Source organism: Abramis brama, assembly GCF_963993115.1.
Source record: "Abramis brama genome assembly, chromosome: 4".
NCBI lineage: Eukaryota > Metazoa > Chordata > Actinopteri > Cypriniformes > Leuciscidae > Abramis > Abramis brama.
Window position 1 is genome coordinate 29,599,556 of NC_139966.1, and position 61,863 is coordinate 29,661,418.

General features: G+C 38.5%; 1 protein-coding gene across 3 annotated transcripts; it reads right to left on the minus strand.

Moving 5' to 3' along the window:
• Window positions 1-3,242: 3,242 nt before the first annotated feature.
• On the minus strand, window positions 3,243-40,656 carry LOC311081983 (uncharacterized protein). Of its 3 annotated transcripts, XM_084112737.1 has the most exons (4): window positions 40,603-40,656; window positions 39,937-40,085; window positions 26,529-27,147; window positions 23,433-26,009 (listed from the first exon to the last, which is right to left on the minus strand). In XM_084112737.1, the coding sequence occupies exons 2-4, from the start codon at window positions 40,016-40,018 to the stop codon at window positions 25,802-25,804; spliced, it is 909 nt and encodes a 302-aa protein (XP_083968863.1). In that variant the 5' UTR covers window positions 40,019-40,085; window positions 40,603-40,656; the 3' UTR covers window positions 23,433-25,801. The 3 variants fall into 3 exon arrangements, 2 of the variants coding, with proteins under 2 accessions (XP_083968862.1, XP_083968863.1); XM_084112736.1 differs by lacking the exons at window positions 23,433-26,009; window positions 26,529-27,147 and adding an exon at window positions 3,243-4,959; XR_014606066.1 differs by lacking the exons at window positions 23,433-26,009; window positions 26,529-27,147 and adding an exon at window positions 36,587-36,982.
• Between the last annotated feature and the right edge of the window lie 21,207 nt (window positions 40,657-61,863).

The window sequence follows — 61,863 nt, forward strand, 5'->3', positions numbered from 1 at the left end:
ATAACAAAACGTTCACAAAGAATCATGAATCGAGCATTTTAATCCAAGAAGAGACACGATTGTTTTAAATGATGGGAAGATTTATTTTGGGTTATTCACATATAAACATTGATCAGCGAACAATGTTTGCAGCATTCTAAATTTGGTCTCGGAAGCAATGTTTATATGTAATAAATGAGGTCAACAGCGCTGCTGTAACAGCGGTCAGCTGATTTATTTGCTTGGCCCCTCAAACCTGCGGGGCCCAAAGCAGTTGCGTGGTGGTTAACAACGCTACTGTATACCTGGCATTAAGATGCCTTTTGGTCGATCTGATCATAAGCGGACTGCGCTAAATGGGTGTAAACGGTGTCTAAATAGTTGAGCCTGACCAATTTTTACCAATTCCAGATGTAGTCGAAAACACATTCCACCGGACTGCTTTCGTAGTGTAAACGCTAATGTAGTCAAATGTGTTCAAACAGCCACAAAAGACCACCTACTCTTAGATACTGACCTAATACGTAAACAATATGGGAAAAGCGCTGGCCAGACAGGATTTCAAATTGTTCAGTTTATGACCCAATTTTGGTTTGAAGACGAAAAACATACCAAGCAAACCCATTCATTTACCAGCAGTTCAATTTAAGCGCTGTGTCTGTTCCTCAGTTTTCATCATTTGAGTGCTTGGTTTTGAGTATCTCTGCTCCTACTTCTACAATCATTGCGACAGTCTACAAACCACCTAAGACTAAGCCACAAGCAATCTTTATGTCAGAATTTGCTGATTTTCTGTCAATGCTGTCCCTAAAGTTCCACAAAATTCTTATTGTTGGGGACTTCAACATCCATGTGGATCAAAGTGATTCTACGACGGCTAAGGAATTTTTATCGCTGCTTGACTGCTTCAATCTCTCACAATTGGTAACTGGCCCGACTCACTGTAAAGGCCATACTCTGGATCTTGTGATTACAAATAGCTCATTTGTATCACAGTTAACATCTGTTGACATTGGATTATCTGACCACTCAGCTGTCTTCTTTAATCTGGAATTGCACAATTCTTGTGTGCCTTCCATCCGAACGGTAACATTTCGGAAGTCTATTGATCAGACAGTATTTTCGAATTCTGTTGTTTCCACTTTCAATGATCTGCACTTCACATCTTTGGAGGAGAAAGTCTCTCAGCTGAATAACGTTCTTGCTTTTAATCAGACACCTTTGCTCCCCTGAGGTCCCGCGAGGTTACTTTTGCTCGCACTGCTCCATGGTATAATGATAATCTGCGCACTAAGAAGGCTGCCTGTCAGAAAATGGAGCGAAAATGGCGTCTCACTGGCTTGAATGTTCATTATCCAGCCTGGAAGGACCTTCTAAGTGACTACAGAGCATTAATTGAGATTGAAAGATCTTCGTATTTCTCTCAGACTATTGGAAACAATCAAGAAAACCCAAGACATTTGTTTCAAACTATAAATAGACTGCTTCAAGTTAAAGCTGTTACTGCCATGCCTGTTTCACAGCAGCTGTGTAACTCTTTTCTTCATTTCTTCAATTCAAAAATGTATAACGTTCATAAACAAATTTCTGTCTCATCTGTTTCTACTCTTTCATTCCACTGTCCACCTGGGTTCACTAGTACTTTTCTAACCAACTTTCCTCTTCTTGATACTGAGACTCTTAAAAGGGAGGTATCTATCATGAAATCTTCCACTTGCTTGCTTGATCCTATTCCCACATGCCTATTTAAATCTTGCTTCGATGTCCTGTGCCCGGCTGTTCTCAGTATTATGAACGACTCTTTGCAGACTGGGGATGTTCCAGCAACATTAAAGATTGCTACGGTAACTCCAGTACCAAAAAAAGAGAATGTTGCCATGGATGATTTTAATAATTATCGTTCTATTTCAAACCTTCAGTTTCTGGCAAAAATACTTGAGCGTATTGTTGCCGCTCATTTGTGTAACCATCTCACGATTAATAACCTTTTTGAACCACTTCAGTCAGATTTCCTTAAATTTCACAGTACTGAAACGGATTTGGTTAAAGTCACCAATGATTTGTTGATGGCTTCTGACTCTGGTGCAACATCTATTCTCATTATTCTAGACTTAAGAGCCGCTTTTGACACTGTTGATCACAGTCTATTGCTTACACGCCTTGAGAGAGTGTCTGGTGTGTCGGGGACAGTTTTGAAGTGGTTTAGATCCTATTTTACTGACCGTTCCCAGTTCATCTCAATGGGTGACCATAGGTCTGAGATTAGCTCTGTTCTCACTGGTGTTCCTCAGGGGTCAGTTCTGGGCCCTTTATTTTTTAACATATATCTATCACCACTTGGCTATCTCTTGAGATCGCTTGGCCTCCATTATCATTTGTATGCCGACGATACGCAGATTTATTTACATTCAAAACCAGATGAGCGCCCCGACACTGATTTTCTTTCCGGCTGTATTACTGAAATAAAAACCTGGATGAGTAATAATTGCCTGCGTATGAACAATGATAAAACTGAAGTTATGCTCATTGGTTCCTGTCACCAAACTTCCAAAGCTGGTTCTTCGTCTTTGACTCTTGATGGCTCTGTCTTGGGTATCCAGATTAAATAGAGGAACCTTGGAGTTATTTTTGATGCTAATCTTTCATTTGATTCTTTCATTCATCGCTCTTTCTTCCATCTTAGAAACATCGCTAGATTGCGGCCGATGTTAACTTTTCCTGAAGCTGAAAAGCTGATAAATTCCTTCGTCGTCTCTCGGATAGACTATTGTAACGCCCTTTTAGCCGGAGTTTCTAAATCTACACTACACAAGCTTTAACATGTACAAAATTCTGCCGCCAAGGATCTTAACTGGGTCCAGAATATGTAACCATATCACTCCGGTTTTGGAATCTTTGCATTGGCTCCCAGTCAGGTTCCGAGTCGATTTCAAGATTATGATGCTCACATACAAATCTTTGCACGGCCTGGCTCTAAATTATCTAGCAGAACTGTTGTACCCCTACACTCCAAATTGCAGGTTGCGCTCCTCACAATCGAGCATGCTGGTTGTTCCTAAAACTCGCTTAAAGTCTATGGGTGACAGGGCTGTCTCTTTCTATGCACCTGTCCTTTGGAATTCTCTACCTCTTGAACTTAGGGAAGCTCAGACTTATGCCATTTTTAAAAGTCAACTTAAGACATTTTTTTAAACTTGCATTTTCCTGTTGATGTGTTTCTTGTTGCTTTTAACAATTGTTTATTATGCTAAAAGCTGCTTTTAAAGGCGCTTTATAAAATAAAGGTTATTATTATTATTACCTGCCCATAGACCCTCCCCTCGAAGAAATCGGGACAGAAGTGGTTGAAAGTGGACAAAAGAAATGGATTAAAATACCAGGTATAAATGGGTGTGTGTCTGCTTCGTCTACATGTGAAAATGTATTTCACTACCAGGTGTAAACAGGGCCTACGATTTCCATGTTGATAAAAAAAAGACTTTTCTCTGGTGTGAATTCTCATGTGCCTGTTAAGACTTTATTTTACAGTGAAACTTATTCCCTACTGTTGACAGGTGAAAAGGCTCTATCCCGTGTGAACTCTAATGTGATAATTAAGGTTTCCTTTTCGGTTGAAACTTTTTCCACACTGTTGGCAGGTGAAAGGGCTTTCTCTAGTGTGAATTCTCATGTGGACTTTAAGTTTATTGTCTTGATCAAAACTCTTTCCACACTGAGGACATGTGTAAGGCTTCTCTCCTTTGTGAATTCTCATGTGGATTTTAAGGTTCCCATCTTTATTAAAACTTTTTCCACACTGAGGACATGTGTAAGGCTTCTCTCCAGTGTGAATTCTCATATGGATTTTTAGGCTTCCATGTTGACTGAAACTCTTTCCACACTGAGGGCACGTGTAAGGCTTCTCTCCTTTGTGAATTCTCACGTGCCTGTTAAGGCTTCCTTTTTCAGTGAATCGGTTTCCAAACTGTTTGCATGTGTAAGGCTTCTCTCCAGTGTGAACTCTCATATGATAATTAAAGTTTCCTTTTCGGTTGAAACTTTTTCCACACTGTTGACAGATGAAAGGCTTCTCTCCAGTGTGAATTTTTATGTGCCTGTTAAAGCTTCCTTTTTGAGTGAATCTGTTTCCACACTGTTTGCATGTGAAACGGCTCTCTCCAGTATGAATTCTCATGTGGACTTTAAGGTTGCCCTCTTGATCAAAACTCTTTCCACACTGTTTGCATGTGTAAGGCTTCTCTCCAGTGTGAATTCTGATGTGGATTTCAAGGCTTCCATGTTGACTGAAACTCTTTCCACACTGAGAGCATACGTAAGGCTTCTCTCCTTTGTGAATTCTCATGTGCCTGTTAAGGCTTCCTTTTTCAGTGAATCTGTTTCCACACTGTTGGCATATGAAAGGCTTTTCTCCAGAATGAATTCTGATGTGGACTTTAAGTTTCCTGTCTTGATCAAAACTCTTTCCACACTGTTTGCATGTGTAAGGCTTCTCTCCAATGTGAATTCTCATGTGATAAGGTGTCCTTTTCGGTTGAAACTTTTTCCACACTGTTGGCAGGTGAAAGGTTTCTCTCCAGTGTGAAATCTCATGTGTCTGTTAAAGCTTCCTTTATGAGTGAATCTGTTTCCACATTGTTGGCATTTTAAATGGCACTCTCTAGTATGAATTCTCATGTGGACTTTAAGTTTCATGTCTTGATCAAAATTCTTTCCACACTGAGGGCATGTGTGCTCCCTCTTAGTGCATGTGGGCTCCTCTCCAGTGTGAAGTCTCATGTGGTCTTTAAGGTTAACATGTTGATTGAAACTCTTGTCTCTCTTACTTCCTGTCTTTTGAGTTTTTTCTTGCAAAGAAAGTCTTTTCAGTATGTGAGCAACTAAAAGACTTTTCTCCAGTTATGAAATCACGATGATTCACATATTGATCTTTTTCTTCCTTTACATTCAGTTCATGACTCTCTTCTTTCAGTGCCATCAGGTCTAAGAAAAAATAAATAAAAATATTCCAAGTTTAATGGCACAAAGCAACAGACACAAACTAAAGCATCAATACCAACATACACAAAATCCTATACCCACTAAGCTACTGAAATGGGTGTTACAGATGATACATCTGAGAACCCCTTCTCAATATTAATAACTCTTCACTTTCTTTAAGACATGTCCCAAAAACTTTGACCCAGGAGATTTGTTTACTTATAGACTGGTCTCAATCTCCCATTTTCTACATCTTCTAAGGGGTTAAGGCACAAAAACTTTCAAGGGAATAAGAAAAGAGAACAAACTCCCTGCTCAACCATCAGACCAAAAACTCATCACACAGTAGTTCCATGTAATGATTTATTGAAAGAAAACGGCATTATTACAGCAGATGTTTGTTATAAGTTTGGAATGACCCATCATGATGGTCCAAATGTTGCTGGCAGGTAAAGTTACAATTCCTAACACAACATGTCAAGTCAAGTCACCATTTATATAGCGCTTTTAACAATATGAACTGTTTCAAAGCAGCTTTACCGAAATAATAGGAAATTAAAGTAACAGAGATTGTTTTGGCTTTACAGCAGCTCTAGAATAAAGTTATTGTCCAGCTAAAGTTAGTTCTGATCGATTCACTTCCGTTGCAAAGATCATTAGTTATTAACTTAGGGGCCGCTTACACAACACCGTTTTAACAGAAAACCCTTAACGCACTCCGGCACGCTCATTAGCAGAATTATTTATTGCTTCCGAGTAGCCATGTGAACCGGATCTATTTTGACCACATTTTATCTGTACAGAGGTAAAGGGAAGGAGAAGGGGGCCTTCACAGTGGAGAGACTAGTTGACACTTCAGGACTGCGTTGTCGTCGTGTCCAGGCGCAGGTCCTTCATCAGATCTGGATACGGCCTGGATCCAGCGGACTGTGGTAAACCTCGGAATAAGCAGTGACACTAATATTAGCGTAGACGGCATTCTTCTTATGATGTAACGAGTACATCAGGATTTATGGGGAGTGTTCCCGGTTCCGGCTGCCCTAATCTATGCTGCCTAACATTGAATTATAGAAGTTTATAATATGTTATGTGTATGCTAGGTCAAAGAGATGTGTTTTTAGTCTAGATTTGAACTGACAGAGTGTGTCTGCTTCCCGGACAATGTTAGGAAGACTGTTCCAGAGTTTTGGTGCTAAATAGGAAAAGGATCTACCACCAGCAGTTGATTTTGATATTCTAGGTATTATCAACTGGCCGGACTATAACGCGTTAAGAGCTCACTCAAATACTGGGGAGCTAAACCATTTAGTGCTTTGTAAGTATTCAGCAATATTTTAAAATTGACTTGACATTAAACAACTGTTTATTATTATTATTACATATTGTAATATCTAATATATGGGCAATATCACACAAGCAGGCCAAGTGACGCAGGTAATCACAGCCGTGCTGATATAGAGCCATATCGTATGACTTTAATATGTTGTTGTACTGTATATCGAAATAATCTCACAATGATGCGTTTGGTTGAATTCCAAAGCGCTTCAGTTTATCCGTATTCATTCACTCTTCAGCTTCAGCTCAACCCCCAAGGTTTTTTTTTCATCACTGCAAAAGAGACTCAAAATACTTTGTCGAGACCAAAGTGGAGATGTTTGGCCATAATCTGTCAAAACCCAAACACAGCATATCAACTCATACTTACTGTCAAGCACGGTGGTAAAGGGGTGTCTTGGCCATTTGTCCGACAGTTAAAGCTTGGCTAAAATTAGGTCATGCAACAGGACATTGGCTCTCATTCACTAATAATTGAGAGGATTATTTCGTATTTGTATGCACAGGAGAACTTCTCACGAAAAATCTCTACCTAATTCACAACACATTCGTATGTACATGAATTTGTTCTTAACATCGCTCTGATGTCAGTAAAATTGGAGTATTCTAAATGCGCGCCACGTGCACAAGGTTAGTCATTTGCATAAAACATGCCCAAACCATTTCCATAAGGGCTTTCCATCAGCACACGCTTTCCTTACAGCGCTTCGTCACGCACGTGAAACTTGCAGCTTGTTTGCAGACGCGCTCTCGCCCAATGCTCGAGCAATGCCAAGTGTGCCATTCTCACCAGTTCTCACAATAAACACCTTTTATACAGACACATATTACAGATTACCATTACCTTAGAACACCTCTCAATAGCCAGCTGTACATACGCATGCATCTACAGTATGTCATTCAGAGAACCCTCACAATCTGAAACAATAACACAGCTTTTCTTTGTCTTTAACTGTATATGATGGAATGTATTTAAGATTAAATTAAATTGTATTATTTTAAAATTGTATATATGGATTAATGGATTATATAATACAATCAGAGGTGTGTAGCAAAGTACATTTACTTTTACATTTACGGAAATTTTTTACTTTTAAGAGAAGATTTATATGTTGGTACTTTTACTTTAACTTGAGCACATTTCTAATAAAAAACTGTGCTTTTACTTTGTTACGCTGGGCAATGTTCCTCTCATTAATTTATTTTAATGCAATACATGTTAAGAAACGCGTCGTTTATTTCAAGCAAGTGGTCTCTTTTTTTCTGGGGCATGAGCGATGCCCCATTAACAAATGAATCACTGTTCTGAGTCGATTCTGTTCAAAGAAGTTGGCAAAACTGTCTAAATTGGTTTGCGAATCAGTTTGAATTATTTGTTCAGTTCCCTGCACGCACTGAATCGTCTGAAGCGTAACAGGAAAATTAAGAACATCAAGAGTGTTGGATGAAATGGCCGTGGACCTACAGTCAATTAAAAGCAAATCTGCAAAAGCATCCTATTGTTTTGCAGCAATGAAGATCTTTATTATTTGAACATCTGCATATGCTGTCTGTGAACGGTAGAGCTACACAGGTTGTGCTACATTCGATTTCATTCCATACAGGTAATACATTTTACAACTGTTGGAAACTCAGAATCAACGACCAGGAGACTTGGTTCTTTCTTCAGCAAGGATTCTTTATTGAGAACACGGGCTGTCGGTAGCTATAGTCATCAAGTCTAACTGAGTTCTATACAGTATAGTTTTATACATTTACAAGGAGGAGGGACTTTTGGAGGTGGAGACAAATCAAAACAAAACATAGGGATGAGTTGATTCATTCAAGAGTCAGCATAACACTATCATTCAAATGATCCAATCAGCCTGACAGCATCACCCATACCTTCACATGATCATAGCTTAACCTGACAGCATCACCCATACCTTCACATGATCATAGCTTAACTTGGGACCATGACACTGTTCCGGATACAAAGGTTAATGTCCAACACCTGGGTTGCTTGACTTAATCTTCTTTGAAATATCATCATCTATGCCTCACATGCTAAAATCAGAATTCTTCACCATGATGTTTATGTAAGGAAGCATATCTGAAATAGATTCTTTAAATTTGTTATTCCACACAACCAAACAGATTATTACGCCACAATACCACTACTACAAAGTATGACATTACCAGTTTTTTGGACATATACCTTTATTTATACATTAAATAAGCTACCATTGTTCCCAGAGTATAAAATGAACACCAGCCAACCCATGGTAATTTGTGGGTATTGCGCAGTGGCGGCGACCTGTTCGTCTTGAAAACGAACACCTTTGCTTAGACACAGTTAACCAGTTTACACATGCCTGCAGAAATAAACATTTGATTACATTTTGGAGAACAGAAAGAAGATCCGTCAATGTGCATTTGATCGTTGTTTCTGTTCAGATGTTCAGTAGCGGTCAGGAGCCCGAGCTTCTCCGTGTGGTTCCCTTTACATGCCTTTGAACGCAAAACTCTGGATGTTCACTTTATTTCGACATTGTCTAATAATCCAAATGTAGTTGTATAAGTTATTATTATACAAACCAAAGGACATGCAATGATTTTCGGCCTACAGATGCCAGAAATAATGCTGGTCTCTTCTGTGTTTGTTGGAAAGATAGAAGATCTAATTATGATAATTATCATTTAAACTAAATGCCTAAAAATTGTAATTTCTAAATAATATGTTACTGTAATATATATATATATATATTAGTGCTGTCAAACGATTAAAATATTTAATTGCGATTAATCGCATTGTCATAGTTAAATCGCAATGAAGACGAAGAACCATGTACAGACCCTTTACAAAAAAAATTGATATCATGGAAAAGTTTATTTATTTCCATAATTGCATTCAAAACATTAAACTTCCATAGATTATAGATTCAGGGCCCACAACTTAAACAATTTCAAGTATTTAGTTGTTTATTTGTACATAATTTGGGCTTCCAAATCATAAAATCAAAAAAAAATTTTGAATATTACATGAAATCACACAGTAATTACACAGTGATACCATGATCATTGAACCAGGTTTTGGTTCTTTTGGCAGTGTGGGCAGGTGCAAATCCTGCTGGAAAATGAAGGAAGCATGAAGTGCTCTGAAAATGTCCTGGTAGACGGCTGCGTTGACTCTGGATTTAATAAAGCACAGTGGACCAAAGTCTTCTTTTCTGATGAGAGCAAATTTTGCATCTCATTTGGAAACCAAGGTCCCAGAGTCTACCAACGCAGCCGTCTACCAGGACATTTTCAGAGCACTTCATGCTTCCTTCAGCAGACAAGCTTTATGGAGATGCTGACTTCATTTTCCAGCAGGATTTGCACCTGCCCACACTGCCAAAAGAACCAAAACCTGGTTCAATGACCATGGTATCACGGTGTAATTACTGTGTGATTTCATGTGATATTCTAATTTTTTGAAATCCTGTTTTTGTGGGTTTTATGAGCTGGAAGCCCAAATTATGTACAAATAAATAACTAAATACTTGGAATCGTTTAAGTTGTGGGCCCTGAATCTATAATCTATGGAAGTTTAACGTTTTGAATGGAATTATGGAAATAAATAAACTTTTCCATGATATTCAAATTTTTTGGAAAGGGTCTGTAAGTCCATATTTTCACATTTTGAATAATAATTTTTTTTTAAATTTGGACTGTGAACATTATATTATATATTTTTATTTTACGTGAAGATAGACAACAAAAGCTTCCCAATTCTAATGAGTTAAGATTTTTCAGTGTCAATCTTAAAAATAAAAAGTTAGAGTAATTTACATTTCTGGAATGTGGAATAACAATATAAGTCCAATTCATCATATCACTTTAAACCACTGGAGATTTGATTCCTTTATCTTAGTTTTAATACAGTAACAGAACCTTAAAGAAAATATTAAGCATTTCTTTCTTTCAATTTCTTTTTTTTTTTTTTTAAATCGTAAATCACAGAACAAATACAGACAATACAGTGCGAACAATGAACAATACATAGGCAAACGCAGCTAAAACGTTTCGATTAATTTCTCTGTGGTTATAAGCAAGGCTGCATTAATGCACAGGCTTACCTGGGCTGAAGCCCAGGGACCTCCCAAGTTCAGGTTCATGATGAGCTGAAAAGGTCATATTGTTTTGTAACTTGTCAGGTTTTCTGTCAATCACTCTAATCGCACGTTACATGTCTGCTGATTGAGTGACCCACGTGGCCCCATAAGCCCCGTTCACACAGCCAGCAATTTTGTCGCTGTATGTCGCTAGTCTCTATACTGTGAAGTCGCTTGTGGGCGTTGGTAGTGCTGTCGCTCTAATGTTATTGGTAGACTGCTCGTCTGGCCACATCTATACAAAACACCATCACAAGTGATACAACTATATTATTTTAATTTGACTAGGAATTAGGCTTAAAAGAAACAGTATGCTGTTGGGAGCATACACCATATTTACCAGGGGTATGATTAATTCTGAGCACGACTGCATATATGATCCGGAGTAACTAGTAACTAGCTACTTGAGTAGTTTTTTCATTGGATACCTTTTTACTTTTACTCAAGTAACGATACAATTTTTTATACTCTCCTAAAACAGGTTTACATGCATCAAAGGTAAAAAAAACTGTTTAATTTCCTCATAATATACATTTGCACATCACCACATTTTCAATGATTCTCAAACGACTTGTGAGATGAATCATAATATAACAGCATAATAATGCAAGTAGGCCTAGACACTTTCAAATGACAACAATCATTCTTTAGATCATGGAAATAAAATGTAAAAAAATTGAATATCCTAAATAAAAAAAACTTGAATAAATAGTAAAACATTTTCAAAAAAAAAAAAAAATGCACTTGCAAAAGCACAAAGGGCACTTATTGAAATGTTCCATTTACAGATTTTTCCCTGACTTTCTTTTCTCTGTAAAGTAAAGGTGCTTTAAATTGCTGAAAACACAAACCCTGCTTAGCATTCAGATGTCCGTATGAACAAAGGCACAGATGCCTCAACAGGCCTTATCTGCTGCTAAAACTATTTTTTATTCTTCTTTTTTTTCTAGTTTATATTTGCGCCAGAACAGTGGATTGCAGCTTTGAAATCAAGTGCATTTGAACTTGTTCTTTCAAACTGTCTGTAGTTGTCAGGAGAACACTATAACGGCCCAAATACGCCTTTTTTCACCTGTCGATGACCGCTCTGTGTATAAATAAAACTATCCATCATGAAGGAACTGCCCGAGCCCCGCTTTTGCCTCTGATACGGAGAACAGACAAGATGACAGCACGATAGGCAAAATGTTGGTGACATTCATTATCATGTAAACATAATGGGCGATATATTGCGTCACCAAAAATGATGTACATGTACATGTCATGTACATGTATTGTGCGATAAGTCAATATATTGATTATTGCGACAGGCCCAAGCATTAACAACTGCATGCCCATCAACAAACCAACAAATTATTTTGTACTAATTTATTTACCGAGTATTTTTTTAATATATTGCGGTGAACACGTGGAAACTGTATCAATAACAGTGCATGTATGCAATGTATTCATTAGCCGAGCTCTAGCGTGAATGACTGATGTGAATGACTGATGTAACATAAACGTTGGTAAAACAAATCTTGCTCCATGCTTAATCTTTCCTCAAAGTAGTGAGAATGACAGACAATCTGCATTAATAGACACAGTTATAGGTAATAGTGGCCCACAAACTGATTAGCATAAGTATTTAAGTAAGACAGTAATAACGTGAGTTAGCCAGTTAGCAGGAGACCTACTCAATATAAAACTCAAAACTAAGTATTTTGAACACCATCTTTCAAGAGCAAGCGGTTTGTGAATCCTGCATTGAACTCCGAGATTTGAGAAGCAGTCGTCAGTGAAATAAAGGGAACACAGCAAAAGTTTAGGATTATACTGTTGTGATGTCATGTAAAGATGAATTTTAACCACTGATTCTTCACATGCTCGTCCTTGGGCAGTGGAAAAAACTGGCTTTACCTTCACATTGTAGAGCACAGCGTCTTCTTGACATGATGCTGTCCAGTATCCACAGGAATCAGCTGCAGGTTTGAGGTTCAAGTTTTCCTGGTGTCTGCGCGCACAATAAGTGGGCAATATGCTAATGTTTCGTCTTTACGTCACAACGAAATGGCTTATGACTCGTTTGAAAAACAATTAATTTTATTGACTCAGAGTCGACTCTTACTTTTGAATAGGGTTGGGTACTGAAACCGGGCACCGTTATGGAACCGGTACCTATGTAACCGGACCGAATCAAAACGCAGATTTCGGTGCCACTTAAATGCCTCAGCTCTCTGTTGAAATATTTGCCCTCTGGTTCTCTGAAACGGACGCAAGAAACATCATCACCGCATGTGATCGCTAGTTAACCCTTTGACGCGCATGATCGTTCACACTGGTGTGCTTAATGTTCGGATCGCGTGACGCTCTCAGCACTGTCATATTATATCACAACTATTCAGTGTTTTCAACCACATAAGGTTTATTTGAGGTTTCAGACATTTAAATACACATAAGTACTAGCAAAACAACATTTATTGAACATTAAATTGACTTGATTCTTCTCACACTTCACCTTCAAGTGGATGAACTGACGTGTTGTAGCCTGACAGATACAATTATCTGAACTGCAGTGCGTAATGGCGCCCATTGTGCGTTATAGATCAACTAACATGAATCATGATCATTATAAAGGTTTCTTAAATGACAAAACACATTCACTTGTATGTATTTAAGAATAAAAATATCAGCCCAAGAACTGACTGACATGACGCAACCAATCACAGTTCGTTATTTGTTCTGCGTCATGTTTAGTGTGAAAATGTAAAGTCGATGTCCATGCAATAACAGATCGGCGTACATCTAATAAATTATTGATTCAAGAACATTGTGCAAGTTTACTGCAACAATAGAGCCCGCGAACCTCACATACTTTTGAAAATCCAGCATTCAGTTGATCCTGATGAGCGCTCATTGTCACAGTTGTAAACATGATACCGTTCTTCTTCCACGAGGGGTTTCGCGTCACGGCATTTAAGGTGATGCGTTCTAAAATAACGCTCACCATGTGCAGGACATTCAATAAGTCAGGAGAGGTGTCGTATTTGGCCAGAGAAGGCAAAAAATGTGAAAAGAATTGCTGAAATTTAAAGCTGGTTTGTAGCATACCAAGAATACAGACTACTTTGCTGTTATTAGTACTGTAGTGTTATTTAGTGTTAAATTATTGTATTTGGGTTCGGTGGCTTAGGTTTTATTGTGAATTTGTTATGCAAATTTGTTGTGTTTTGTATTTAGACTACTTATATTTATATATTTACTCTAAAATTGTAATATATTAAATTAAGATTATTTTTTTTCTTTTTAAATAAAAAAACATTATTTAATGTCATTCACCATCGTTTTGAGGCTCTCTTTTTTTCTCTTTTTTTTTTTTAAAGTATCGTTTCAGGCACCGGTACCGTTTTAAAAGTATCATTTTGGTACCGGTGTCAAAAAAAAGAAAAAAAGAAACCCAACCCAATTTGAGCGTACGCATGCTTGGTGAATGAGACCGATTTATCCCAATCACACCAGCAAATCTACGACAGAACAGCTGAAAAAGAAAAGAATAAAGGCCCAGTCAAAGTCCAGGCCTGAATGCAAGCTTTTTAAAGAGACTGAAAAGATGATGCAGTGCCAACTATATTGGATCAGACAGCAATGTCGCAACACACAAGTGTGAGTAACAATGTTTAACCATGTGTCAATTGCTTTGTTACAGATAGTTTATTATACAACCCCAATATCAAAAAAGTTGGGATGTCGGTTGGGAAATTGGATGTTGCGATACACAATGTGGACATCAATAATTTTAGATCATTCCAATTGGATACACAAATAATCAGATTGGAGGCAGAGTGTCTCAGAAGTAAAGATGGACAGAGGTTCAACAATCTGCAAAAAACGGTGTACAATTGTGGAACAATACTGAGTATTTATACATTACAATAGTGCCGCAGTCAAACTGAATAGATGTGATTTGCTGTTCTATCCTTTGCTTCAGCATTTATGAGGTTAATGCAGGGAATTCCTGGATACTGAAGAAAGCAGGTAGTGGACGCTGCTTTAGTTATTGTTTTGATCGAAGCATTTGCTGTAATACTGAATAAAAGCTTCAGTGAGCGACGTTTTGTCATCAGTGAGACATTACATCACGTTTCATTTTATTTAAAACAAGACTAATGACAAATGACAATATATCTGTTTTTCACTTTATCGAAAAGGATCGACGATAGTTTGCAAATAATGGTAAATTCATTCATAATTATATTTACACTAAATTATTTTCCACAACCAAGGCATATAAAGCATATGTTATATGCATAAATGTTTCACAATGGTGGCTAATATTTCCACTATGTAACGAGATATTATTCAACATCGGAACTTTTCAAAGTAATTCCACAGGTGTAGCCTAATGGCGGTCAACGTTAAAAATTATTTTAATATGCAAAACTTTTTCCTGTAAATCCGTTTACTTTTGATAGGCGGCATTCCAAAAGTGTTTGGAAGAGAGGTTCAAAAACAGGATAGAAAATAGCTTATTAATAACATTAATTATTGATAACATTATAAGCAGACCTCAGAAAAGAAGAACCTATCATATTGGAGAAAAATTATGTAATGAATCATGTCACCTTTGCCATGCTCCTATTTTATAAAAACTGTTGTATTCTTGTTGCTGGTGGGATTCTCTCTGAAATTTGTCTGAGGTCCTCCAGCCGTGATTAAAGCATATTCGAAGGCATTGTCTGGAGTCTTTAGTTATTGCTGCGCAGCAGGACAGTGGAACACTAGAGACCTTATTCCCAAACGCTAAGGGGCTTTCACACCGGAGGAACCCTTTCATAGTTCCTAGAACTATTCGCAGAAGTTCGCACCGCAGGAACTAGGAACGATTTTAGTTCTATGAACTCCTGTTGGAGGAACTAATTTAGCTCCTAGTTCAGAGGAAGGGAAGTCGTGTTTATGGCGGCATGTGTGTTCAAGTCACTTTCGTTGGAGTAAGATGCCGGTGTAATTTCTCTTAATTAATCATACAAAAATAGAGCAAGTTTCTTAAACTCTAGTTCTAGAAAATGAAGAACAAAGAAATGTGCATCAGGTGTGCTTTTTTTTAAAAATGTTTTTAATAATTTATGAAGCCACGTGCAAACTTTATCGTTACATATTACATTGTATAATAATACCATCACATTCTGTGCAGGCAATTAGCTTACTTCACTGTAAATAGAAAAGTCTAGCAATATCACTGCTAAAAACCTTTAAGTATTGTGGTATTCCGCCATGTTCCAACTCGCAAAGATCGGGGCTTAAAGAAAATCCAGAGCTTCACACTCGTATTTACGACATTGTGGTGGCATTCATGTGCGCTCAACTTGTAAATACAATCTTAACGAGATGACCTGAACGCACCATAAACCAGCACTATAGGACATATATAGCACTATACTACCAGTGACGTTAGTGTTCGCTGATTGGCTAAACACACACGAAATTTTTTAAAAAAAGGCTGTGTAAACACAGATTATAGCCTATATATTTACTCTAGAAACTAACTCTATGTACATGGAAAACAGTGATAGATGGGCCTATTAACCTTTACGCTGAGGAGAAAATTCAACGCGATTTTGAGGGGACCAAGCGAAACATGATTATGTATTTTTGCTCAGCTAGCAACACTGGACATCTACCACACGGCATACGTTAATAACTTTTCATTACTGTTTACTTTCCATGTATAACATTTCTATCTAATGATGTATTAGACAGGACTGTTAGACAGATCGTACAGTAATGAACACAGAGAATGCGAGCTGAGCAAACTGTTTGTTTGCTCAGGCTCTGGCTGCTGGCGTTCTCAGCGGCGTCAAAATAAAGGTCCGCCACATCGTCAAAATAAAAGTCACAACAATAAGCTCGGCATATGTCACTTCAGAGTTCCTACTGGCGGTGCGAATGCAACCAGGAAAACGTTCCTATGGGAACCATTTGTTCTCGGGGAACCACCCTGGTGGCTAGCTCCTAGGGCTGGGCGATATGGCTAAAAAATCATATCTCTGTATTTTTTGGTTAAATAGCGATATACAATATATATCTCGGTACTTTATATCTTTTTCTATTTGGATAAAGAAAATCTGTATTTATTTAAAATAAAAAAAATTCACATCCTGCCCAATGATATCCTATAAACAATGTTGATATTGAAGGATATGGAAACAAATATAGTGAATGTATAATGTAGGCTACGTAATATATTAATGTCACGGTTCATGAATTCACTGACTCTTTCACGCGCTGTGTTTGTGTTGTGTGTGTGTGTGTGTGTGTGTGGGCGTGGTCGCTGATCAGCTGCTGATTGTCATCAGCGCCAGCTGATTCTGATCAGCGATCTCTATTTAAGCTCATGGTCTTTCGTCTTGTGTTTGTCAGATCGTTGTGGGATTTTTCCCTGTGCTGTTGGTCTTCGTTGGTGTTCCCGGTACCCGTTTGATGTTCACATTGAGTTCGGCCTGCCTGTCCTCGTTCAAGGATCCTGTCTCGTCTCTTCACTTCACGGGTTCGTGTTGTGTTCCTGTCAGCCCACGTCATCTAAGGATTCATCTCTTCTCATCATCTCATCACGGGATTCGGGTTGCCCATCTGCTCCCTGCGCTACCAGGGATATATGGACTGAGCCTTGAGTGTTTGATTACTCTTTCTATGTGTTCATTCAATAAAACTGAGTTCTTGCATCTGCATCTTCTCTCGCCGCGGAGTGTAACTGGAACGAGGAGGCGCAGTGGGATCGGTTCCTGCATGGGCTGGCTGACCGTATCCAACGAGAGATATATGCTTTGGATCTTCCGAAGGATCTTAATGGACTCATCGAGTTGGCCCTGTGGGTGGATGCCCGACTGCAATGGGTGGAACAACACTCCCGCAGGACTCTGGTTCCGGAGACCTTCGCAGTCCCTCGAGCCAGTGGTGGTGATACGGTCAGCCATACCTTCGATCACGAGCCCATGCAGGTGGGTAGAGCTCGGTTCTCCCGGGAGGAGAAAGAACGACGGAGATCCCGGGGCCTGTGCCTGTACTGCGGTGGGGCTGGTCATTTCATCAATACCTGCCCCGTAAAAGATCGAGCTCGACAGTAAGCAGGAGGCTACTGTCGGGCGGGATCTCCACCAACAAGACCTCCTCCACTCTCCTCCCGGTGAGACTGCAATGGGCAACCCGATTTTTCAACTGCCACGCACTCCTGGATTCTGGGGCTGAGGGGAATTTTATGGATTTATCCATGGCACGTAAGCTGCAAATTCCCATCAGACCACTCACCAGCCCGATTTCTGTCAATGCACTTAACGGACAAGAACTACCGGTCATTACACTCACTACTGACAATCTGACACTCATAACCTCAGGCAACCATACAGAAGAACTATCTTTCTTACTCCTGGACTCTCCTCATACTCCGGTGGTCTTCGGTCATCCCTGGCTCACACAGCATAATCCCAGGGTTGACTGGGGCCACAATTCTGTGTCTGCTTGGAGCACTAATTGTTATGCGTCTTGTTTAATGTCTGCCTGTTCTTCGGTGTCCAGTTCTGTCTTGCAGGAGGAGTCGGTGAATTTGTCTAACGTGCCCGCGGAGTACCTCGACCTGAAGGAAGTGTTCAGTAAGTCTCGGGCTGCTTCTCTTCCTCCGCATCGTCCCTATGACTGTGCAATAGATCTTATGCCAGGTACGTCTCCGCCTAAGGGCAAGTTATACTCTCTTTCTGTTCCTGAGAGGGAGGCCATGGAGAAATACATTTCTGATTCTCTAGCTTCCGAATTCATTCGTCCTTCCTCTTCTCCAGCGAGGGCGGGGTTCTTTTTTGTGGGTAAGAAGGATGGATCTCTGCGACCATGTATTGATTACCGAGGGTTGAACAACATCACGGTAAAGAATACTTATCCTTTACCGTTGATGTCTTCAGCCTTCGAGCGGTTGCAGGGAGCCTCCATATTCACAAAATTGGACTTACGCAATGCATATCATTTGGTTCGCATCAGGAAGGGGGATGAATGGAAAACCGCTTTCAATACCCCCAGGGGCCATTTTGAATATTTGGTCATGCCCTTCGGGCTGTCCAACTCCCCAGCGGTTTTCCAGGCACTTGTCAATGACGTGCTGAGAGATATGGTAGACCAGTTCATATATGTTTACCTGGATGATATATTGATTTTTTCGTCTTCTCTCCAGGAACACGTTCAGCACGTCAGACGAGTGCTTCAGAGGTTGCTAGAGAATGGGCTTTTTGTCAAGGCGGAGAAATGCGCTTTTCATGCACAGTCTGTTCCTTTCTTAGGCTACATCATCTCATCTGAGGGAATACGCATGGATCCTGACAAGGTTAAGGCTGTGATGGATTGGCCAAGTCCAGATTCCCGTAAGGCCCTACAGAGGTTTCTGGGGTTTGCCAATTTCTATCGGCGTTTTATTCGCAACTTCAGCCAACTAGCCGCACCTCTGACTGCCTTGACCTCCCCCAGAACGACGTTCAGGTGGTCTGATACAGCCGAGGCTGTATTCGCTAACCTCAAGAGCCACTTCAGTTCAGCTCCCATTCTGATTGCCCCTGATTCCTCCCGTCAGTTCGTGGTGGAGGTCGACGCGTCAGAGGTGGGGGTAGGTGCAGTTCTATCCCAGCGTTCTTCCTCAGATGACAAGATGCACCCTTGCGCGTTTTTGTCCCATCGTTTATCTCCTGCCGAACGTAACTATGACATTGGTAACAGAGAGTTGTTGGCAGTCAAGTTAGCGCTGGAGGAGTGGCGTCATTGGTTAGAGGGGTCGGGGGTACCTTTTATCGTTTGGACCGATCATAAGAACCTGGAATATATTAGATCTGCCAAAAGACTCAACTCCAGGCAGGCTCGATGGGCACTTTTTTTCGGACGTTTTGACTTTGTTCTCTCGTACCGCCCGGGTTCCAAAAACATCAAGCCCGACTCTTTATCTCGTATTTTTTGATCCATCCGAACGCCCGGTTACTCCCGAGTGCATTTTACCTGAGAAAGTAGTTATCTCCACACTCACATGGGAGGTCGAATCGAAGGTCAAGACGGTTGCCCACCGAGTCGTTTGTTTGTGCCAGAGGGGGTTCGGTCCGACGTTATTCGATGGGGTCACTGTTCCAGCGTAGCATGTCATCCAGGTGTAAATCGCACCAGTTTTTTGGTCAAGCAACGATTCTGGTGGCCATTAATGGCTCGCGACATTCGGAGTTTTGTTTTGGCTTGCTCGGTTTGTGCCACTGGTAAGACTTCCAATCGACCCCCAGATGGGTTACTCCAACCGCTGTCTGTCCCTTCGAGACCCTGGTCCCATATAGCGCTAGATTTTATAACCGCCCTCCCACCCTCTCAGGGTAAGACGGTCGTTTTGACCGTAGTGGACCGGTTCTCGAAGGCGGCTCATTTCATTCCCTTGCCCAAATTACCTTCAGCCAAGGAGACAGCGGTGGCTGTCATAGATCACGTCTTTCGGTTACATGGCCTCCCGACTGACGTGGTTTCTGACAGAGGGTCCCAATTTGTGTCCAAATTTTGGCAGGAGTTTTGTAGATTACTGGGCGCGACTGTCATCTTGAGAGAATGTTGCGATGTTTGGTGTCCAAGAATCCTTCCTCCTGGAGTCAGCAACTTTCATTAGTGGAGTACGCCCATAACTCGCTACCAGTGTCATCCACGGGCCTATCTCCGTTTCAGTGCAGCTTAGGGTACCAGCCACCAGTTTTTTCTAGCCTGGAATCCGAAGTCGCGGTCCCCTCCGCTCACGCCTTCGTCCAGAGGTGTTGTCGCACATGGACCAGAGCCCGTGAGACTCTGCTCCAGGTGAGGGCACGCACCAAGGCTAAGGCCGATCGCCACCGGTCAAGGCCTCCCGTATACGTCGTGGGTCAAAAAGTGTGGCTTTCTACTAGAAACATTCCGCTCCGCTCCGTGTCTAACAAACTAGCTCCTAAATTCATTGGCCCGTTCACTGACACCAAGATCATTAGTCCGGTGACAGTCCGCCTCAAACTTCCTCCAGCGTACAAGAGAATTCATCCCGCCTTTCATGTCTCCAAATTAAAGCCCGTGTTTCGTTCTCAGCTTAATCCGCCAGTCCCGGTTCCCCCACCGCCGCGACTCGTAGATGGGGAACCTACGTATTCGGTAAATCGTATTCTGGACTCTAGGCGGAGGGGACGCGGATTTCAGTATCTGGTGGACTGGGAAGGTTATGGTCCGGAGGAGAGAAGTTGGGTTCCTGCTAGAGACATTCTGGATCACTCCCTTATTGATGATTACAATCAACAGGTAGGTCCTCCTGGGAGCGCCAGGAGGCGCTCCTAGGGGGAGGGGTAATGTCACGGTTCATGAATTCACTGACTCTTTCTCGCGCTGTGTTTGTGTTGTGTGTGTGTGTGTGTGGGCGTGGTCGCTGATCAGCTGCTGATTGTCATCAGCGCCAGCTGATTCTGATCAGCGATCTCTATTTAAGCTCATGGTCTTTCGTCTTGTGTTTGTCAGATCGTTGTGGGATTTTTCCCTGTGCTGTTGGTCTTCGTTGGTGTTCCCGGTACCCGTTTGATGTTCACGTTGAGTTCTGCCTGCCTGTCCTCGTTCAAGGATCCTGTCTCGTCTCTTCACTTCACGGGTTCGTGTTGTGTTCCTGTCAGCCCACGTCATCTAAGGATTCATCTCTTCTCATCATCTCATCACGGGATTCGGGTTGCCCATCTGCTCCCTGCGCTACCAGGGATATATGGACTGAGCCTTGAGTGTTTGATTACTCTTTCTACGTGTTCATTCAATAAAACTGAGTTCTTGCATCTGCATCTTCTGTCTTCATTGTAACGTAACAATTATGTGCAAAAAGGTGGTTAAAATCACATTACATTCTAACATTACAATCTAAAAAAAAATAATGCTTTTGTTTTTAAATTGACTAAAGGCTAAACTAAAAATGAAAATAAAAACAAAAGCACAAACTAATTATATTGGCCTGCATTTGATTACCCCATCATATTGGTCACTTTCATAAAAATATACTTGTAGGTTTAAAATTCCACATATGGCACATTTATTGTCTCCAACAACAAATATTTTAGCAATATGTATATTTTAGTCAGAATTATTGCACCACTATTCTATTGTGCTCCGTCTGTTTCACTGAAGCTTCAAGCTTGAATTTTAGCGTAGATTCCCTTGCAAAAGGCTTGTCCTCTCCTGACAGTGAAATGGACATATTTGTTTGACTTTTTAACATTTACAGATGGAGAATATACCTGTGAAATGTAAGTTAAGCACTGAGGAAAGCACCACATCTCAAATGCATTAAACAGCGCAAGTATTTATCTGTTAGTCATCAACAGTATCCGTCAGAGCATCTGACAGGGCAAGCTGCTTTAAACTTGTTAACTTTATCTTACCAGTTAATTTGAAGCCCTTGATATAAGCTTGTGTCATGTTTAGGACAAATTGTACTATGTACTTTCACTGCAGCAGCTCACACTGCGTCCTCCGCTATTTTTCAGATGTGCTCGTATCAAACTACTGTATCGATATGAACGGTATTGCCTTTCATCCATATCGTTCCAAAAAAATATATCGATATATCTTACAAACTCGATATACCGCCCAACCCTACTAGTTCCTAGAACTAAATTCCTGTAGATTATATTTAATTGTTTCGGTGCAAAAGCCCCTCTGGTGTTCGTAGGGGTCAAGACGTTGACCGACTCAGCCAACGTAGATTAGGAGATGCGCTAGAGGATAAAAACTATTGAATGCTGATCATGAGACCTTTAGGGGCGTCGATTAGGATGAACATGAAATCACGCTTAAACCGATTGGCTTATTGCGATTATTTTTTAAGCGCAGCTTGTCATTGATTAGCTCTGTGATTAGTAGTAAATGCTGCTCCATCTGAAAGCACTGTGAGTTCAAGTCGCTTATAACGTGAATTTGAAAAAGCAACACACGCCAAACATCTTTCCAAACTCGATAAGCATTTATGAACCTCGTCCAACAAAAGACAACATTTAACAAATCAAAGCGTTTCAATCTGTTTATTCAACTATAGATAGATGCCCATAGGGATTTCCTGGAATGATGTGCATTATCGTACACCTGCGGCGGGGCATATTTGGCGTGTGTGTGAGAGCGCCCTCTGGCGTTCAGATGGAGCAGCATTTACTACCGATCAGAGCCGTGCTGCACTGAAAAGCTGTGCATAAAATAATCACAGCCTTTGCCAAATCGCGTGCAGTTTCATGTCGATTGATCATGCAGCCCTACTCTCAAACATTACTTATGATCCACTAGAAGTGTGTGGTGGTGTTTGTGTCTACAGAGACATTGCCCTGTGCCTGTAATATCTTGTTTTCCTCGTGACAACAAATAAACAGAAACAGACGTGACTGAATAAGTACGTGTCCTCTTTCTTTTGTGAAATAATGGTAACTACTTAATTTCTGTGCAACTAATGTGCAATCTTGACACAAATAAATGTATTATGGTCAATGTATCACTTATTAGTGTAAAACTATGGTAAAACAACAATGCTTGGGTTTTAAATCTTTATGTAAACAACAAAAATGCCACGCAAACTGTCTTTTTTATCATGTTCGTTTTGCGATCTCGCTAGTTTCCAGTGATTTCTTTTATTAGTTTTCTTATAAAACTTCCATTTGTTGGTGAAATGATGGGTTTGTGTGACATTGTTCCAGAGAGGCGTGTTACAGGCGGGAAATTTCACAGAAATGTAATTTTTGGGTGAACTAACCCTTGAAGTCATCTACAGTGAGGAAAATAAGTATTTGAACACCCTGCTATTTTGCAAGTTCTCCCACTTAGAAATTATGGAGGGGTCTGAAATTGTCATCGTAGGTGCATGTCCACTGTGAGAGACATAATCTAAAAAAAAAATCCAGAAATCACAATGTATGATTTTTTAACTATTTATTTGTATGATACAGCTGCAAATAAGTATTTGTTCACCAGCTCCATCTTCTCAGGTGTGTCGGTCACAATTCTTGTTTTTACTTTCTTTCTCATCATTCTGGGCCTTCTTGCTGTGGCTTTTGGCAAGGGAAGTATGACTTTTGGAGACACATAACTCCCATGGGCACCAGAACCAGTTTCATCACTTGATGAGTGCTCAGGATTTGGTCCCGGAAGAGTGGCAGGTGGCTCCCCTGGGTCTGGACCTGCTTCAAGACCTGTGGTATGGGTTGGCTTCTCATGTGATGGTCCAGGCGGGTCAGCAGCAGCACTGGTGGAGGGCTCTTCTGGGTTTGGCCTGTCTGTTACCATTGATGGGGCATAATCTTCATCTGGGAAGATATCCTTGTTGTATGGGTATATGCCCGTAGCTCTGAAACCTGATGTAATGTTTGTGGGGGTCATTGCAGACATAATGCATTTTGGGGGCCTGAAAACGCAAACTGTTAAAATTCGTTATCGTCTCCATGTAAACAACAAAAACGTGAATTTCTGAAAATGGTGACATTATGCGCAGTCGTATTACGTGTTCAGCCTATAGGGAAATGGTGTTTCTTTACAAACTACTGGCCTGGCATGATAATGCAGCATTTTTTGTCATTTTCATGGATCCTTGTAAAGAATAATTTTGATAATGTTGTCTGTAGGTGAAAAAAAGCAAAGACAAAATGTTTCCATTTTTAGTACATCGTTGTCGTGTAAACACAACCTCACAGTCACCGGAACACCCTCTGCAAGTGACGTCACTTAGTTGCAATCGCCACCTGCATTCTCCGCTGCCTGCGAATCCACCCCACACTGCAGCTTCTGCCCGATTTAAGGCCGGCAGTTTTCGCACGTTAAAAAATAAATACGACCTCACATTATGTCAATCATGCTTACACACTGCCTCCGAAACTTTCGTCCGTCATAAAAAATTTGGATCGGGTTCGATTTTCTGCGTTTTTCACATCCGTAGCAAGCATTATGAATGGTGTTCTGACAGTTCAGAGCAACCGAATCACAAATACGAAGAAGAAAAAACGCATACGAAAATGTCCAGTGGAGTTCAAGAATCAATGCCTACTGTATAATATTTTTTGTCAATATATAATTATATGCTGTTTTTAGGTTTTTAATCGCTGATACACAATAAATAAAAGTTATATTGATTTACAAACTGCTGCTCTTTTTGTTTAGACACTAAGTCATTATGGTTGTGGTATCTAGCCAACTATGATACCACTCAGACAGAATAGTATTTATATTGTATTAGGTTTATTACATCTCTTACATACTGTAACCACTGTAGTAGGACAGTTTATCATCTCTGTTTGCTTCACTTTATCACATTGAAAATGTGGCAGTGGAGGTGATGGTACAAGTACACTTTTTTTATTTATTTATTTTTTCTTTTATTGCAAGTTAACAAAACATAGGTAAAATATCTATGACATATACACATACAGAAGAGAGAAAGACAAACAGAACACAAAAAAACAACAACAAAAAAACAGCTAAATATAAATATAAATATATCGATATAGTGATGCATGCAGGTAAATTGGTAAGTTTAAGCAATGGGGTATTTTATTGGTATAGATAGAGGCAATTTGAGACAATCATAGTAATAGTTGTAGTAGAAGTAGTATTCATACTTATAATAATAACAATAATAATAGTGGTAGTAGTAGTAACAACAATAATATTCATGATAATAATAGTAGGAGTATAGGGCCCTATAATTTCCGCGATCACGGAATCGCGGACGGAATCGCGGAATTGGCAAATTAACGCGGAATCTAGTGTTAACGCGGTATTTCACGGAATTTTACATATTTGGAATAAAATTCTGTTTTTGTGTGGGAGAAAACCGTATGCCTGAGGAAAATGTAGACCGGGGGAAGCAAATCTGGGCGACACAACACGTCCCGTCATTTCAGCTCCCCCTTCAAAACAATGAAAGCATGGCGAAGCCGCTCTCCACGGCTCTGCTTTCGTCGGCGAAAAAGTTAAGAAACTTGACGCTAAGCCCTCAGTGCCGACGTGACTTTTATGTGTCAGGCGAACTCGTTTTGTAAGTTGTCAACATTCCGTTGACTAGAAGCGCAAAAATACATGCACTGACCACCTGTTATCCAAAAGCCATGTGAAGAACAAGAAGTACAATGATAACGCTATTAAGGCCACCACGTCCCTACATACGTGCATTACTGCTGCTGCATTCAACTTGGCAGTTACATGATGACAAAGTCAACTTTAATTTCATAAATCAGGGAGTAGGCCCTGCTGTATTTTGCCTTGTTTTTGATGCACTTTAATGTACTGTATGGAAAAGATGATTCTTATAAGTACTTTATGTATAACTCTGAAGTACATTTAATAACTACACTGAGTAAAATGCCACACACAGATCACTGAAGTTTCTTTCCAGAATGAGTTTGCCAATGACGTTTTAGGTCTCTTTTATATGTGAAACTCTTCTCACACTGTTGACAGGTGAAAGGTTTCTCTCCAGTGTGAATTCTCATGTGCACCTCAAGGTTTGTTTTGTTTGAGCAAGTCTTTCCACAGTGAGGGCACATGAAAGGCTTCTCTCCGATGTGAACTATTACATGACTCTTAAAGGAGAACTTGGTAACTTTTTTAACTTAATAAAACTGTCTAGAAATCATTTGGATGGTTAAACAACCTGTTCTGGTGATATTGGTGACTTTCCCCGCTCCCCCCAGCGTTCCCAGGCGGAAAACCAACCTTGCAACTTGTTCACTACCGTCCCGGCAAGATAGAAATTGGAAGTCTCGTGAGAAGCGAGAACTAGAACGAGAACGAGCGCGAAACACAAATTGCTTTACGGCAATTCGACATAAACACACACGCATGTATGATGTATTACCAGATTACCCACCTCGGTAGACATAGCTCCACGCGATACAGTTGGCTTGCTCCGATCAAAACACACGCACATGAGCAGCGGTAGAGAGGGGGAGGAGGCCGCCGCAAGTGAGTTTTTTACGACTGTGTTGTGAAATATACGCCCCCCCACAGCTGTAGGGGGAGCTCGTGGGGAAAACATGCGACAACAAAAGGGAAAATCAGCAAAGAAGTGACTAGAGTTCGCTAGAGTTACCGAGTTCTCCTTTAAGGTGATTGCTGTCTGTGAAACTCCTTCCACACTGAGGACATATAAAACAGTTATCTCTTGAGTGGATCCTCATGTGGTTTTTCAGGGTTACTTTACATCTCAAACTCTTTCCACACTGATCACATGTGAATGGCTTCTCTACAGTGTGAATCTTCATGTGGGAATTAATGTGTCCTTTATGTGTAAAACTCTTTCCACACTGAAGGCAGGTGTAAGGCTTCTCTCCATTGTGAATCCTCATGTGAGTCTTAAGATTTTCTTTTCTTGAGAAGCTCTTCCCACACAGATTGCAGGCGAAAGAGTTTTCCCCAGAGTGAATTCTCATGTGGACACTTAGGTTTCCTTTTTGAGTGAAGCTCTTTCCACACAGTTTGCAGGTGTAAGGCTTCTCTCCATTGTGAATTCTCATGTGGACTTTAAAGCTTGCTTTTTGAGTGAAACTTTGTCCACACTGTCCACAAATTAAAGAACTTCCAGCTCTTTTTCGTGAAGTCATTTTTGTCTTTGAGCAACTAAAATATTTTCCCCCAGTTATGAAATCCTGATCTTTCTCATTCTGAATTTTCAGTTCAATTTCCTTCAGTTCTTGACTTTCCTCTTTCAGCTGCATCATATCTAAAGCAAAAACAAAACAAAACAAAAATGTTAACCCTAATTTAATGGCACAAAGCAACATACATCAAAAACAACATAAAAATGCATTAAAGCAGTGGTTCTTAACCCTGGTCCTGGCGTCGTGCCTCCAACAGTGGACATTTCGGATGTCATTGCATGATGTGCAGATTAATTAATCAAATTAAATGGCAAATTAATCACACATCAACTTTGATGTTTTTTTTGTTTTTGTTTCTATGAAATTATTCTAGGATAGTTCACATTAAAATGAAAATGTAGTAATTATTTACTCATTTACTCACACAAGGAGAAATATTTAAAAATATATATTTTGCTATATTTCGTCTATATATCGTCTTATATTGCACGTTTTCTAAAGGCACACTATAGTGTTTAGTGGGAAACACATCGAAAATATTATTCAGTGAAAATCTTGACATCATTGCTCTCATACATTCATGCAAGTGCCCACACACTGCACATACACTCACTGACCACTTTCTTAGGTACAGCTTTCTAGTAACGGGTTGAACCCCATTTTACCTTCAAAATTGCCTTTATTCTTTGTGGACTAATTAGCGACAATTTGGGGAGGCAATTGCTTGAATGGTGGGTTTATTATTATTCTTAATAAAAAAACAACAAAACAGTACCAAATATTACCAAATAGGCTCTTTTACATTTCACTTTGAAACCAAATCTTCTGCCATCGTCTTGTCAGTCAGCTCACCTCACTCTTCTTTTCAGACAGCTCCTCACTCTTGTTGCGTGATAAATTAATTCTGACTCCTGCTACTGATCTGTAGGGCTGTAATCAACCAAAGAAAATCTTGGTCGACTGAAGTCCTGAAATTTTCGACTACAAATCGACTAAAAATGATGTTAGGGGAAAAAAAACGTTAAATTAATTAGCTGCGCACTGTGCGCAGTACTTGGTAGCCTTGTTGTCCGCCTAAATGAATTATAAATAAACATAAAAAACTAGTAGGCTATTTGCAGTATATTAAATCGTTTTTGACCTAATTATTTTGCACTGAAATGAGTCTGACACACGAGTCTGTCGGCTCTGCAGCGTTGCATCACGTGCATCTGCGCGCAATATCATAGCCTATGATTTCCGAAAATAGTACTATGTTGTCAACTAGTGATATCATGACAAGAACTTTTGAGGAATATGCAACATAATTTAGACAATTGTTTTTGTCATATGTATTATAATAACTGACAGACACTATAATTTCATTGCAGCTCGCACAGAGCGAGGCTGAACATAGGAGCTCAGCTTCGCGGCTGAGACACGAATAGACTATTAACTTAAAGCTTTTACTCTTAAACACAAAAGGCACGTCCACTATAATAAAAAAAGAATGTTTATTAAACAAACCAGATCAAGTAATAATATTCAGTAAACCTTCTAGTAGCCTACTTTCTTCAATCTGTCTCTTCTCCAGTGGGTTGGGCTAATCCAAAAGAAGTGAAAACAAGGGGGGGTGTTCTGAAGACAGACTGTTACCTGTGAAACAGGGGTGCTCTGAAAACACCCCCATTAGTAATTAGTGCTTTCCACCTGATGAAATGAACGCGGCAAAACCATAGACTGTAAAAAAATAGGTAAAAACTGATGAAATGAACGCGGAAAAACTAATGAAATGAACGCGGCAAAAAATCGACCAATCAGAATTTTGGTCGAGCAAGAACGTATCGACCAAATAATCGACTGGGAGCACCACTGCAAAGCACCACTTAATACTTACTATAAGGTATAAGTATGACACTGTCACACCCATCATACATATTAGGTACACTAATGTTTAATTGTGATCATTAAGTATTGTCATTGTCAATTATGTTTTTTTTTGTAGTGTCGAGTTGAGTTTCAGTTGTCCTTATCTTAACCCTAGCCCTTGAGTTATCCTAACCATAGCCCTTAGCCCTAATAAGGTGAATAATAACCTTGGCACTTTGTCATTGCTATCATCTCCGACTCACTCAGGGCTCGACATTAAGCCTTTTCATGTGCTTGTCCTTTGGACAAGTAAATCTGTCATTCACTTGTCCGAGTAAAAAAGTTGCTTGTCCGGAATTTTTTTGGTGTGTGTGTGCTGTAAATATAATTTATTCTGAAGAAATATCCTCATCTGTGTTCAATCAGCTCTGATATATTTAAATCTGCATATTGTCATATCTGCACCTTCAAAGGGCTTTAAAGGTGCAGATAAGGTGCAGATATGGTGGTGTGCCCCCCCCAAATCTTATTAAATGTATGCTTCATCTTTAGTTTTAAATTTTATCAATAGATTAAATTGGAATAGCCTAATAAGATAATATGTTGTTACCCTAGGTAGGGCTGATCAAATTAAATCATTTACACTGAAAATTTACAACTGCATTATATAATGTTATGAATATGAGATTGTTTTAAATATTTTTGAATATACAAATAAGAAACGTTGGAAAGAATGATACTTTTAAACATTAAAGTTAAAGTAAACCGCCAGTAGGAGGCGGAAGGCGACCGTCTTAATGAGCGAGTCATTGAGTCATTCATTCAAACGATTCGTTCAAACAACTGATTCATTCAAGAATGAGACATGTTTATGAATGGGACATTGAATCTTTGACTCAGCCAATTCGTTCAAAACGCTGAATCATTCAGTAATGACACACGGTTAAGTGTTGCTGTGAGATGCGTTACGGTTCTGCTGTGATCTTTGTTTGGAACTATTTTCGCGGCTGAAACAGAACAAAAACAGTCAATATTGTGTCTAAAATGTAAGTGACTTAATTTGAACTGTTGTATGAAAGCAATGTCACATTTTCAGTCGTGATGGTATTCAGGAAAACGGCACTCGTCGTGTGAGGTTGCTAAACTGTATCATATGTTAAAAATATTAAAACACATTTTGAATTTTGGTACTGGCAGTATGTTGTTAACTGAGTTTAAACTGAGTTTACATTTGTTTGGACTTCTCCTCGAGAGGCTGCGCGAGCCTCAACAGCGCAACCTTGTTACCGTCAGTAATACTTATCCACTATCGATCGCAACTTACAATAAATATAATACAATCAGAATCATTCTCTCATTTTAGTGATTCCCTAGTAAAAAATTTTTTTTTGTTATTGACGTTTAATCAGGCTACTTGTCCGGTGTTGTGCCGAATTTCGATCCCCTGCCAAATTATTACCCCCTTAGTATTGGTAGGTTTAGGATTAGTTGTGGGGGAGGGGTAGGATTAGGGGTGGGGTTAGGATTAGGCAATCAGGTACTGACTTCAACGAGGGGGGTAATAATTTGGCAGGGGGTCGAAATTCGGCACAACACCGGTCGGGCAAGGAAAATTCTCTTTTACTTGTCCATTCAAAAAATCCACTTGTCCCGGACAAGCGGACAAGCGTTAATGTCGAGCCCGTCAGGTCATGTTGTTAGCACCGTATATATTTTTAAATTATGCTAGATGAAGTTAAAATATGGAGACACAAATATTAAGCAAAAAAATGGAAACTCATATATTGAGGTGGTGATGAAAAATTTACTACCAAGTCAAATTGCGTTTGTTACCTTTTACTACCTTTCAAGGGCCTTAATTTTGGTAGTTTCTTTTTACTACCGCGCGGACACCCTGCATTCATTCTGTGGTGGCGGGCCCTCACACCAAAAATCCACGGCTGCAGCTTCTCAGTGAGGTCCGATGTTGTGCATACCATTGTGTTATTGTTAAGCCCCACTAAAGGCATAAAAAACATTGTAAAGCACCATAAAGTTTTCGTGCACTATATTCCAAGACTTATAAAGTCATTCGATAGCATAATGTGAGGTAAAAATGAATATTTAAGTCATTAAGTTAAAGTTAATGGAAACTCATCTCTCCTCAGTCGTTCTCCATTCAGCATTCAAACAGCGCGTCACGTTCGGTTATGACAGTATCACGATGACACTCTCTCCAAGATCAATGTTCCCATTCCCATTATTATACTTTATTTGTAGATAAAGGTCTATGCCGGGGTTTTGGCGGCCGTGAATTCTTGTAGCATAGAATGACTGCTGCGCTTGACAGGGCGCATATAAGAACGAGCAGAGACAGCACTCTCACCGTCTTCAAACTCCACGAGCGCTGTCTTGCTCCCCCTGCCTCGCGCATATTAATCAAAATCAATTGCCACGATAGTAAAAGGTTGGCAGACCTAAGTTTCACGTGATGCATTCAGAGATTTTTTTCTCCTGAATTACCGCGGGGTGTGAATTGTGCTACAAAAAACGTTGCCTTATCTTCTCTGAAAAGTGTTCCACACATTCAGCTGACATAAAAAAAACACTTTCAATAAACAAAAAAAAAATCTATCCAGTGATTTCTGTGTTGACACAAATCTTGTGCGATGTCCTAAACTGCCGAGATAATCACACAATGCGTGCCGTAGGCTACATGCGTCCACTAATGACACGTCTGATTCGCGAACTAATGACTCCTTTGAACCGATTCACTTTAATGAATGGTTAAAACAACTGATCTGTCCAACATTGAACTCACGAGACGTCTGAATCTGTGTATAACTATGGGATTAATATCCTGCCATGATTCAAAAATGAAAATAAAGTTCTGAAAGGTTGAAACTAAGTGTTCGAAAACTCAAAATCTTACAAAAAAAAGTTTTGCAAGATCGAAAAATAAGTTTTGCAAGCTTGCAAAATGTAAAAAAAATAAAAAATATCTCTGCAAACATTATGTTGTTTTTGAGATTTCCTTCTTCAGAACTGCAACATTTTTTTACGATGTTGCGCAAACAATTTTTCAGAGTTTCAAATTTGTCAGTGTTCTCCCACTGTATTAGTTTGTTTTCCAGGTTTGAAACCTTGTAAATGGTGATCTGAAAACTGGTGTGCGAATGTGTGAAAAAAAGTTTTGAAACTCTGAAAACAGAGTTTTGCAGGCTTGCAAAGTGGTAAAAAAATTAAATCTCTGCAAACATAATATTGTGTTTGAGTTTTCCTTCTTCAGAAGTGCAACACTCTTTTTTACGGTGTTGTGCAATCATTTTTTCAGAGTTTCGAATTTGTCACTGTTCTCCCAGTGTATAGTTTGTTTTCCAGATTTGAAACCTTGTAAATGGTGATCTGAAAACTGGTGTGCGAATAGGTGAAAAAAAGTTTTGAAACTCTGAAAACTGAGGTTCGAAAGGGCGCAACTTATTACATTACATTAGCACTCCTATTGCAGACTATTTTTTCAGAGCTGAGTTTACAACACCCACTTTGCGGAGATACGCCCTCACAGTTGCGAGCTTGCGACTCACGTGATTTGTGGCAGCGTTGTCACGCAGCTCTGCTGAAACTCAGACTGAGCGAAAATGAAGCTTCGCAACTTCGCAACTTAAAAAAAGCCTGGAGGGAGGGCCTTCTGCTATTGGCCAATGCTTTGCTGTCTGCTGACGTACAGTCCAATCACAAGTCGTATTTACTGGAAAGGTGGGATTGACCGCCTGCTCCGCCAATGACGAAAGCGCACAGGATACGCTAACAGGATGCACGGCTTTTTAAAAAGTTTATTTTATAAATTATCTTTAAAATAGAATATTCTGAAAAAGTGACGTTTCCATTTTTGCTGATTCACATTGGTATCAAAATAGGTAAAACACATTTCAAAGTTACATACACCATTATGTTTTTGTAAAGATCACATTAGTTAACTGTAGGCCTATAAATTACAATCAGATTATAACAGATTATTATTTGATAACACCATTCAAAAGAATATTCAACATGAATGCCCCATTATGTTTTATGATTATTATTTGTTTTTTAACTACAATTGTATTCATAAGTTTTATTGGCTTTTTTATTGGCCAGCAGCAGTCCTTAAACAAACATAAAATACACATAATATACACTAAATATTTTTATATTTTTGCCCCATGCATTCATGTTGAATATTTGAGTTTTTTTTTTTTTTTTTTTTATGAAGGAAATTGCCTTTATAAATGTTAAAAAAAAAATGCAATGAGAATCAATTTAAGATTATTGGTTCAGAATAAATGACTTTTACAACACAACAATTGAACAGTTTACTGAAGTTAGTTATTGCACCAATACAGTAGCCTACTTGAGATTTTATTATAATATTAGGCCAATGTACATGACTGAGTCGCTCGCTGTGTGAGGAGAGTGATTCGCCAGCTGAGGAAAGTGAGTCGCTCGCTGTGTGAGGAGAGTGAGTCGCCAGCTGAGGAAAGTAAGTCGCTCGCTGTGTGAGGAGAGTGAGTCGCCAGCTGAGGAAAGTGAGTCGCCAGCTGAGGAAAGTGAGTCGCTCGCTGTGTGAGGAGAGTGAGTCGCCAGCAGAGGAAAGTGAGTCGCCAGCTGAGGAAAGTAAGTCGCTCGCTGTGTGAGCATAGACTGTGTGTGAGGCGAGTGAGCATGAGAATTTCGAGAGTGAGAATTTCGTCATTGGCGGAGCAGTCGGTCAATCCCACCTTTCCAGTAAATACGACTTGTGATTGGACTGTACGTCAGCAGACAGCAAAGCATTGGCCAATAGCAGAAGGCCCTCCCTCCAGGCTTTTTTTTAAGTTGCGAAGTTGCGAAGCTTCATTTTCGCTCAGTCTGAGTTTCAGAGTTTCAGAGCAGAGCTGCGTGACAACGCTGCCACAAATCACGTGAGTCGCAAGCTCTCAACTGTGTGGGCGTATCTCCGCAAAGTGGGTGTTGTAAACTCAGCTCTGAAAAAATAGTCTGCAATAGGAGTGCAAATGTAATGTAATAAGTTGCGCCCTTTCGAACCTCAGTTTTCAGAGTTTCAAAACTATTTTTCACCTATTCGCACACCAGTTTTCAGATCACCATTTACAAGGTTTCAAATCTGGAAAACAAACTATACACTGGGAGAACAGTGACAAATTCGAAACTCTGAAAAAATGATTGCACAACACCGTAAAAAAGAGTGTTGCACTTCTGAAGAAGGAAAACTCAAACACAATATTATGTTTGCAGAGATTATTTTTTTTTTTTACCACTTTGCAAGCCTGCAAAACTCTATTTTCAGAGTTTCAAAACTTTTTTTCACACATTCGCACACCAGTTTTCAGATCACCATTTACAAGGTTTCAAACCTGGAAAACAAACTAATACAGTGGGAGAACACTGACAAATTTGAAACTCTGAAAAATTGTTTGCGCAACATCGTAATTTTTTTTTGCAGTTCTGAAGAAGGAAATCTCAAAAACAACATAATGTTTGCAGAGATATTTTTTTATTTTTTTTACATTTTGCAAGCTTGCAAAACTTATTTTTCGATCTTGCAAAACTTTTTTTATAAGATTTTGAGTTTTCGAACACTTAGTTTCAACCTTTCAGAACTTTATTTTCAGTTTTGAATCATGGCAGGATATTAATCCCATATATAACAAACCGGTAACACTTTACAATAATTTTCCATTTATTAAACTCTAGTTAACTACATTAGTTAACATTTACTATTTATAAACTGCACTTCTACAGCATTATTAATGTTAATTTCAACATTTAGGCTACTAATAGCCTACATTATTGAAATCAAAAGTTGTATTTGTTAACATAGTGAATGCACTGTGAAGTAACATGAACAAACAATGAACAGCTGTATTTTTATCAACTAAGATTAACAAATACAGTAACAAATGAATTACTCATGGTTAGTTCATGTTAGTTATTAGCCTAATACATTAACTAATGTTAACAAATCAAACCATATGTGAGGGGAGGATACACCAATGTATCCTTGGTCAAAGCTTCCTCATTCCTCACGGTGCAATTAGAGAACTGAGATGTCCTTCAAGACGGCTGAGTTCAATCAGTTTCCAGGTCACCGGCTGGAGGACGGAGGAGCGAGGAAACAAGGAAGCATAAATTTGAGAATTGAGTAGCGCCCACAACATCAATGTTATCAAAAAAGAATAGGAATTTAAAAGGAATAGCTGCTTGAGGTAAAGCTGAAGAGTAAATGATTAAACTTAAGTCCGTTCTATGACATCCATGAGATACATAACATAAACATAACATTACAACTTGCATCTGCACAAAAGGACGCAAAGGCGCATGTGAACTTGAGCGTGCTAGTATTTTAGTCTATGGTTTGAAAGGGAAACGCACAGAGAATTTACACCATTCTATCACAATCACGTTCTCATTGTAATGGTATATGGCGTGTATATTGGTGCTTCACATCTTGCACTTAACTTTATTTTTCATGATAGAAAATTATTTCAGTCATCACTGCATCACTGCGCATTTTCAAAGCCATAACGAGAAACAACTTTAAAGGGATCATATAATGTCATTTTTGTACAAGCTAATATGATTCTTTAGGGTCTAAATTAAAAGTTTGTAATATACTTTAATTAAAAATTCTCATTAGTATTGTAAGAAAACACTCATTTTACCTGGTCAAAAACAGCTCTGTTTTCAGCACGCCGTTTCAGTGCATGTGTCTTTAAATGATAATGAGCTTTGCTCACTCCGCCCCTCTGTTCTGTGCACACCGTTTGTAATAATAACACAATAACCTAACGCGTTGTTCATTATAAACGTGGGATTATTAATTATATTGATAACGTCGTACATAGAAAACATGCCATAATGTAGGCTACCCTGAGTGTAAAAATAGCCACATTAATCGTGAAGCGTGCAAGCTATTTGCAAAGATTAATATAAAGATTAATATAAAGGTCAATAAAACGTTACACTCACTTGTTCTTCTGGAGGTTCAGCAGGAACACGAATAGTTGGTACAGATCCTTTTTTCAAGAGCAGCTTCTTAGCAAATCCAGCTTTATACTGACCCTCATTTGTAAAGCAGTCTGGTGAAATGATTCGCGCAAACATGAAAGCATTGACGTTGATCGTGGGGAATATTTCCTTCGAAAACAAACTCAGCCACTGCGTCTTCAGCTGTACGGATTTAGAAACATCATCAATATGACTGCTGTGTTCGTTATTACACCCAAGAACAGAACACCACAATCGTTAAACGCCATTCTACTCAGCACTCCAGCTATCAACAATGATCGAGGGCGCGAGGGCGGGTCTGTGTTTGAAACGCTGCTGTCAATCAGACATCGTGGGAGGGGCGTCGATATTGTGACGTCACAATATCGAACAGCTTGATTTGAGACAGGAGGAAACATATAAGAAGATTTAAAAAAAAACACTGGATGGATTTTTATCATTTTATGATGGTTGTGTACAGGCACTGCCAACACACATTTCAGTACAATCAACTTGTAAAAGTGCATGTACCATTATATGACCCCTTTAAATAAAACATAGGTTTAGCCTACTGTTAAAAATGTGAACAAAATGCTGTATTAATATGACCGTCTCATAACCCAATCATAGACAGCAATGTCGGACATTGTATTTGAGCTGAAACTGAAGAGTGAATGAAATTGGTAAACTGCAGCGTTTTGCTAGCTGGTTATTAAACTCAACCAAACGCGTCTTATATTTGAGATTAATCAGATATAGACCACATAAAAGTAATATTACAACTTACATCTGCACAAAAGGTGAATGAGCACATGAACTTGACCATGCTAGTCTGTTGTGTAGCTAACTCGTGAACGCGCTCTTCCTTTAACAGCGCACTGAAAAACTAAAGCACAGAATTTACAACATTCTATTACAATCGTGTTCTCATTATAATGTTATGCATACGATAGACTGGCGCTGCACATCTTGCATTTCATGATCAAAGTGATTCCAGGCATCACTGTAGTGTGCGCTTTCAAATCCAGTTTCACTTCATTTTGCAGGTCTGGAAGGTGTGCTGTCTCACACCAACCAATCAGACCTCAGGAACCGCCCCAAATGCTGCAATAACCAATCAGAAAAAAAGATAAATATATTTTTTAAAGTCAGGACGATCATTGTTTTCATGATCGATCGTTGCCGTCACAAACGAGTACTCGAGTGCCCATCCCTACACCCTAGTAGTCCTGAAGACATTGCTTAGCTGATTCAGGTGTGTTTAATTGGGGTAAGAGTTCAAATTTGCAGGACAGTGGCCCTCCAGGAGCATGTTTGGGCTCCCCTGCTCTAAGAGATGTAATAATACAGAAAGCATGTAAAAATGCTGCCTTTATTAAATCACTTGAGATGTCAGACTCCAGTTCCATGACTGAGTTCTGCTCTTAAATCAAAACGTTTTGGTGATTTATTTACATTGTGTTTGCAATGTTAGTTATGATGAAAGTGTGGCAAGATGACCGATGGTGGAGTCAGGGAAATTGCAAGTTTTCTAGAAAGCCTCTTGTTTATTTTTCCTTTATCTTTTCAAAACGTGCAAATATTTACAGTGTCAGGATAGTCAAAAAAAAAGCAAAACAAAAACTGTTCATAAAGAAAATAAATAGGCATTAAGTTGCCAGGCTACGTCTCTCAAGACCCTGCACACTTTACCAACCAGCATTACTATGCCACAGTTCTTTCTCTCTGCACAGCCCTTCTGCCACTGAGGCCATGGGGCCTAATACAGCCTTAAACTAGCCGTAGCCCCACCCACTAGATTGCCCCATTGCTAACAAAACAATCATCCATGTAATCACATGAAAATAATTAAATAATAAATCAAACAAGCAAACAACAAATAAACAAACACATACCAAACGTTTCTCCCCCACCAAAATCACATTTGTAGAGAAAAACCTATACAAGAAATAAACACAAAAACACCCCTGCAATAATGGTTTCTCCCACCCCTCACCCGCGAAACCCCTCTATTTCAACCCAGTGGCACATCCCCTCCGCTTCCCCACGCAAAACCAGGAAGTTGAACCGGAGATCGGGACGGTGGTGGGTTAAGTGTGTACAGTGTTGTAATTACAAAGCTTTAACTAAATAAATAAGAAGTTTGACAGCCAGTGTGTATATTTTCATTACTTGATACCAAAAGACGTTAATACAGATGGGCGATAAAATGACAATGTATAGTTTGTGTAATATTATATATGCTTGGGATCATGCACAAACATTTGCCATTTAAGAATGCCGGTAACGTTAGGCCTTTCCATGCAGCTTAAACAACATTGCATGCTAGCTGGCAATTATGGCAAACTGTGGTAAATGACATTGTAAATAGTGCACCAGTAATAGAACAGCAAACGGCAATGACAGCGATATGACACGGAGAATAGCGGAAAGACAGCTTGAATGTTAGTGCCGGTGTGGCGAATAATATGGTTACTTGGTGAATTGGGTCCGGGCTGAGGACCCAAGCAATCCGATTGGCTCAAAGCCCGTTTTATGGGTAATCGCTTTAGTGCCTGGTTACAAATCATACAAAATCACTTTATTATAGAAGACGTTTGTACTACGTTATAACGAATCATTAATGTATTTAATGTATTTTAAATTATACGGTTCATATACTAGTATTTAACCGAAGCTATAGATTGTGAAATTAAACATTTCTCGTTGGTAGTGTTTTTTAGTTAGCTTAGATAATAGCATAGCATACAGCTAACGTTATCCGATGATCGTGCGTGCTATGAGCTTTTCCTGAGCTGATACTGCCTTAGTACCGTCTCTCTGAAGACCAGCGGGATTTAGCATTCACAAAGCTACCACATAATAACACTAAAACAGCTCACGTTAGCTACAAGTTATCGCGAGAACAGATTTAGACCAGGCATACTACTGGCATACTAATGGGGTCCTCAGCCCGGACCCAATTCACCGAGTAACCATATTATTCGCCACACCGGCGTTTGGCTGGCTGCCCGCTTCGTGAGCACGTCACGACTCAGTTCGTGACAGAAAGCATTTGTGAGAGTGTAGAAACTAGAGTTGCAATACCAAAATCATTGATTGTTACTTAGTTTGTTTATTAAATTTGTAATGCCATGCTAGCATTGAGGCTATTTACATGGTAAACACAAGGTCAATAATCACAATCCATAAAATGTAAATTAATATACAAAAAACATTTCAACCTAACACAAGATAGAAAATCTAAAATACATTCGGGTGATAGGCTACATTATGACATATTCCATGTAAACATGTTTCTGAATAAAATTCTAGCAGCATTTTCTAGCAGTATCATAAAAAATTACAATCCAACAGAATATGTTTAACAGTCAAATGTTTTGACATGAGAGACATAAATGAAGAACTTCGCCTATCAATAAAAATCTTGAGTGACCCAGTCGGCAAGATCACTGAATTCATGCACTAAACAGACTGTGATTGGTTACAGCGCTCAGCACTGCAACATTTGACGCAATGGGAATAGATCTAAATATGCTATAACCAACAACATTCATGGTTAGTTCCAGAGTTCGCCTGCCCATTCAGTCTAAAGGTAGACAAACTTGGCTTGCTTTCCTCAAGGGAGGCTCGAGCTATACGAGCTAAACACCAAAATATATTTACGAGGACAGCAATCTGGGCAGTCAACTGAGAGTAGTTCAGCGATAAAAGTAGAACATACAAAATGCTTTTGTTAGCTGCATAATTAGGTGATAGAAATTAATGCCTTTCATTGTTTTCATTTCAGAGGTTGATATTGGATTTAATGTTACACAAATTGAGCGTGTTAATAATTTTCCTAATTTAATGTTTGACTGCATGTCATAATACGAATGTTCAATGTAGAAGTAGAATCTTCTCATGTTCACTTGAAGGCAGCGTTAGTATTTGTCTGGTCATGAGATCTCAATGTCTGTCCACATGAGGGACCCGCTCCATGCCAAATAAAACCACTTTAATTAGGACACTCATATGACATTCTTCAAAAAATGTTCAGCTTAGAAAATGAAACCAACCTTTTTGAGTCTCAGTATTCAGAGTGAAACAAGATGTTTCTCCAATCTTCATGTCTTCACTCTCCTCTTTAATAACTGCCATCTTTATAATAGTGTGTCGCGTGGATCTCAGTCGTTTCACCAGGACTTTTTCTGTGTGTTTAGACTATCTGTCATGTTGATGAGAATAATTAACAGAAATAAAAATAAACCTCTGGGTGCGATCTCAATCAGCTCCCTAGTGCAGTACGTTAGTCAGTGCACTGGTGAGAGTCAGGGTGAAAGTTAATGTCTTTAAATGACCTAATTTTTTTTATAGATATTTTTTTAGTTGTAACACGTTTCTCGTTGCATTTACAGTGTTTTGACCAGCAGGTCTAAGTTAGTCAGTGCTCAGTGATTCGAATCAGTGAATCATTTTTCAAATCAATTAGTTCAGTTGACTCGGGAGTTTTGAAAGCTCCGTTTCTCCCATCACAAACTGATTCGCGATATAGGGAGAGAAATGAGACGCACCTTTTCTGTTACTCATGCACTTTACTGACAATAAATAACGTTCATTAACGTTAGAAAAAGCATTACAACGTTACTTTCAATAAGAAATGATTAACTTTGCATCGCCTGTAAGAACTATGACATTGAACGATTTATATCGACAAAACTATCTAAATGTTTTAAAACACAAACCTTTCTTCAGCCGAATCACAACAGTGCATGATCGAGGCCCAGGCCTATGACGTCACATCTCCAAACCAAAATAAAAGTCCTGTTCACATGCTATATATGTGTGTGTGTGTGTGTGTGTGTGTGTGTGTGTGTGTGTGTGTGTGTGTGTGTGTGTGTGTGTGTGTAAATGCGATGTAAGAGAATTTCAGAGTTCTTTGTTTAGTTTTTTTCACAAATTCTTTGTCAAGTCACATAAAGTCACATTTATTTATAGATTTTTACAATAAAAATAATGCAACAAAGTTTGTTTCCAGAAAATAGCGTCACAGTCCAGCTTAAGTCCAATGATGTTTAATTTTTGTTGTAAAAAAGTTATTCATTTAGTTAATTTCAATAATATTGATGAATATTAAATTAAATGTTAAGTTCATTTTCTTTGTGAAATACTTATTTAAATACATGTTGTCAGGGGCAGACTGGGACCAAAAAGTGGCCCTGGACTTTCTGGCCTACAGCAGCCCACCACATCCCACATTATAACACATTGGCTCATTAATGTGCAGAATAATATTTAACACCACTTATAGCATAAAATATAACACAATACAAAAATAAATGCTATTTAAACATTTATTTTAAGTAACATAACATGTATTAGGTCATATGTGTAAAACAAAGTAGCCTGGGTTTCCCCATGCTGCCTTGCTCCCAGCGCGATTTTATTCACGCTACTAGGCAGCCTGGACACAATGGACCAGATTTTCCCCTCAAAAAGGGAACCAATCACAGAACGGGGAGGGAGCAGCAAGACGATGACGACGTCTATGCGACACACTGAAGCAGTTTGTTTATATCTATGGATCCAACATGGCATCAGACGCAAAGTTACCTTTCGATGCAGCCTTAGATAGTGTTCCAAGTAGTTTAGAATGCAAGTTTATTTCGTCTTCTTCCTCGTCAAATTTCTGTCACTCTACATACGTCATCTGGTATAATTGAAACGATTGGCTATGAGCTACATACAGGCGCATTTGATAGACATTCGTAGCGCCCAATAAACGGCTCTGGGCATTCGTAAACCACGCCTCAAATACCGTAAAACTTCAAATAATAGCCGAGTCCCAAATAGACGCCTGTCTCTTTTACACGCCTGGTGTGGCTACAGGTTTGGATAAATAAAGGCCGGTCTCAAATAGAGGCCTGGTCTGTTTTTTAGTTTCGGGTTGTATCTAATCTTCTAAAACCCGTCAGATCGTCTGTTTAAGCCAGTTCTATGGTGCAGATTGCGCACGCAAGAGAGCCCTGCGCATCTGGGCGGGAGCTGTTAGTGCAAGCAAGGCAGGCAGAGTTAGCGCCGCGTCGCGTCTATGACAACTCGAGGTATCGCACACCGGACGCGCACTTTGTCAGTTTATGGCCAGCAATATTGTTATGTTTAAGGACATTATGTAATTAAGATCATGTCTGTACTATGTTATGATTGTACTGTACAATTAAATACAATTGTTGCTGAGTCTGCAGTCTGAATTCACTTTACCTCAGAGCGTCCGTTAACTGAATGAATTGAGAATATCACCTGAAAATCCGATAACATCAGCAATTTTCATTCAACCAGCTGATTTCTGTAAATGAATGTAAAACTAAATGTATATTGCAGCACAGGGTGAAGTCTCAACACTAAATTAAAGGCCTGTCTCATATAGACGCCTGTCTCAAATACAAGCCGGTGCAGTTCGGCGATTTGGGAAAATAAAAGCCCGGGCTATTATTTGAAGTTTTACGGTACGAGAAAATGAACATGTGGTTCCCAGACCACGTCTCAATGAGACGAGGTCTGACGTTAGCCAGGCTAAAAACAAAGGGAAACAGACAGAAAAAACATTAAGACATACAACATTATTAATATAAAACTATCAAGACAGCAAATTAGCTAGTCAGGGGGTATCATCTTGGTGCAATGTAAGATACACTACTCAGCAGAGTAGGCTGCACCACTCAGCTGTACAACTCCTGAATCAAGATTGAAACTATTTTGCATTAACACAAATCCTCATGGCATACTATTAGGCTATCATGTGACATTAAACTGATGCTTTTTTTTTTTAACGCGTAACTTTTCAGCTCCACCTTTTCTTTTCTTCCACCTTTTCATCCATGGACAATTATTTGTAATTATCTGCTCAGAGAAATTCGCTGTAACGGATCAATCTCTCTCTCTCTGTAAATGAGACGTGAAAGGGGGCGTATTTCAAGATACGCAATGGAGTAGACCAAACTAATTAACAGGGAGGGGGGGCAATACACTCACATGCACACAAAACACACTCCTTGTCGGCCGCGCCCGCGCGATTGACTCACTCATCCATTTGCGTAGAGATATAGTAAGTAATATTATGATTTCCGTAATGTTTTTTACAAATATATTTGTGTACCTGGTGGACCGGCCCACATTGGCCAGCGGCCCACCGGGAAAAGTCCTGGTGCTCCAGATGGCCAGTCCACCCCTGTGAGAAGGGATATTCTGAAGTTTACTGTGTGCAGAATTTTCCAAACTTATCGGAACATGAAGTTTTAACCCAAGCAGGTGTTAAAAATACGCCGTTATTTCACCACAGGGTGTTAATGTTATTGTTAGTTTTTTTCACAGAAGCACTGACCGACAATGTCCTAATTTCAGCACCAATCCTAATTTCAGTTAAAATGGCAAATCTGCATTCTTACGTTCTTATTCATACTATTACCAAGTTTGAGTTGAGTGAGAAGTCACTCAGTAATCGTGTCCCACCCCAGGTAGCCAGCGGAATCGGGCCAATCGCGACCAAGTGTCGGCTCACTCGGCTGTGTACTGGCAGCGGCTCGCCGGAAGTGAGCCAGCTCTGGCCCAGTAATGGTTGCCAGATTTGGCTAGGTTTTGGCTTTGTGGAGCTGGGCCGATTGTGGTTAAGAAATGGCGCATTAGGCACATTCAATTATAAAAATGCCACAATTGTCCCACTATCACGTGCAGGATCTTGCACCTATGAAGGGGTCATAGAACATCAAAATGAGTTTTAAATTCATGATTTAATATTAATGAGATTTTTATTCATGTAATGTTCTAATTCTAGTTTTTTTATGTTTGTAAATGCTGCGTGCGTGTCTTTGACGTGTTTTAATTTGCTGATCGTATTTGAATAGTAAGATAGTTCGATTTTTTATTTTTTTAACATTTTAAAGATAAATTCATTAATCTAGAGCATTTTGAAAGTTCAAAATTAAGAACTCCAACCCATGTTCAGCGTGCAAATTGAACAAAGGAAGTCTGTTATTGACAGAGGCGGACAGAGTACACAGCTTCATTACTTGAGTAAAAGTACAGATACCACTTGCTAAATTTTACTCAAGTACAAGTAAAAGTACTACAGTCAGATGTCTACTTAAGTAAAAGTACTAAAGTACTTGTTTTTAAAAGTACTTGAGTATCAAGAGTACAAGAGTACATTTTCTAAATATTGCATTACTACTGCCACAGTGCTTACATTGGTAAACACAGCAAACACTTGAAGCGAAAACTATCATTAACTTGTTCAGAAAATTTAAATAATCTGGCGATGTGGGGCCACGGGGAAGACTCATGAATATTCATTAGGGAAGTCATCCCTGATTGGTCTGATGACCTACCCCTAACCCCACCTCTAAACCTACCCGTCACTGGGGGTCTTATGACCTCCCTAACCCCGCCCCTAAACCTACCCGTCACTGGGGTTAAGACCAATCAGGGATGACTTCCCTAATGAATATTCATGAGTCTTCCCCTACCATCCTGGGAAAAAAAATACTCCCGGGATGGACCTGCTGCGTCTTCATCCATTGTTTCGTCCATGGTTTCGTCTCTTATCTAAATCTGACCATGGAGTTGACTTTGGCGGAAAGCTGAAGGTGATTGCTGATAGGCTGTCCCAATCAGTGGCGCCTGCACAATCCAATCACATTTGAGAGGGAAACAACAAATCGAGGGTTTCCGAGATGTTTCTTTTTTCCTTTTTTTTTATTTTTTTTTTTATATATGAGTAACGGGTACTCACAGTTATGGATAGAAATGTAGTGGAGTAAAGAGTACAATATTTGCCTCTAAAATGTACTTGAGTAAAGTCATGAGTACTCCCCAAAAATGATACTCGAGTAAAGTACAGATCCCTCAAAATTGTACTTAAGTACTGTACTCAAGTAAATGTACTCAGTTACTGTCCGGCTCTGGTTATTGACTTGAACCTGAACTTTAACGAGGAATTCATGCGCTAGAGATCAGCTCTAACAACACCCGAATCCGCTGTTAAAAATGAATCATCCACACCAGTGGGGATTTCTTTAAAACTGCAAGGGAAACTCGGCTTCCCCTATAATGTCAAAAAATTAATGGTCAAATATGTACTATTGTGTTAATATTTTATTGACTAAAAATGCGTTAGAAAACGTTCATCTCAAAGACGAGTTCGTTCAGAATCAGTTACATATAGCAGGTCCGCTGACTCAATTTCCTTCTCATACATTCCTGTAGCGTCACAGTGCATTTCCCTGTTGAAGCCCAGCGTCCATTGACTTCAATGGGGCTGCTTTGAGCAGTTTTTTTCATTGCTTCGGAACTAGACGGTCATTGGATAAATGCTTCGATTATGTCCCGCCCACGGACGCTCAGCGTCTCTGGGGGTGAATGAGGAGTGGGCTGGCCTGGACTCCGGGCTTCTGCGTGATGATTGGAGGGTCTGTTCAAAGGCTGCATCTCCTTTTGATTGACAGCGATTTCATACAATAAAAAGTCGCTGATGTTGAAGCTGTTCGAGCTCAGTCCCATCCATAGATATACATCTAGTGCATATGTTACCGTATGGAGCTTAAAATATGACAATATGATTTGAATTTGAATTGTGTAAATTTGAATTATTTACAAGTGAAATCTAACAAAACTGAATTTTAGGTGGTAGTTTAAATAGTTCTGAATTTGATTTTTTTAAACGAATATTGAACATTTGAAATTTTACAAATTGAAATGTTTTTATGGCTGAATTTTATAGACCTGTATTTTCAAACAGCTAGTTTTTTTTGTTCTGAATTCGTATACTGCAAATATTCAGTTTAAAAAAATACAGATTCAAGTTTTCAAGATGAAGAAATTCGGAACTTCAAATTCAGTTTTCTAAAATTCAAGTTCAAAAATTAAAGTTCAAAAATTCAGATCTTACAGAAAGTAGGTCACAGGTCATCCACAGGGAAGAGTAAAGGATCTCAGATAAGTCAAACAGAGCATTTTGGCTGCACTGTTTTCTGCCGCAAACGCGGTGGTGGTTCAAGATAATCCATGTATCTTTCGTTCAGTCGTTTTTTTTATTTAATATTAAGAGTAGAAAAATGAGAAAACAGCTTGAGTATTAGATTTCTAATATAATAATAGTCCGCTGCAGCAGTTGCACGGAGCTTACACAACGCGTGTATTGCAACTATAGGCTACATTTAATTTTCTCATCAAACAACTAGACTAACGAATGGCTCGGTACAACAGAAGAGCCTAGAAAGGGCTTTTTCTCTGTGTAGACCAGCAGTTGGTCTGAATTTGCTATAACCTATAGCCTATTTTCTGGACTGTATAGGCTAAGTCACGTTTTATCATGAAACGCTGTGATTTATTCCAAAGTGACTCAGGCATTTAACGTTAAATAATCTAAATGTTGACTTTCAAAAGTAGGCGCGCCAAGAAGGCTATTCTCTGTATTTTGGTTCATTTTTGGTGTGCGCCAGAAAGATCTAGAGACCAAGACACACTAAAGCAGCGCATCATGTTGTTTTATTTATTTTTCAATGACATGATATTTTGTAGTCATTTTGAATACTCAAATAAAAATATACATTTTACTGTTTCGAATTATGTCATATTATCTGTATGACTATAAATAACAGAGTATTAAGTTATTTCCCAGCAGTGGAACAAATCCAAGAGATGGCGCTCGTGCATCGCGCTCTCACACAACATAGTAGGCTATCAGTTCTGGCGTTACTTCATATCGCAGACTGCTCATTATCAAAATGAAACACAGTCAATTAGTTGTTTGATGAGAAAATTAAATGTAGCCTATAGTTGCAATACACGCGTTTTGTAAGCTCCGTGCAACTGCTGCAGAGGACTATTATTACTAGAATATTAGAAATCTAATACTCAAGCTGTTTTCTCATTTTTCTACTCTTAATATTAAATAAAAAACGACTGAATGAAAGATACATGGATTATCTTGAACCACCACCGCGTTTGCGGCAGAAAACAGTGCAGCCAAAATGCTCTGTTTGACTTATCTGAGATCCTTTACTCTTCCCTGTGGATGACCTGTGACCTACTTTCTGTAAGATCTGAATTTTTGAACTTGAATTTTTGAACTTGAATTTTAAAAAACTGAATTTGAAGTTCCGAATTTCTTCATCTTGAAAACTTGAATCTGTATTTTTTTAAACTGAATATTTGCAGTATACGAATTCAGAACAAAAAAAACTAGCTGTTTGAAAATACAGGTCTATAAAATTCAGCCATAAAAACATTTCAATTTGTAAAATTTCAAATGTTCAATATTCGTTTAAAAAAAAATCAAATTCAGAACTATTTAAACTACCACCTAAAATTCAGTTTTGTTAGATTTCACTTGTAAATAATTCAAATTTACACAATTCAAATTCAAATCATATTGTCATATTTTAAGCTCCATATTACCGGCAAAGTGTGAAATCCCGGTATTGTATAGAATGCCTAGGCAATGTATAGAATTCCTGATGTTTTTTGCAAAAAATACATTACCTAATTCTATACATTACCTAGGCATTCTATAGAATGCCGGATTACACACTTTGCCGGTAACATATATATCTATGAGTCCCATCGCGGATTTTTCAAAGACAAACTGCTGCAATCATTTCTTGGTATTTGCTTGTCGAAATTGCTAGCCAATTTTCATAATACATTTCACACAATTATACATTTATACCTTTATTATATTATTACTTATTATATTTTTAAATAATTATTAAAATAATTTAAAAAACATATTATTATTATATTATTATTTATACCTTTATTATATTATTACATTCATTTTTCAAAGAGCATTTTCTTGAAAATGAACGTAGAATTTACGTATAAATAAATGAATAATTTTTATGATGTAGGCCGAAAATGAGCTTCCCCTCTTTGAAAGACCAGCAGCCGCCACTGATCCACACGTCAACCGCTCAAACCTATGATATTCTCTGATTTAGATATCTGCACCTGATCATCACATTACAATTATTCAAATTCTCTGTGTTAAGCATGATGGTATGATAGCATATCACACTGAAGTAGGCTGCTTTAAAATTAAAATGTATTTAAAATAAAAGGTTTATTTTGCCAAAATTACATTCCCTTAATAGCCTAAGCAGAGGCTTTACTCACTTCAAACTTAAATTGTCAATGTTTCATTACATCACTGTTGGAAAACACTCTTATCAGAATATTTTTTTTCTACCTTTATAAAGGGCATTTTCCCCGTAGTTTTATTAAATGTATGCTTCATGTTTTATTTCAAATTCTTAAATCTGATCAATAAATTCAATTAGAATAATAGGACACTATATGGCTGAATAAAGTCTGTATCATTAAATTGTAACTTTAATTGTTATTTTGTAGATGTTTGTTGTAACTAGGCAGGCCCGTCGCCAAGGCAGTGCCCCCCCAAATGACTTATTGTGTCCCCCTTAATATAATGCACAAGACATCCATACAAACTTACATTACTGTTCAATATTAAATGATTGCAATTGTGATCATTCTCACTTTATAACCAAGTTGTTTCAGCAGAATTTAGCTCACAGGAATAGTAATCTATACAACGGTAACACTAGAAATGCGTAAAAACATTATCTTCAGAAATGATTCAGAAAATTCATTATTCAACGCATTACTACACAGAACGTAAATTGAAATATAATTATATTCATAAATGACTTAAAACATCCCAAAACAGCACCCAAACCTTGCAAAGACCTACCTCATTAATTATTCAAATACAACAGCCAATGGCAAGTCTCCAGCAGCAGACTTCTCGACTTTTCAGTGTCATGTTATTTTTGTGTTAGTAGTTTTATTTATTCAAATTACAATATGCAGTTGTGTGTAAGTATATATATATATATATATATATATATATATATATATATAAATCATGCAATTCATTTAGTTAAGCATACAGTATTGTTTATATGTAATTCTTTTGCGCAGATGCGCATTGCATGCAATCTCAGAATCAAATTTTGGCGGTTTTGTACTGCAAAGCTATATAAGAAAGTGGTTTAAAGATTCGTCGTTGACAAAGACGACTTTGACCAACAACAACGTGTGTGGAGACGACTCTGGAGCTAATGAGATGGTAGGAATGGAGAATTTGTCTAATGAGACACAAGTTCACACACAGCGTAGACAGAGCAGCGGGTGTAATTATGAATGGGCCTAGTGACGTGATCGCCATCGCTGTGGCTGTGACATTGATCTTGGAAATGAAGGACCGAATCAGATCATTTTACAGTGATACCCTGCTCGCTTGTATAATAATAAAAATCGCTCATTTGTGTCTTCATGGTATCAGACTAATGATATACGTTACGTTGATTGTGCCTGTTACTCAAGAAAGCCACTAGATGGCACTGTGTTGTGTATGTGACGAACAATGCAGATTAACAAAAAATATAGGCTACTAGCTAAATGTGGAAATGTTAAAGGGTTAGTTCACCCAAAAATTAAAATTCTGTCAGTAATTACTCACCCTCATGTTGTTCCAACCGCGTAAGACCTTCGTTCATCTTCGGAACACAAATTAAGATATTTTTGATGAAATCTGAGAGCTGATCACTTCTCCATAGGCTGCTAGGTGACCGAAACTTGCTGGCCCAGAAAAGTTATTAAAGAGATTAAGTTAATATAGTCCAAGTGACTACAGTGGCTCAATCTTAAGTATATCAAGCGACGAGAATACTTTTTGTGCGCAAAAACAAACAAAAATAACGACTTTATTCCACTATTCATTTCCTTCTCTCTGGGCCTCGTAGTGTTTTTGCGCAGCGTGTCTGTGTTACACGTCATCACGCATCACACACATGACCAGCGTCGGCCAATAGTGAGCCTACGTGGTGACGTGTAACACAGACGCGCTGCGCAAAAACACTACGTGAACCAACTAGAGGCCCAGAGAGAAGGAAATGAATAGTGGAATAAAGTTGTTATTTTTGTTTGTTTTTGCGCACAAAAAGTATTCTCGTCGCTTGATATACTTAAGATTGAGCCACTGTAGTCACTTGGACTATATTAACGATCTCTTTAATAACTTTTCTGGGCCAGCAAGTTTCGGCCACCTAGCAGCCTATGGAGAAGTGATCAGTTCTCAGATTTCATCAAAAATATCTTAATTTGTGTTCCGAAGATGAACGAAGGTCTTACGCGGTTGGAACAACATGAGGGTGAGTAATTACTGACAGAATTTTCATTTTTGGGTAAACTAACCCTTTAAGAGAAAATAAACAGAGACGTTGAGATCATAAGGTAAAGCATTTTATTTGAATAATTTAACAAAACAAGACTATTGTGGTCTATTTTAGTTACGGGTTGTGGTTTTGGTCTGTCTCAGATCATTAAAAAAAGTGTGCCCCCCTATGAAAATTAAATGCATAAGGAATATACATTTTCATTTGGAACCCAGATTCGGGCCAGTACCGGCTAATCGTACAATTTATGCTGGCGCTATTATGGCCCTAAAAGTATTATTAAAAGTACTAAATAAAGCAGGACAGAACAACCATTAATAAACAGAACAGAACAGAAACCACCGGCGAAGAACATTAAAACCGACAGGGAGTTGACATCTTTCTTCTATGGTCGAAATTCGGCACAACACATGATTTGGGCCATTGTTGTCCCACCCAAATCTTTTAGATTATTTCTGCATATATGTGAGTTTTGATTTGTATTAATGTCAGTGGCGTGCACAGACCTCCTCCGGGGCAGGGGCGGAAGGACCAAAAAGGGCACTTTTTCAAATTTATTTTTTAAATAAATCACCTGTATTTAAAGCAGTACCCGTCTGTCTGTTGTGTTTTTATATATTTTAATGACTTTCTCACAATTATTTGGAATATCTCGCTCGATGGAGAGCAGCAGTAGGTCAGAGAGCCTCTCTTCATTACCAATGAAAAGATGTTGATACAATTAGAATGCATAACACATCAAACAAAAATAGGGAAATGATGATTTACCAAACAAAACAGAGAATCAAGTAGGTAATTATGAGGAATTCATGTTTAGTTATGTTGATGTTATAAATTTAATGTATGCATTCATTAAAGTGTTAGCTATCATGAAATCAGTAACACTTTACAATAAGGTTTCATTAGTTAAGTTTGTTAACATGAACTAATAATGAACTGCACTTCTACACCATTTATTAATCTTAGTTAATATTAATTTCAGCATTTACTAAAACATTATTAAAATCCAAAGTTGTATTTGTTAACATTAGTTAATGCACTGACTGTGACATAACATGAACAAACAGTGTTAAAAGTTGAAAAAAATTAAAAATTAAAAGTTGTATTATTATTAACTAAGATTAACAAATAAGCCTAACAAATGTTTTGCTCATGATTAGTAAATGTTAGTTAATATGAATAATAAACAAATGAACCTTATTTTAAAGTGTACTATCAAATCAAAGATATAAATTCCTTACAATTTAAAGCTGGACATGGACTTAACATTTCCTTTCACTAGATGTATTGGGTTGTTTTAAATACAAAATATATATAATTAATATATATCATAGAGTTGTTTCAGACATTCTCTGGTTGTTTGTTGTGGTGGTGATTAGACGGTGGATATGTGGTGACGTCACAATCGTACTGCATTGTGGGACATATAGGTGCCTGAAGTGTACTCGCTCCCTCTGTCAAAATCGAGGGAACGAGGGTCTGTCCATATAAACTTCCCTCATCCACTTCACGAAGTGGAACGCACTTCAAAATGGCGGCAGGGATTCCCCCAAAGGGAAGTGCTTAGGGAAATTTGCAAGTGCGTATCTAAAAGTGGACTGGAACGCAGCCCTTGTCAGATTTTCCTACTGTAGCGCAAAATAATGGCCATATCTATCGGTTCATCCTTTACCACATCGGAAAATCCTACTGCGCGTTTCTGCTTCGCGTCTGTGACCACATAAAATACTTCAGTGTAACTTTACCGAAGATTCTTATTAGACCATGGTAGGGTGATTTTACAGTACAAAGTAACGTTACCTCAGATGTCCTACCATGTTGTCAAATGATATGCTGAAAATATTAAGAACTACTAATTAAAGAGTGAGATTTTTTTACCCTGCTTAGGGGGAAAACATTTATCAGATATCCTTGTATTATAATACAAATAGTGACTAATATGTTTTTTTAAAAGGCTAAAAACAGTGTATGCATTTATATGGCGGAATTCATACATCACACATCTGTACTGAAACATACACGGCTCAAAAAAAAAAAAAAAAGTGAATGAAACACTTAAATCACACATTGGATCTCAATGAACAGACTATTCAAGTTGAAAATCTTTACTTACAGTTTATACATTGTGTAATTTGTTGAGAACAAAATGATGTGACAATGGTCAATGGAAACCAAAATCATCATCATCTGTGGTGCTACTTGGGCAGCTTCGGATGCTCTGATACATAACATCCCAAAGGTTTTCAATTGGATTCAGGTCTGGGGAACATGAGGGCCAGTCAATGGCTTCAATGACTTAAATGACTTCAATGACTGCAGTCCACAGTGTTTCCTCTTTGTCGCCATCTCTGTTCGAAATCTGCAATTGCAGTTATTCACGGAATTATCAACTTTACGTGCGTTGTGCCTCGGCATGGCACAGTGCGGATGAATCCAATGTTTTGAGGAGAATGTGCTGCTGTCAATGACCGCGCTTGGTGGTGTGGATACTGGCATTCGCAATCACAGATTCTACTTTTTGGAAGTAAGAATGTCATAAGAATGTCATGTCAAACCGTGAAAATTGTACTTTGTTCTCAAATTTTTTATGTTAACAACATCAGCATTGCGTGACTACATTTAATGCCCTCCCGATATTTATCCTTGTTTTCGCATGGGCCCGGTTGCGGTCTCTTTTTTTCTCCAAAGTCTTTCGCATTTTACAACAGGTGAATCTCCAGTTGTCACTGGTGATTGTCGTTTGAACCTTTCTGGATCCGCCATCAAATCGACAAGTTTAATTATATCAAGTGCTGCGAGAAAAGGCTATAAATCTCCACCTCCAACATCCTCACACGCAATATAGCCTACTAGCCGAGACACCTTCTTTATGTGGACAGATGTGACGTAATGACGCAAAGACATGCGCGAATTTCCCGTGGAAATCCACCAGTACCACTGGAATTTAAAACATTATTACAGGCTTGCCGTTTAGAATCGAGCTAAGGCAAGCAGATAGTTTTGAACACTGGCTGGTTATGTACTTGCTCAAAAATTTATTTTGGAAAATTTTTAACCCAAAAAAGCTACGGACTGCAGCTTTAAGCTTAATTAGATATTATTACAAATTGCATTTGTAAAAAGTGCACTTAAGTGTGTTAAGAGATATTGTCATTAAAGTGTATTCCCTTTAAGTACACTTAAGTGCTCTTTAATTTTAATTTTATTATCTGCAAGTGCACTTTTCAAAAAGTATACTTTTATGATTTGAAGCACACAAAAAGTACGCTTTCAATACAATTAAAGGGGTGGTATAATGCCCTTTTCACAAGATGTAAAATACGTATTTGATGAGTCTGTATGTGAAGTTTTAGCTCGAAATACCCCACAGATATTTTTATATAGCATGTTAAAATTGTCAGTTTTTGAGGGTGAGCAGAAACGCACCGTTTTGTGTGTGTCCCTTTAAATGCAAATGAGCTGCTGCTCCTGGCAGAGGGCGGAGCTACAACAGCTTGCACTCACACAGACATGCACTGAAAATTTCAAAAACTTTTAGCCTTTTATGTTCAACCACCCCTTTAAGCACACTTCCTTTTCACAAGGGAAGCTCTGCAGTTTTTCTGATAAAAATCACATTTTACTTTGTGGTAATTATTTTACAGCATACAATGAACTAAGATTTATCTTGAGGTGACTTGTATGTTTGAAAAGGTTGGGTCTTGATAAGTTTGGCTTAATGTACATTGAATTTATATGTAGTTTACTGTATAATCACTATTTGTGTTCCTCAAATAGTAAGGTTACTTTCACAAAGGCACATCAATGGATTTATTAATCCACTTAAAAAACATTCTTGACAACTCTATGATTGGACGTGAAAAGAAAACATGATCTGTTGTTTCAATATCATTACTGCATAGTAGAAAGTCAGCACAAGATAAATTTAATTTAAAATATTTAAATGAATCTGTTTTGCTGTAGGTGTGTGTGAACTCAAATGTAAAATCGTGATAACTGAGGCCGTCACCTTTGGTCTGTGATGCTCTTGCTCTTCTGCCTCATTCCTTTAATTCAGTGCTCATCGTTCATGATCATCAACGCCTGATTTAAGTGTGAACGCAAAACCTGAAGGTGTGACTTTCCCTGATCTCTATGATAATGAGTGCTATAGTTATGCTGATTGGATTAGAGCTAGTGAAACTTATTACATCCTTACAGTATGCTTACATCCTTTACATACTTTAAGGTCGCGATCAAGTGCTTTTGTCTTCACCTGTGAGGACGGCCTCCTAAAATATCTTTAAAACTCCCATGTTTCACTGCTTTAGTCAGACTTGATGACTGCAGCGTGACAGTACGATCTCAATAATGAATCCTGCAGAAGATTCACTAAGTTTCTGATCTTCACTTCACTGAGTTTCCAACTGCTGTAACTGGATATTGTAAGTATTTTATTATTGTTTCTAGTGAACTGGTTATTTCATCTTCTGGAAACTGAACACCATTCACTCTTAATACAGGTAGATGAGGAGTAACAACTAAATATGCAATATCATATTTTCAAAAAAATTGATGAAACTGAACAGGCATTAATCAGTGAACATTATTCCTTTATACTGCAAAAAATATGTTAAACAAAATTGCTTGTATAAAAGAATATTACCAATAAGATCAAAGACAGACCATATGTTCATTTCCATTCAATCCGTATAGAAGACAGGTTTGTTACTTTTTAGTTTGTATCTATTTTTACAGGGACTAAAATTATGTTTGTTTCTAACAGAAAAGGAAATTTGCATGTTTAATAGATAACTTATTTATATTAGTCACATTTCAACACAAATTCCAGACTGCTAATTTTAATAAAGATAATCTGAGGAAAGTTAAACCAGATTTGATTACCATTTACAAGAAATTATTAATTTAAACATTTTAATTTAGTGTTCATTTCAGACAGACTAAATTAATTGTTTTAATCCCTCAAATGTAATTTTGATCTACAAATTCTTAACCAGTTTGAAATATTCAAAAGGTCTTTCTAATCCTTTGTAATATGAAGAACATGATACTTGACTTTATCCTTGACAGAGAATATTACAAATGCTCTGTAGTTGGTATTATTAATTAAGAACAGGTAATTAAGCCAGAATCTTTTGAAAAAGCTCAGTGTTATTGATTTCTTTTGGGATCTGTGAAAGGGGTTGGATGATTTTAATATTATTTGTATGTTTTCTATATTATTTCTATGTGGTTTCTATATGTACATTTCTATGATTTTAGTGTGTGGAAAAGACTTTTATTTTGGTCTGATGATATGACATCATAAGGCTGCGCCACACTCCTGTGATTCAATTCAGCTAAGGAAAGGTTTGTATTTAAAGTGTCTAATGCTGACTTCATGTGCTATCAGAATTATAGTTTCCTAGTTAAAAAATTGGACATGAACGCCCTCTCAAGACAAAATTTGAATGCAATGAGCTCGTAATCACAACTTCAAAAGTGAAGGCAGCATAAATCCATATCACCGTATTGTTCCGAATATAAGACAACACTGAATATAACAAAAATGAAAACTTTATGGCATAGCTACCATAAAAATAACCCGAAGTTCTCATTTAGTAGATTTCACTGTGACTGATTTCTCACCTCTATTATGTACAGTAAGTGACATATGTAGGGATGTCAAAAAACACAAGTGTTTGATCTGCATTGCTAATCTGATCCAAGGGATATGAATGATTTTTTCCTTCGATCACATAGCACTGAAAAGACAGTAGTTTTTAGGGCAGTGTATTTAGTTTGAGATTTAGTTTGTATTTATTTTTCTTTCTGTTAATTATTCTCATCTTATTGTCCAAACACACAGAAAAACTCCAGGTGAAGCAGCTGAGATCCATCTGACACTATTATAAAGATGGCATTTATTAAAGAGGAGTGTGAAGAAATGAAGATTAAAGAAACATTCAGAATGAAACAAGAAGATACTGAGGAACAAACAAAGATGGCGTTTATTAAAAAAGAGAGTGAAGACATGAGGATTGATAAAACATTCAGAGTGAAACTAGAAGATACAGAGGAACAAACAAAGATGGTGCTTATTAAAAAGGAGAGTGAAGAAATGAAGATTAAAGAAACATTCAGAATGAAACAAGAAGATACTGAGGAACAAACAAAGATGGCGTTTATTAAAAAAGAGAGTGAAGACATGAGGATTGATAAAACATTCAGAGTGAAACTAGAAGATACAGAGGAACAAACAAAGATGGTGCTTATTAAAAAGGAGAGTGAAGAAATGAAGATTAAAGAAACATTCAGAATGAAACAAGAAGATACTGAGGAACAAACAAAGATGGCGTTTATTAAAGAAGAGAGTGAAGACATGAGGATTGATAAAACATTCAGAGTGAAACAAGAAGATGCGGAGGAACAAACAAAGATGACGGGCTCGGTGCACAAGATGGCGTGCGTAAACTTCCCGGAAGCAAGTGTTTCCATGCTTACTTCCGATCGTAATAACACTGTAAGGGAAGAGAAAAGAGCGAATATGAGCGGGTTTAAAGTAAAAAAGGACAAACTAATCTATCAGCGACAGGAGAGAAGATCATCGTTACATTGCTGTGTACCCCAATGTGCTAATTCATCTCGTTATAACTCCGTCATAAGCTTTCACGCGTTCCCGATTGACTCAGACGTTCGGGCTCAGTGGTTAGCCAATATTCGCAGGGACAACTTCAGTCCTACAAAAAACACTAGAGTGTGTAGTGTACATTTCCAACGAGATGATTTTGTTTTGACTACTAGGACACTAAGAAAACTTAAAAGGGGAACTGTCCCTTCTCTTTTTGCGTGGAATCACAATACTCTACCCACGCAGAGAGCAAATGTTTGAGACCATCGACCAAGATGCCCCCTACCTGAGACATCCCCATCTGACTCCAAGATGAGTGAAACCAAAGTCTTTATTTGTCAGCAAAACTACACACTGTGTCATCCGGCAGGGTTTTTCTGACAAATAAACAGACATATCTCTCAGTACAGCTAAAATGGAGAAAGATTAAACATTGTTTTTTTACGTATACTGTCGACATTCTAACAATGCAAAGCTGGTTGAAAATCAGTGAACTTGTCCTTCAAATTAAAGCTGGAGTGTTCAGCCCTGCTCCTGGAGTGCCACTGTCCTGCAGACTACAATTCCAACCCCAATCAAGCACACCTGCCTGTAATTTTCAAGAAACCCTTAACACTTTAATTTGGTGGTTGGTGGTTTGCTGGTTGAGGTTTGTTTGTTTGGGGTCGGAGCTAAACTCTGTGGGACAGTATAGCTCTCCACTAGCAGGTATGAACACCCCTGAATTTAAAGCGACAGTTCACCTTTTACTCAACCTGTGTAGTAGTTTCTGTATATGAAAAAATTCCCTCTCCTTTAAATGAGCTTGTAACTCCTGTAAAAACTTTGTAACAAAGTTTATTTTACAAATGTTGCATTTTTTTATGAACAAGTTAACAATTAAAACTAAAAAAATATAAAACGCTGACTGTAACGACTCTGCTTACATGTAAGAATAGAAACAGAAGTAATCTCCTTTCTCTCTAATTGTTCTGGCTACTCCATTGTCTCTTTATATACACTGAATTACCATGTCTTCTTCTGCAAAAACAACAAAATCACACCACTCTATTCCTGTAATCAAGAGCTAGTCTTAGATCTGCCAGTAGTAGCTGTGCTGCGATTTTAGTTCCATGGTGCTACTGTGCAATTTTAGATAGCTACAGCATTCGGGCATTTTATTTCAAGCAGGCCTCAGTGCGGTCTTTCAGTTGGTTCAAACACAACATCATTAGGTGATGACCCTGACCAGGGGGCATCAAGGTGGATGACAAACCCACAAGGCAAGAAGTTAGTCTCTATTGTTCTGCAATACTCCAGAATGGCTACAAGGTCCAATGATTCTTATTCTTCTGGCCATGTCCAATGTAGTCTCCAGTGATTGAAGATATAATTGCTGTTGGTGACTTCACACAAACTGACAGCTGGTAGGCTCAAGCCTGTACCTATCTAAGGGTAGAAGTGATGGAGGAGGAGCATCTGGGTGGAAAATTACTGTCCGGCTCACTGGCAGTCGATGCTGGAAGGAGATGGGACTGCCTTCTTAAGTTTCTTGCACACCAAGTCCGAAAATTCCGCAAGTGTTTTTTTTTTTGTATTTGTCATCCTAGAAATATTTCACGCACAGAAACCTTGCACACTGAGTCCAATGCGTATTAATTAATCCGTTGCGGAAAAAATCGAGTCAATATAAAATGGAGTCTTCAAGCAGTGAGGATGATTTTGTTGTCCTCTTCCTTCTTAAAAAGAGAAAAAGAGGAAATATTGGGTCCATCCAATCCTGAGATTGTGTAGAGAGGAAGCAGAGTTCCACCTCCTTATCAAAGAGCTGCGGGATTATCCTGAGATATTCAAAGTTTACTTCAGGATGTCAGTTGCTCAGTTTGATAGTTTGCTAGCGATACTGGAGCTGTATATTAAAAAGAAGACTTTCCGTGAACCAATTGTTAGAACACCTCTCAAAATGCTGAAAACGCAGATAATTCAACCCGATCCGAATTTATGACGGACGAAAGTTTCGGAGGCAGTGTGTAAATGTGATTAACACAACGCGAGGTCGTATTTATTTTTTTACGTGCAAACGTTATGGGAGAATTTCGGACTGAGTATGCAAGGACTTTTCCAAGAGCAGACCCAACCAGTGGGACTTTGCCGTTGCCATTGTGGTATGAACAGTGCAATGTCTGTTGAGGAGTCTTTGTAAACCTCTGAAACTTAAAGCACATCCTGATCAGGCAGCACTGCTTTGTAAAGTGTGCTCCTGTGAAGAAAGGATTTTTTTTTTTTTTTTTTAAACAGTCATGGCATAATAAAAATAAAATGTCAATTGCTCTTTGACATAGAAGGTCACTATAGTATAATAATACAGGGTAGAAAATAACCATGTTTGCAAATATATGACTTTTATTGTGATAAAAAAATTAACCAACATTATAAGTAAACCTTACACCCGTCTGAATATGCCAAATCTGTGTTTTTTTCACACAACCTCTGTAAATATTCCAGAAGAAAATTACCTACTGTTTTTCGGCAAACGCAACAGTCCTTTAAGAAGTCTAATCTCGTCGGAATGCGAATGTCTGTGATTGCGGATAATATTTTTTCTCCAACGCTTTTCCTTCTGTGTTTTGGACAACGTGAACTACTGCAGAAGCTCTGGCTAGTGTGTCCGTTTTCTGCTTGTTGAATGCCAATTATTCCCAGTGAAGAAATAAAAAATAAAAAATCAACAAGAAGAGCAAGAAGAGCAAGTTCCCGTAAACTGTACAGACTGGCCACTGTAATATCAGTGTCAGGTAAGATTACCTTCATTTCTGCACGCAATGACATAATGTTTAAATTATTTATACACACTTTATTCCAGTGTGTTTATTACAAGAAGCCAGTTCTATAAAATCATGTTAAGTTTATTTTAAATATTTACTAAAAACCAAATCAAGACATTACACACCAACTGAAAAGAAAGTTTATTAGGATGCCAAACTCTGAAGAAGTCCATAGTCTCAAGATTCTGTTTCCCTGGATGGAACACACATTCCCATCATAGCTCCCTCTAGCTTTAACACTGATTATTACAACAGATGGTACAGTGTGCTTTTACAGGGCTTGGTTGACCACCAGTACGTTTCGGGATTTTGACGTTGGCTGGCCTGGTTTTGTTCAGGCATCAAAACTGAACTGACTGTATTGCTCATGACATCACAACAAGTGAAGCCACCCCGCCACCATCTGATTTCAATGCGTAAACATTACCTAACGAGTCAGCTTTTTTATATCTGAACTCCTAAGCATGTAAATGGTTAATTTTTTTAAAGTCGCGAAATGTCCCTGCTTATCAAAAGTATGACTGAGCTACATATAGGCCTACTGCAAATGTCAAATTCGTGTAAAATTGACAACATTTATATAATGTGCGAGTACATCATGAATCCATTTTCCAAGCCATGTTTTTGTCTTATCCTGAATCTCTACGGTACACCTGTAATAAATGTATATCCGGACTAATTTAGACTGGTTCGGGTCATACCACGGCGGAGTAGCCCAGTACCTGCGTGACTCATCATGAACATAAACAGAGAGAATGTTCTTCAGCAAGACTCATGCAGTTCTGTTTATTAACCGCAAGAGCGCTAAAAGTTACAGACTGCAGCTTTAAGGTATGTGCACAGTGTTATGTAATTGTTAAGTGTCAGATAATATTGTTTTTTTTTAGTACATTTTTATTTATTTTTGCTAGTTTCTGCACAACGCAGTTATCATTCTCACGTTGTTTAAATAGCAAATCCATTTGCGCCCATTTGTGCGTCCATGAATGGTCTGAATACGAGGTGAATACGAGGTGTGTTATTGGTGCGTTGCTATTTTGAGACAAAAAAAAATATATATTTTTTTTTATTTTTTTTTTTTTTATTTAAAGGGTGCATTATTAATATGTGCCTATAGGTGGGTCCACAACGCGCGTACATTCTGCTTATTACACACAAAGGGATGCACAGCAGCACACATACATGCCAAATATTAAAAATAAAAGGATTACAATATAAAAGATTATTATTGTGTACATAAAGATATAGTGGAATCCGGCCACCGGATCCGTCCTGTAAATGGTCTGCTTTAATCACGCGCACAAGCAGATCCGTTTGCGCTCTGGAGAAGCATTCAGTTTTTCCGCTTGCAAATTCTGCCATGCAAATAGCAAATCCGCCATGGCGCAAACACAACTGGCTTTTAAAGGGAATGGGAGATGAGACTCTGATTGGTTTATTGCACGTTACGCCAAAACACACTCATTACTCATTAAGAGAATAGGGACAACCCTTTTATACCATGCACCAACCATTTTTCCCGTCATTAAACTAGCAAAAGTGGATTCGGACACGGCCTAAGACTATGCGCTTAGATCGTTAAAATATGGCCCAATGTGTCTGGATATTGAGGACTACTTTCCAAATGCTCAGTGCTGGGTTCATCCAGACACAATTCTCGTGAGATCCGTTCAACAACACATAAAACACTTTGAGAAACTACACAACTACACAATAGTGATTTAAAGAGTCTAAAGAGTCTAAATTGACTGTCGTCCAGCGAATGAAAACTCTCATAGCAAGAATCTCACTGATCAATCCACACATTCTGTTCTCTTTAGGTGTGTGTGAACACAAATGTAAAATCATGATAACTGAGGCCGTCACCTTTTGTCTGTGATGCTCTTGCTCTTCTGCCTCATTCCTTTAATTCAGTGCTCATCGTTCATGATCATCAACGCCTGATTTAAGTGTGAACGCAAAACCTGAAGGTGTGACTTTCCCTGATCTCTATGATAATGAGTGCTATACTTATGCTGATTGGATTAGAGCTAGTGAAACTTATTACATCCTTACAGTATGCTTACATCTTTTGCATACTTTGTTTAAGGTCGCGATCGAGTGCTTTTGTCCTGACTCTCTGTGGTCATAAAGCGCTATATAAATGTAATTAATTAAATAATTAATTATAAAACTCCCATGATTCACTGCTTTAGTCAGACTTGATGACTGCAGATGACTGCAGTACGATCTCAATAATGAATCCTGCTGAAGATTCACTGAGTCTCTTATCTTCATTTCTGAGTTTCCAACTGCTGTAACTGGATATTGTAAGTCTTTTATCATTGTTTCTAGTGAACT

Bases quoted from the DNA above. Each gene is read 5' to 3' on its own strand.
- LOC311081983 (XM_084112736.1), bottom strand. From the start codon at position 4,489: ATGAGAATTCACATTGGAGAGAAGCCTTACACATGCAAACAGTGTGGA.